Here is a 66,288-nt window from a genome sequence, read left to right on the forward strand (position 1 = left end):
CGCTCTTTCCTAAGCTCTCCCCCGGTCGGGCTGTCTCCTGATTTCTTTTACGCATTCTCCTGAAATCTTTCCCGTCCATTCTTGTTATGTCCTGGAGTTTGGCCATTACTAAATATAACCCTAGAGTTGTGACCCAGTAGGACTGATCCCCCTCTTAGGCTCGCAGCTCAGGTGCCCACCTACTTTTCAGGTAATAATTTAAGGCTTTAATTGTGAACACACCAGTTCATCTCTCTCCAAACGTGTTCAGTGAGGCGCAGGCCACCATTCAGGGAAAATGATTCACGGAAACACGGATAATCTTTATTTCAGTAACATGACCAATAAGATGCCATCGTGGAGCACATGAAAAGTCAAAGCGTTTCCGGCAGAACGCCCGCTCTTAAGCATGACGACTATTATTGAAAAGCTGACACTATGGGGAGTTAAGTCACAACCCGACTCCATGTTTTAAAGAGGAACTTTCAAAATTACTGAGGGAGGGGCTATCATTACCGAAAACACACAAGGGGCTGTCACCAATGTGACCGATTGTTTCACTTAACCTTTCCAGTTGGTTGAAGGAGGGGCCCCGTCCCCTGGTGCCCAGGTTTCCTGGTTGTCGTCTTATGGGTGATGTGGCATCTTCATATCCATCAATACCACATAAAATAGCAACAGCAGCTTCTGAATAAGTATCCGATCTATACACCTGACCTCATGGTGGAGCTATGCTTTTCTTCTTATAACACATCATTGTTCTATCTACAACTCTAAGGGCGAGTGTGGGAGCGAAGTCTTCCCCGTCCCTAGTGCACCTCACTCCGGCATGGCGGGAGGAACACGCAGTCTTCAGGGAGGCCAATCCGTTTTTACATTGCTGTGGCAGGTACATCGCTGATATCTGTGTCTGTTTGGAGAATATCAATGATAATACATAATCACATCATTTAGACATCCCACTAAAATGACGTTCCTTGATCTTAGTCTTGGGGTTATCGGTCACGACATTAATACAGCTACGCTCCATAAACAGACTGCGGGTAACATTGTATCACAACATCCCTGCACACGATTAAAGCCTTCCCGGGGGGGGCAACTAACAAGGAGGAAAAGAAACTGCAATCCAGATTCAGTCTAGAACGCAGAGAAAGTCCGAGAATTACTCGTTCCTACCATGACTCCAACGGGATCCAATACTTTAGAGAATTCGCAGGGGGCAAACATTGGCTAAAGTGTCATCTCCTTCTCTCTTCAAAACCAAAACTAAAGAATCCTGGTTATCGGCTTTCTACATCTTCAAGATGCTCCATGTATAATGATGCAGACAACAAGAAAACGTTTTTCCTGAGTATCGAGGAGACAAGAAGATCCCAACTCCTGTAGCGTTGTATATACTGTATATATCTGCATGATATCTCCCATCCAGAGGGGGCGCGCTTCCTCCAAGTACATGGGGGGGGGGTAGCACCTCTATAACTCATCACATACATAAACCATTACAAGGGGACGATGTAGCAGAAATAATGGCGAAGCTTTCTGGATATTCAATCGTTACCCACATGGTCTGACAATGGGAACCTTTACCCCAAGACTTGATATCACTTTATATAATGTTTCATTCCTTGATGTTATATGTAACATGTCAGTATTAACAAAAGTTCCTTCGTCTCATAATATCTAAATGTAATAACCCTAATAATATGCTGACACGTGTAACAGGGTTACCAGCTGATCCGATGTCCCACTTATTAGACCTCATCCTTGTCTTCTATGTTATATAGTGTTATATTCTCTTCTCGGATGAATATTTATGAACAAACCGGAAATGACATTTGTGGGGGGGGGGGGGGCTATATGATTGGAATGAGTTACTATTGATAGTAGTCATGATTCAGAGCGGATGTTCCGCCACAATGGCATCTTATTGGTAATGATTCCGAAGTATAGATTATCCGTGCTTGCAGTCTGGCGTAAATCATTTTCAGGTACTTCCCATATTCTCCTGATTTCTTTCCCGCCTTCTCCCGATGTCTCTCCTGGTCGGGTTCCTCCATTGTCCGGACGTGTCCCCCCTCCATCATAGTAGCGTATACAAAGTCTGACTTCCGAATGTTGTGGCCGCTCTTCTACTCCAGGGTCTTTTCCGATTGGCTGCAGGAGCGTCTGTCCTGAAGAGGCTGAAGACGAGACTTGACGCCGGATCCAGTGATCTGCGGGAATTCATATCTGAACCTCATGCAGTCGCCGGTAAATAAATTCCTATTTTTTTTGTCTCTTCCTATTTTTCTGTCTTAACTTCTAGTTTTAAGGATTTTTTACTGAAGGTTCAGTTTGCTATTACAGATAATTGTCATATTTCACTTGTTGTGTCACCCAAAGAAGGATCCAAACATGAGCTAAAGGGTGTTCATTCATTTCTATGGACAAGACGCTCTCCTGGCGTCTCTCTCCTCTCGCTCTCACCTGACCTCTGTCCCCTCTCGCTCCCTCCTGGCGTCTCTCCCCTCTCGCTCTCACCTGACGTCTGTCCCCTCTCGCCCTCTCCTGACGTCTCTCCCCTCTCACTCCCTCCAGACGTCTGTCCCCTCTCACTCCCTCCAGACGTCTGTCCCCTCTCGCTCCCTCCTGACATCTCTCCCCTCTCACTCCCTCCTGACGTCTCTCCCCTCTCGCCCTCTCCTGACATCTCTCCCCTCTCACTCCCTCCTGACGTCTCTCCCCTCTTGCTCTCTCCTGGCGTCTCTCCCCTCTCGCTCTCACCTGACGTCTCTCCCCTCTCGCCCTCTCCTGACATCTCTCCCCTCTCGCTCCCTCCTGACGTCTCTCCCCTCTCGCTCCCTCCTGACGTCTCTCCCCTCTCGCTCCCTCCTGACGTCTGTCCCCTCTCGCTCCCTCCTGACATCTCTCCCCTCTCACTCCCTCCTGACGTCTCTCCCCTCTCGCCCTCTCCTGACATCTCTCCCCTCTCACTCCCTCCTGACGTCTCTCCCCTCTTGCTCTCTCCTGGCGTCTCTCCCCTCTCGCTCTCACCTGACGTCTCTCCCCTCTCGCCCTCTCCTGACATCTCTCCCCTCTCACTCCCTCCTGACGTCTCTCCCCTCTCGCTCTCTCCTGACGTCTCTCCCCTCTCGCTCCCTCCTGACGTCTCTCTCCCCTCTCGCCCTCTCCTGACGTCTCTCCCCTCTCGCTCCCTCCTGACGTCTGTCCCCTCTCTCTCCCTCCTGACGTCTGTCCCCTCTCTCTCCCTCCTGACGTCTGTCCCCTCTCGCTCCCTCCTGACGTCTCTCTCCCCTCTCGCTCTCTCCTGACGTCTCTCCCCTCTCGCTCCCTCCTGACGTCTCTCTCCCCTCTCGCTCCCTCCTGACGTCTGTCCCCTCTCTCTCCCTCCTGACGTCTGTCCCCTCTCTCTCCCTCCTGACGTCTGTCCCCTCTCGCTCCCTCCTGACGTCTCCCTCCCCTCTCGCTCTCTCCTGACGTCTCTCCCCTCTCGCTCCCTCCTGACGTCTGTCCCCTCTCGCCCTCTCCTGACGTCTGTCCCCTCTCGCTCCCTCCTGACGTCTCTCCCCTCTCGCTCCCTCCTGACGTCTGTCCCCTCTCGCCCTCTCCTGACGTCTGTCCCCTCTCGCTCCCTCCTGACGTCTCTCCCCTCTCGCTCTCTCCTGACGTCTCTCTCCCCTCTCGCCCTCTCCTGACGTCTGTCCCCTCTCCCTCCCTCCTGATGTCTGTCCCCTCTCACTCCCTCCTGACGTCTCTCCCCTCTCACTCCCTCCTGACGTCTCTCTCCCCTCTCGCTTTCTCCTGACGTCTCTCCCCTCTCGCTCCCTCCTGACGTCTCTCCCCTCTCGCTCTCACCTGGCGTCTGTCCCCTCTCGCTCTCCTGGCATCTCTCTCCCCTCTCACTCTCTCCTGACGTCTCTCTCCCCTCTCGCCCTCTCCTGACGTCTCTCCCCTCTCGCTCTCACCTGACGTCTGTCCCCTCTCGCCCTCTCCTGACGTCTCTCCCCTCTCACTCCCTCCTGACGTCTCTCCCCTCTCGCTCTCTCCTGACGTCTCTCCCCTCTCGCTCCCTCCTGACGTCTCTCTCCCCTCTCGCCCTCTCCTGACGTCTGTCCCCTCTCCCTCCCTCCTGATGTCTGTCCCCTCTGGCTCTCTCCTGGCGTCTCTCCCCTCTCGCCCTCTCCTGACGTCTCTCCCCTCTCACTCCCTCCTGACGTCTCTCTCCCCTCTCACTCCCTCCTGACGTCTCTCTCCCCTCTCACTTTCTCCAGACGTCTCTCCCCTCTCGCTCCCTCCTGTCGTCTCTCCCCTCTCGCTCTCACCTGGCGTCTCTCCCCTCTCGCTCTCACCTGGCGTCTGTCCCCTCTCGCTCTCCTGGCATCTCTCTCCCCTCTCACTCTCTCCTGACGTCTCTCTCCCCTCTCGCTCTCTCCTGACGTCTCTCTCCCCTCTCGCTCTCTCCTGACGTCTCTCGCTCCCTCCTGACGTCTGTCCCCTCTGGCTCCCTCCTGACGTCTGTCCCCTCTGGCTCCCTCCTGACGTCTGTCCCCTCTCTCTCCCTCCTGACGTCTGTCCCCTCTCGCTCCCTCCTGACGTCTGTCCCCTCTCGCTCCCTCCTGACGTCTGTCCCCTCTCGCTCCCTCCTGACGTCTGTCCCCTCTCGCTCCCTCCTGACGTCTGCCCCCTCTCGCTCCCTCCTGACGTCTCTCCCCTCTCGCTCCCTCCTGACGTCTGTCCCCTCTCGCTCCCTCCTGACGTCTGTCCTCTCTCGCTCCCTCCTGACGTCTCTCCCCTCTCGCTCTCTCCTGATGTCTGTCCCCTCTCGCTCCCTCCTGACGTCTGTCCCCTCTCGCTCCCTCCTGACGTCTGTCCCCTCTCGCTCCCTCCTGACGTCTGTCCCCTCTCGCTCCCTCCTGACGTCTGCCCCCTCTCGCTCCCTCCTGACGTCTCTCCCCTCTCGCTCCCTCCTGACGTCTCTCCCCTCTCGCTCCCTCCTGACGTATGTCCCCTCTCGCTCCCTCCTGACGTCTGTCCCCTCTCTCTCCCTCCTGACGTCTGTCCCCTCTTGCACCCTCCTGACGTCTGTCCCCTCTCGCACCCTCCTGACGTCTGTCCCCTCTCGCACCCTCCTGACGTCTGTCCCCTCTCGCTCCCTCCTGACGTCTGTCCCCTCTCGCTCCCTCCTGACGTCTGTCCCCTCTCGCTCCCTCCTGACGTCTGTCCCCTCTCGCTCCCTCCTGACGTCTGTCCCTTCTCGCTCCCTCCTGACGTCTGTCCCCTCTCGCCCTCTCCTGACGTCTCTCTCCCCTCTCGCCCTCTCCTTGCGTCTGTCCCCTCTCGCTCCCTCCTGACGTCTGTCCCCTCTCGCTCCCTCCTGACGTCTGTCCCCTCTCGCTGTCTCCTGACATCTCTCGCTCCCTTCTGACGTCTCTTGCTCCCTTCTGACGCCTCTCGCTCCCTCCTGACGTCTGTTCCCTCTCGCTCCCTCCTGACGTCTCTCCCCTCTGGCTCCCTCCTGACGTCTCTCCCCTCTGGCTCCCTCCTGACGTCTCTCCCCTCTCGCTCCCTCCTGACGTCTGTCCCCTCTCACTCCCTCCTGACGTCTGTCCCCTCTCACTCCCTCCTGACGTCTGTCCCCTCTCACTCCCTCCTGACGTCTGTCCCCTCTCGCTCCCTCCTGACATCTGTCCCCTCTCGCACCCTCCTGACGTCTGTCCCCTCTCGCTCCCTCCTGACGTCTGTCCCCTCTCGCTCCCTCCTGACGTCTGTCCTCTCTCGCTCCCTCCTGACGTCTGTCCCCTCTCTCTCCCTCCTGACGTCTGTCCGCTCTGGCTCCCTCCTGACGTCTGTCCCCTCTGGCTCCCTCCTGACGTCTGTCCCCTCTGGCTCCCTCCTGACGTCTGTCCCCTCTCGCTCCCTCCTGACGTCTGTCCCCTCTTGCTCCCTCCTGACGTCTGTCCCCTCTCGCTCCCTCCTGATGTCTCTCGCTCCCTCCTGACGTATGTCCCCTCTCGCCCTCTCCTTGCGTCTGTCCCCTCTCGCTCCCTCCTGACGTCTGTCCCCTCTCGCTCTCTCCTGACGTCTGTCCCCTCTCGCTCTCTCCTGACGTCTGTCCCCTCTCGCTCCCTCCTGACGTCTCTCCCCTCTCGCTCCCTCCTGACGTCTGTCCCCTCTCGCTCCCTCCTGATGTCTCTCGCTCCCTCCTGACGTCTCTCCCCTCTCGCTCCCTCCTGACGTCTGTCCCCTCTCGCTCCCTCCTGACGTCTGTCCCCTCTCACTCCCTCCTGACGTCTCTCCCCTCTCGCTCCCTCCTGACGTCTGTCCCCTCTCGCTCCCTCCTGACGTCTGTCCCCTCTCGCTCCCTCCTGACGTCTGTCCCCTCTCGCTCCCTCCTGACGTCTGTCCCCTCTCGCTCCCTCCTGACGTCTGTCCCCTCTCGCTCTCTCCTGACGTCTGTCCCCTCTCGCTCCCTCCTGACGTCTCTCCCCTCTCGCTCCCTCCTGACGTCTGTCCCCTCTCGCTCCCTCCTGACGTCTGTCCCCTCTCGCTCCCTCCTGATGTCTCTCGCTCCCTCCTGACGTCTGTCCCCTCTCGCTCCCTCCTGACGTCTGTCCCCTCTCGCTCCCTCCTGACGTCTGTCCCCTCTCGCTCCCTCCTGACGTCTCTCTCCCCTCTCGCCCTCTCCTGATGTCTCTCCCCTCTCGCTCCCTCCTGACGTCTGTCCCCTCTCGCTCCCTCCTGACGTCTGTCCTCTCTCGCTCTCTCCTGACGTCTGTCCTCTCTCGCTCCCTCCTGACGTATGTCCCCTCTCGCTCCCTCCTGACGTCTGTCCCCTCTCGCTCCCTCCTGACGTCTGTCCCTTCTCGCTCTCTCCTGACATCTGCCCCCTCTCGCTCTCTCCTGACGTCTGTCCCTTCTCGCTCTCTCCTGACGTCTGCCCCCTCTCGCTCCCTCCTGACGTCTCTCCCCTCTCGCTCCCTCCTGACGTCTGTCCCCTCTCGCTCCCTCCTGACGTCTGTCCCCTCTCGCTCCCTCCTGATGTCTCTCGCTCCCTCCTGACGTCTCTCCCCTCTCGCTCCCTCCTGACGTATGTCCCCTCTCGCTCCCTCCTGACGTCTGTCCCCTCTCGCTCCCTCCTGACGTCTGTCCCTTCTCGCTCTCTCCTGACATCTGCCCCCTCTCGCTCTCTCCTGACGTCTGTCCCTTCTCGCTCTCTCCTGACGTCTGCCCCCTCTCGCTCCCTCCTGACGTCTCTCCCCTCTCGCTCCCTCCTGACGTCTGTCCCCTCTCGCTCCCTCCTGACGTCTGTCCCCTCTCGCTCCCTCCTGATGTCTCTCGCTCCCTCCTGACGTCTCTCCCCTCTCGCTCCCTCCTGACGTCTGTCCCCTCTCGCTCCCTCCTGACGTCTGTCCCCTCTCGCTCCCTCCTGACGTCTGTCCCCTCTCGCTCCCTCCTGACGTCTCTCTCCCCTCTCGCCCTCTCCTGATGTCTCTCCCCTCTCGCTCCCTCCTGACGTCTGTCCCCTCTCGCTCCCTCCTGACGTCTGTCCTCTCTCGCTCTCTCCTGACGTCTGTCCTCTCTCGCTCCCTCCTGACGTATGTCCCCTCTCGCTCCCTCCTGACGTCTGTCCCCTCTCGCTCCCTCCTGACGTCTGTCCCTTCTCGCTCTCTCCTGACATCTGCCCCCTCTCGCTCTCTCCTGACGTCTGTCCCTTCTCGCTCTCTCCTGACGTCTGTCCCTTCTCGCTCTCTCCTGACGTCTGCCCCCTCTCGCTCCCTCCTGACGTCTCTCCCCTCTCGCTCCCTCCTGACGTCTGTCCCCTCTCGCTCCCTCCTGACGTCTGTCCCCTCTCGCTCCCTCCTGATGTCTCTCGCTCCCTCCTGACGTCTCTCCCCTCTCGCTCCCTCCTGACGTCTGTCCCCTCTCGCTCCCTCCTGACGTCTGTCCCCTCTCGCTCCCTCCTGACGTCTCTCTCCCCTCTCGCCCTCTCCTGATGTCTCTCCCCTCTCGCTCCCTCCTGACGTCTGTCCTCTCTCGCTCCCTCCTGACGTATGTCCCCTCTCGCTCCCTCCTGACGTCTGTCCCCTCTCGCTCCCTCCTGACGTCTGTCCCTTCTCGCTCTCTCCTGACATCTGCCCCCTCTCGCTCTCTCCTGACGTCTGTCCTCTCTCGCTCCCTCCTGACGTCTCTCCCCTCTCACTCCCTCCTGACGTCTGCCCCCTCTCACTCCCTCCTGACGTCTGTCCCCTCTTGCTCTCTCCTGACGTCTGTCCCCTCTCGCACCCTCCTGACATCTGCCCCCTCTCGCTCTCTCCTGACGTCTGCCCCCTCTCGCTCTCTCCTGACGTCTGTCCCTTCTCGCTCTCTCCTGACGTCTGCCCCCTCTTGCTCTCTCCTGACGTCTCTCCCCTCTCGCTCCCTCCTGACGTCTGTCCCCTCTCGCTCCCTCTTGACGTCTGTCCCCTCTCGCTCCCTCTTGACGTCTGTCCCTTCTCGCTCTCTCCTGACGTCTGTCCCCTCTCGCTCCCTCCTGACGTCTGTCCCCTCTTGCTCCCTCCTGACGTCTGTCCCCTCTTGCTCCCTCCTGACGTCTGTCCCCTCTCGCTCCCTCCTGACGTCTGTCCCCTCTCGCTCCCTCCTGACGTCTGTCCCTTCTCGCTCTCTCCTGACGTCTGTCCCTTCTCGCTCCCTCCTGACGTCTGTCCCCTCTCGCTCCCTCCTGACGTCTGTCCCCTCTCGCTCTCTCCTGACGTCTCTCCCCTCTCACTCCCTCCTGACGTCTCTCCCCTCTTGCTCTCTCCTGACGTCTGTCCCTTCTCGCTCTCTCCTGACGTCTGTCCCTTCTCGCTCCCTCCTGACGTCTGTCCCTTCTCGCTCTCTCCTGACATCTGCCCCCTCTCGCTCCCTCCTGACGTCTGTCCCCTCTCTCTCCCTCCTGACGTCTCTCTCCTGAGTTTCTCCTGTTTCTCCATGCAATGGATAAGACGCCATAAAATTGGAGCTAAGAGTATTTCCTAATTGTTGAATTCTGTGATGGAAACGCCAAGGTATGTCCCCGCAGTATTCTAAAAATGAAACGTGAAATTCTTGTTGTGAAAGTGCTCTGTAAAGCCTTTAATAGCCCCTGCCCCAAAGATTTCTCTTCTGAAGTTCTAATAGTCCTCATAAGTCCCTCCATCCTCTCTCATCCTTCTCTGCTGACCTTCTTGTAGGAGCCTTAAAGTCCTATCTCCGAGAGCTTCCCGAGCCGCTGATGACCTCCCATCTCTTCAATGACTGGATGACAGCGGCCAGGTACCGGTCTATGACAGATCTGCATAGAGATGAGGCTTCTGCTGCAGCTTTATAATCTCTACATTGTGTTGCAGCATCAAAGAAGCAGAAAAACGTCACGATTGTTACAGAGAAGTTCTCCAGAAACTTCCGGCTGAAAACTATGACAACCTCAGGTACGCGCTGGATCATATCTGAGAGACGGCCCCAGGAATCCTTCCCTACGCGATGAGCGTGGCCAAGGGGCAGATGTGGGGGACCTCTACTCCTTGAATATGGGGGACATTTGTCACCTGCCAGCTCCCACCTGTTGTAGTTTTGTGTAAAATTTGTGAATGTTTGAAGGTTTTTAGAAGGTGCGCACTTCTTTCTTGCGCACTACACGTTATTGGATGAGGGTTTCAGTGCTTCAATGCCATAAAGCTGCCGCACAAGCACTTGTAAGTGTTCCCCACAGCGTATTTCTTGTGATGACGCGTCTTGTACACTTTACTTTCTGGCTTTTGCTTTTCTTTAGGTTTTATTATAAAGACACAGATTAGCCCAGACCAATTATTGTGTCAGAACAATGTGTGGCTAAAGGGGCCCTTACTGCTCAGGCCCAGCGCCCGCCTGTTAAATATCAATAGAAATACCGTATATTCCGGCGTATAAGACGACCCGCCTACTTTCCTGTTAAAATATAGGGGGTCATTTACTAAGGGCCCAATTCGCGTTTTCCCGACGTGTTACCCGAATATTTCCGATTTGCGCCGATTGTACCTGAATTGCCCCGGGATTGTGACGCACGCGATCGGATTGTGGCGTATCGGCGCCAGCATGCTCGCGACGGAAATCGGGGGGCGTGGCCGAACGAAAACCCGACGTATTCGTAAAAACCGCCGCATTTAAAAACAGCAAAAGTGTCGCTTGGGGAGCGCTTACCTTCACCTGGTCCGAGGTGGTGCAATCCGGTGCGATGAGATGACTTTCAGCGCAGCAGCGCCACCTGGTGGACGGCGGAAGAACTACATTCATGAATCCCGGCCGGACCCGAATCCAGAGCAGAGAACGCGCCGCTGGATCGCGACTGGACCGGGTAAGTAAATCTGCCCCATAGAGTTTAAGATATATTCGCCGTATAAGACTACCCCTTTTCCAACGCATACAAAACACCGGTAAAAATTAAAGAAAAAACAGATTTGAATGTAACATGGTCCTTTTTTTAATGTAAATTCTTCTGACATGCAGGTATATAGCAGGAAAACTGCCACTCATAAACATAAGGCATACAACAACAACATTACAGCACAGCCCCCAGTAGTATACAGCACTGCCCCCAGTAGTATACAGCACAGCCCCCAGTAGTATATAGCAGGAAAACTGTCGCTCATAAACATAAGGCATACAATAACAACATTACCATCGTCCATGTTACTGTAAATGTTACCATACTGTACCTTACATTTTTATTTTATTAAATATTCCATGCCATGTACTCAGAAGCGGGAAAAAAATTCCAAATGCAATGAAAATGGTGGAAAAACGCATTTGCGCCATTTTCTTGTGGGCTTGGATATTACGTCTTTCACTGAGCGCCCCACATGACAGGTCTGCTTTATTCTTTGGGTCGGGGAGATTACGGGGATAACACATTTATAGGTTTTATAATGTTTTCATACATTTACAAAAATGAAAACCTCCTGTACAAAAATTTTTTTTTTGATTTTGCCAACTTCTGGCGCTAATAACTTTTTTATACTTTGGTGTACGGAGCTGTGGGAGGAGTCATTTTTTGCGAAATTTGATAATATGTTCAATGATATCATTTTTAGGACTGTACGACCTTTTGATCACTTTTTATAGATTTTTTTATATTTTTCAAAATGGCAAAAAAGGGCCATTTTCATCTTTGGGCGCTATTTTCAGTTACGGGGCTAAACGCATTGAAAAACCGTTATCATATTTTGATAGATCGGGCATTTTCGGACGCGTCGATACCTGATGTGTTTATGATTTTTACTGTTTATTTATGTCAGTTCTAGGGAAAGGGGGGTGATTTGAAATTTTAGGTTTTTTTATTATAATTTTTTTTTTACTTTTTTTTTTTTATTTATACTATTTTTCAGACTCCCTAGGGTACTTTAACCCTAGGTTGTCTGATCGATCCTATCATATACTGCCATACTACAGTATGGCAATATATGGGGATTTTCCTCCTCATTCAATACAATGGGGGTCATTTACTAAGGGCCCGATTTGCGTTTTCCCGACGTGTTACCCAAATATTTCCGATTTGCGCCGATTGTACCTGAATTGCCCCGGGATTTTGGCGCACGCGATCGGATTGTGGCGCATCGGCGCCGGCATGTGCGCGACGGAAATCAGGGGGCGTGGCCGAACGAAAACCCGACGGATTCGGAAAAACCGCCGCATTTAAAAACCGAAAATGTGTCGCTTGGGAAGCGCTTACCTTCACCTGGTCCAGCTCGGTGTATTCCGGCACGTTCAGATAATTTGCAGCGCAGCAGCGCCACCTGGTGGACGGCGGAGGAACTACCTTCATAAATCCCGTCCGGACCCGAATCCTGTGCAGAGAATGCGCCGCTGGATCGCGAATGGGCTGGGTAAGTAAATCTGCCCCAATGTGCTATCAGTACATTGTAATGAAGGGGTTAAAACGAAATAGCCTCGGGTCTTCGGAAGACCCGAGGCTACCATGGAGACGGATCGTCGCCCCCGATGACGTCACGGGGAGCGGCGATCCCAGGTAAGATGGCGGCGCCCATGCGCCGCTATCTTTTCGAGGCTGCCGGCAGCTTTGCCGGCAGCCATCGCTGTGAAAACACCCGCGATCGGTGCTAGCAATATGCAGCAAAGACTTACCGGCTATGGAGAGGGCTCAGCCCGTGAGCCCTCTCCATGCAGCGCGACTTGACCGCCGCCGTGAATACACGGCGGGCGGTCGGGATTACCGGCGTATAAGACGACCCCAGAGAAGACAGAAGATTTTTCTGTCTTCAAAAGTCGTCTTATACGCCGGAATATACGGTAGATATTTCTTGCAATTCCTAATTTGAGAATTAGGAACCACGATGATGAGCAATGTTTCAAAAAATCAGAAGCGATCCTTCGTTCCAGAAGTAAATTAAAAAGCATTCAATGGATTTCAACAAAAATAAAGTAACAATATACAATTCAGATGAAAAATATACATAAAAATAAAGTTACAGAAAATAAAATAAAATTAAAGAAAGCTGGTGTGGAGCAAAGCTGGAGAGAGTGAAGAGACAAGGAGACAAAAGACGGATGGTGATGTCTCTCCTATCTCCCTCACTCTCACACCGTCTCCTCAGTCTCTAGTATGGTAACTCTCTCCTATCTCCCTCACTCTAACACCGTCTCCTCAGTCTCTAGTATAGTAACTCTCTCCTATCTCCCTCACTCTCACACCGTCTCCTCAGTCTCTAGTATGGTAACTCTCTCCTATCTCCCTCACTCTCACACCGTCTCCTCAGTCTCTAGTATAGTAACTCTCTCCTATCTCCCTCACTCTCACACCGTCTCCTCAGTCTCTAGTATAGTAACTCTCTCCTATCTCCCTCACTCTCACACCGTCTCCTCAGTCTCTAGTATAGTAACTCTCTCCTATCTCCCTCACTCTCACACCATCTCCCTCAGTCACTAGTATAGTAACTCTCTCCTATCTCCCTCACTCTCACACAGTCTCCCTCAGTCACTAGTATGGTAACTCTCTCCTATCTCCCTCACTCTCACACCGTCTCCTCAGTCTCTAGTATAGTAACTCTCTCCTATCTCCCTCACTCTCACACCGTCTCCTCAGTCTCTAGTATAGTAACTCTCTCCTATCTCCCTCACTCTCACACCGTCTCCTCAGTCTCTAGTATAGTAACTCTCTCCTATCTCCCTCACTCTCACACCGTCTCCTCAGTCTCTAGTATAGTAACTCTCTCCTATCTCCCTCACTCTCACACCGTCTCCTCAGTCTCTAGTATAGTAACTCTCTCCTATCTCCCTCACTCTCACACCGTCTCCTCAGTCTCTAGTATAGTAACTCTCTCCTATCTCCCTCTCTCTCACACCGTCTCCTCAGTCTCTAGCATAGTAACTCTCTCCTATCTCCCTCACTCTCACACCGTCTCCTCAGTCTCTAGCATAGTAACTCTCTCCTATCTCCCTCACTCTCACACCGTCTCCTCAGTCTCTAGCATAGTAACTCTCTCCTATCTCCCTCACTCTCACACCGTCTCCTCAGTCTCTAGTATAGTAACGCTCTCCTATCTCCCTCACTCTCACACCGTCTCCTCGGTCTCTAGTATAGTAACTCTCTCCTATCTCCCTCACTCTCACACCGTCTCCTCAGTCTCTAGTATAGTAACTCTCTCCTATCTCCCTCACTCTCACACCGTCTCCTCGGTCTCTAGTATAGTAACTCTCTCCTATCTCCCTCACTCTCACACCGTCTCCTCGGTCTCTAGTATAGTAACTCTCTCCTATCTCCCTCACTCTCACACCGTCTCCTCAGTCTCTAGTATAGTAACTCTCTCCTATCTCCCTCACTCTCACACCGTCTCCTCAGTCTCTAGTATAGTAACTCTCTCCTATCTCCCTCACTCTCACACCGTCTCCTCAGTCTCTAGTATAGTAACTCTCTCCTATCTCCCTCACTCTCACACAGTCTCCCTCAGTCACTAGTATAGTAACTCTCTCCTATCTCCCTCACTCTCACACCGTCTCCTCAGTCTCTAGTATAGTAACTCTCTCCTATCTCCCTCACTCTCACACAGTCTCCCTCAGTCACTAGTATGGTAACTCTCTCCTATCTCCCTCACTCTCACACAGTCTCCCTCAGTCACTAGTATGGTAACTCTCTCCTATCTCCCTCACTCTCACACCGTCTCCTCAGTCTCTAGTATAGTAACTCTCTCCTATCTCCCTCACTCTCACACCGTCTCCTCAGTCTATAGTATAGTAACTCTCTCCTATCTCCCTCACTCTCACACCGTCTCCTCAGTCTCTAGTATGGTAACTCCCTCCTATCTCCCTCACTCTCACACCGTCTCCTCAGTCTCTAGTATGGTAACTCTCTCCTATCTCTCACTCTCACACCGTCTCCTCAGTCTCTAGTATAGTAACTCTCTCCTATCTCCCTCACTCTCACACCGTCTCCCTCAGTCACTAGTATAGTAACTCTCTCCTATCTCCCTCACTCTCACACCGTCTCCTCAGTCACTAGTATAGTAACTCTCTCCTATCTCCCTCACTCTCACACCGTCTCCTCAGTCTCTAGTATAGTAACTCTCTCCTATCTCCCTCACTCTCACACCGTCTCCTCAGTCTCTAGTATAGTAACTCTCTCCTATCTCCCTCACTCTCACACAGTCTCCCTCAGTCACTAGTATGGTAACTCTCTCCTATCTCCCTCACTCTCACACAGTCTCCCTCAGTCACTAGTATGGTAACTCTCTCCTATCTCCCTCACTCTCACACCGTCTCCTCAGTCTCTAGCATAGTAACTCTCTCCTATCTCCCTCACTCTCACACCGTCTCCTCAGTCTCTAGCATAGTAACTCTCTCCTATCTCCCTCACTCTCACACCGTCTCCTCAGTCACTAGTATGGTAACTCTCTCCTATCTCCCTCACTCTCACACCGTCTCCTCAGTCTCTAGTATAGTAACTCTCTCCTATCTCCCTCACTCTCACACCGTCTCCTCAGTCTCTAGTATAGTAACTCTCTCCTATCTCCCTCACTCTCACACCGTCTCCTCAGTCACTAGTATAGTAACTCTCTCCTATCTCCCTCACTCTCACACCGTCTCCTCAGTCTCTAGTATAGTAACTCTCTCCTATCTCCCTCACTCTCACACCGTCTCCTCAGTCACTAGTATAGTAACTCTCTCCTATCTCCCTCACTCTCACACCGTCTCCTCAGTCTCTAGTATAGTAACTCTCTCCCTCACTCTCACACCGTCTCCTCAGTCACTAGTATAGTAACTCTCTCCTATCTCCCTCACTCTCACACAGTCTCCCTCAGTCACTAGTATGGTAACTCTCTCCTATCTCCCTCACTCTCACACAGTCTCCCTCAGTCACTAGTATGGTAACTCTCTCCTATCTCCCTCACTCTCACACCGTCTCCTCAGTTTCTAGCATAGTAACTCTCTCCTATCTCCCTCACTCTCACACCGTCTCCTCAGTCTCTAGTATAGTAACTCTCTCCTATCTCCCTCACTCTCACACCGTCTCCTCAGTCTCTAGTATAGTAACTCTCTCCTATCTCCCTCACTCTCACACCGTCTCCTCAGTCTCTAGTATAGTAACTCTCTCCTATCTCCCTCACTCTCACACCGTCTCCTCAGTCTCTAGTATAGTAACTCTCTCCTATCTCCCTCACTCTCACACCGTCTCCTCAGTCTCTAGTATAGTAACTCTCTCCTATCTCCCTCACTCTCACACCGTCTCCTCAGTCTCTAGTACAGTAACTCTCTCCTATCTCCCTCACTCTCACACCGTCTCCTCAGTCTCTAGTATGGTAACTCTCTCCTATCTCCCTCACTCTCACACCGTCTCCCTCAGTCACTAGTATGGTAACTCTCTCCTATCTCCCTCACTCTCACACCGTCTCCCTCAGTCACTAGTATGGTAACTCTCTCCTATCTCCCTCACTCTCACACCGTCTCCTCAGTCTCTAGTATAGTAACTCTCTCCTATCTCCCTCACTCTCACACCGTCTCCTCAGTCACTAGTATAGTAACTCTCTCCTATCTCCCTCACTCTCACACCGTCTCCTCAGTCTCTAGTATAGTAACTCTCTCCTATCTCCCTCACTCTCACACCGTCTCCCTCAGTCACTAGTATAGTAACTCTCTCCTATCTCCCTCACTCTCACACCGTCTCCTCAGTCTCTAGTATAGTAACTCTCTCCTATCTCGATCACTCTCACACCGTCTCCTCAGTCTCTAGTATAGTAACTCTCTCCTATCTCCCTCACTCTCACACCGTCTCCTCAGTCTCTAATATAGTAACTCTCTCCTATCTCCCTCACTCTCACACCGTCTCCCTCAGTCACTAGTATAGTAACTCTCTCCTATCTCCCTCACTCTCACACCGTCTCCTCAGTCTCTAGTATAGTAACTCTCTCCTATCTCCCTCACTCTCACACCGTCTCCTCAGTCTCTAGTATAGTAACTCTCTCCTATCTCCCTCACTCTCACACAGTCTCCCTCAGTCACTAGTATGGTAACTCTCTCCTATCTCCCTCACTCTCACACAGTCTCCCTCAGTCACTAGTATGGTAACTCTCTCCTATCTCCCTCACTCTCACACCGTCTCCTCAGTCTCTAGTATAGTAACTCTCTCCTATCTCCCTCACTCTCACACCGTCTCCTCAGTCTCTAGTATAGTAACTCTCCTATCTCCCTCACTCTCACACCGTCTCCTCAGTCTCTAGTATAGTAACTCTCTCCTATCTCCCTCACTCTCACACCGTCTCCTCAGTCTCTAGTATAGTAACTCTCTCCTATCTCCCTCACTCTCACACCGTCTCCTCAGTCTCTAGTATAGTAACTCTCTCCTATCTCCCTCACTCTCACACTGTCTCCTCAGTCACTAGTATAGTAACTCTCTCCTATCTCCCTCACTCTCACACCGTCTCCTCAGTCTCTAGTATAGTAACTCTTTCCTATCTCCCTCACTCTCACACCGTCTCCTCAGTCTCTAGTATAGTAACCCTCTCCTATCTCCCTCACTCTCACTCCGTCTCCTCAGTCTCTAGTATAGTAACCCTCTCCTGTCTCCCTCAGTCACTAGTATAGTAACTCTCTCCTATCTCCCTCACTCTCACACCGTCTCCTCAGTCTCTAGTATAGTAACTCTCTCCTATCTCCCTCACTCTCACACCGTCTCCTCAGTCACTAGTATAGTAACTCTCTCCTATCTCCCTCACTCTCACACCGTCTCCTCAGTCTCTAGTATAGTAACTCTCTCCTATCTCCCTCACTCTCACACCGTCTCCTCAGTCACTAGTATAGTAACTCTTTATACACAAACTAACATTTCCCAAGTGAATATTCCCAATCTCCTATTGGTTCATATTAGTCCGTAAACCATCTGAGGACCATAGATGATCTCATTCTACTTCATGAATATGTAAACTTAACTAATTCACTTATATATACATATGCTATTAACATATAGATGTGCTAGTATGAAGGTTGCCTCGTCTGGCAGATATCCGTATTCCATGGGAACTCTGAGACCATAATGTACCATGACAAGCCAAGATAAATGACAATAGTTCAGAACAATAAAAGGAATTAGCATTTTACCAAAGGCACTGACCATATACCATCTGCCTTTATGTACAATGGAATATCCCAACTATCTCATTCATTGGGGGTCATTTACTAAGGGCCCGATTCGCGTTTTCCCGACGTGTTACCCGAATATTTCCGATTTGCGCCGCTTGTACATGAATTGCCCCGGGTTTTTGGCGCACGCGATCGGATTGTGGCGCATCGGGGCCGGCATGCGCGCGACAGAAATCGGGGGGGCGTGGCCGAACGAAAACCCGACGGATTCGGAAAAACCGCCGCATTTAAAAACCGAAATGTGTCGCTTGGGGAGCGCTCACCTTCACCTTCTATGGGATGGTGCATTCCGGGGCGTTAAGATTATTTTCGGCGCTGCAGCGCCACCTGGTGGACGGCGGAGGAACTACCATCTTAAATCCCAGCCGGACCCGAATCCTGTGCAGAGAACGCGCCGCTGGATCGCGAATGGGCCGGGTAAGTAAATGTGCCCCATTATGTCTATGATTCCCAATATAAAGCATATCTATATATTATACATAAACCTACATTCTACTAGTGATACAATAATACATACAATAATACAATAATACATAACACTAGCATGGATTTATATTTGTTCATCTTGAATGAATGTTTATCCTCCATGAATACTTTTAAGAATAACAGAATATCATAGACGTGTAATCATATGGTCTCACCCTATGAAAAGTCATTTTAATGATATTTGACACCGCCTCATTCTGCGCCAGAATTGTGTAGACCACGAGCCATGCAGGAGAATGGAGGATTGGGCGCCAGTAATCTGCCACGTTTTATGAATCTTTTCATTTCTTCTCCTTTTCACTTCAGGTATTTAATTAAGTTTTTGGCAACGTTGGCCGACTATCAGGAGGTGAACAAGATGACGCCTAGTAACATTGCGATTGTGCTGGGTCCCAATCTACTGTGGGCTCACAGCGAGGGGTAAGGACCCGATCCACCGGGAAATGCCATGAAGACATTGGAGGTCCTCTGCTCTTACCCCCTGACCCTTCCTTCTCCGCAGGGATCCATCTATAGCTGATATGGCGTCTGCTTCTCCCATCTTGGTTGTGAATGTGGTGGAGGGATTGATAAGTTGTGCAGCTGAAGTTTTTCCCGGAGGTAATAATGGATTTCATAATCTTAGCTGTTTGTAGATATAAAATATCCGGGATCACATCAGCCGCCTGGAGGGAAGGGTGGTAGGTGGCGGAAAACACCCGCAATTACATAGTGATGGCACCACATACCAAATATCTGGCGCTGTCTGTAGAGGACACTGGCCCAGATGTAGAAAAACTGGTACAATGGAGTAATTTATCACTGACTCTGGAGTAAAAAAGTGGCAAAAAAGGTTTTTATGGAATGAAAAATCGTGCCAGCGCCTTTTCCCGCCACTAGGAAATAGCGGCTTAAACACATAAGGACGGCTAGCGCAGCGCAAAGCCCCATTTATGATTTGTCCCTCCACTCCCCTCCATGCGTGTGCACATGTGACTTATAAAGGGCCAAAAGCAGCCAACATTGGGGGTCATTTATCTCAGTCTTAAAAACGAGAAATAGAAAACTAAGGGGCACTAATAACACGAGTGAGACTCCACATCCTCCATGGCGGCCTCGTGGCTCGGAGCCATAACTGTAAATCTTCATCCCTCACCATCGGTATCTTATAACGTCTCACATCGTGTCTCACGGGAGAGATCTGACAGCAGGGGACGAGTCGTTTCGCCTTGCGTCCTCACCAGTTTTATACGGTGCGCCATGGAAGCGCACTACGTCACACAGAACACACCAACAACTTAGAAGCAAATCTATTGGTTAGAAACGATTGGATAGGGTGGAGCAAGGTGTCACGCCGGACCTGAGAGGGGACCGCGCTACAACATTCATCCAATCAAAACCAAGGTGGGCGGGGCTAGAACTCGAGTGAAGCATCGACAGACCAAGACCCGCCCCAGCCAATCGTAGCATCTGGGGGTGTGGTCACTGCAACATCTCACAGGAGGCGGGACTTTCACTAGATACATAATGGGGCAGATTTACTTACCCGGTCCGTTTGCGATCCAGCGGCGCGTTCTCTGCGCTGGATTCGGGTCCGGCCGGGATTCATCAAAGCAGTTCCTCCGACGTCCACCAGGTGGCGCTGCTGCGCTGAAGTCCGCTGGAATGCCTCGAAATACACCGGCCTATCCAGGATGAAGGTGAGTGTAATTTTCGCGACACAATTTTTTTTTTAAATGCGGCGGTTTTTCCGAATACGTCGGGTTTTCGTTCGGCCACGCCCCCCGATTTCCGTCGCGCGCATGCCGGCGCCGATGCGCCACAATCCGATCGCGTGCGCCACAATCCCGGGCAATTCAGGTACAATCAGCGCAAATCGGAAATATTCGGGTAACACGTCGGGAAAACGCGAATCGGGCCCTTAGTAAATGACCCCCAATATCTCTTAGGAATTCACTAATTACATCCATTACCCGAGGGTTTGATAATACCGGAGGAGGGACTCATAGCAGACGGGCATTAAGCCCTGAGGCTCTTAGAGCTTCTCGTTATCCCCCAAGCCTCTCCGCAATCATTCTCTTTGTCCTCATGTACCGCGTTCACGTCTTCTCCCAGACGCCCCTGGAAGCGAGTAAACAAAGTGCGATCGGCATGTTATAGAGCAGTTTGCTCCACGCTGCGCCCCTCCTATTTGTAGTGTCTTCCAGATCATTTGGGAACAACGGTCACAACACTTGGAGTTTCCACCGATTTCTCACTAATGGTTCCAGGGAGGGACGCCGTCCTGCACGCTCTTCTATTGTCTCGCGTTTCCTACACGTCCTTTGTCTGCTATTGTCTTCAGCTGTGGCTCAGCTTTTATTAGATGCCAGTTATTTTGGATTTACATTTTGGATAGACAATGCGCTTTGTCCGTCCATATAGTTACAAAACTGTAAGGACTTTGTTTACTCGCTTCCATTGCTAATGGAAAAGGGGCGTCTGGGAGAAGACGTGAAGGCGATACATGAGGGAAATTCGGATGTGTATCAATACCAGGAAATGGCGGAGACAAAGAGAATGATTGCGGAGAGGCTTGGGGGATAACGAGAAGCTCTTAGAGCCTCAGGGCTTAACGCCCGTCTGCTACGAGTCCCTCCTCGGGTATTATCAAACCCTCGGGTAATGGATGTAATTAGTGAATTCCTAAGAGATAATGGGGCTCATTTACTTACCCGGGCCAGTCGCGATCCAGCGTTCTCCGTCGAGGATTCAGGTTCTGGTGCGATTCACTAAGATCCTGCGCCCGATATCCGGCAGGTGTCGCTGCTGCGCTGAGGTCCGCTGGAGTTCACCTTCTTCTTCCCAGTGCATGTGCGTGCTGATCTTGCGACACAATTTTTTTAAAAAATTCCACGGTTTGTGTGTGACGTAGTGCGCTTCCATGGCGCACCGTATAAAACTGGTGAGGACGCAAGACGAAGCGCGAAACGACTCGTCTCCTGCCGTCAGATCTCTCCCTGTGAGACACGATGTGAGACGTTATAAGATACCGATGGTGAGGGAAGACTTCTCTGTCTCATGCGCCTTTTTTTGTTGTATTTTAGTGACATTTGGGTATTTGAACAATTTTTGCGCCTGCAGATTGTACGTAGTGTCCTATCTGCTGGCAGCATGTTATAGAGCAGGAGGAGCTGAGCAGATTGTACGTAGTGTCCTACCTGCTCAGCTCCTCCTGCTCTATAACATTCTGCCTGCAGATAGGACACTATGTACAATCTGCTCAGCTCCTCCTGCTCTATAACATGCTGCCTGCAGATAGGACACTATGTACAATGTGCTCAGCTCCCCCTGCTCTATAACATGCTGCCTGCAGATAGGACATTATGTACAATGTGCTCAGCTCCTCCTGCTCTATAATAAGCTGCCTGCAGATAGGGCACTATGTACAATGTGCTCAGCTCCTCCTGCTCTATAACATGCTGCCTGCAGATAGGACACTATGTACAATCTGCTCAGCTCCTCCTGCTCTATAACATGCTGCCTGCAGATAGGACACTACATAAAATCGGCTCAGCTCCTCCTGCTCTAAAATAAGCTGTCTGCAGATAGGACACTATGTACAATCTGCTCAGCTCCTCCTGCTCTATAATAAGTTGCCTGCAGATAGGACACTATGTACAATGTGCTCAGCTCCTCCTGCTGTACAACATGCTGCCTGCAGATAGGACACTACGTACAATCTGCTCTGCTCCTCCTGCTCTATAACATGCTGCCTGCAGATAGGACACTATGTACAATCTGCTCAGCTCCTCCTGCTGTACAACATGCTGCCTGCAGATAGGACACTACGTACAATCTGCTCTGCTCCTCCTGCTCTATAACATGCTGCCTGCAGATAGGACACTATGTACAATCTGCTCAGCTCCTCCTGCTCTATAATATGCTGCCTGCAGATAGGACACTATGTACAATCTGCTCAGCTCCTCCTGCTCTATAACATGCTGCCTGCAGATAGGACACTATGTACAATGTGCTCAGCTCCCCCTGCTCTATAACATGCTGCCTGCAGATAGGACACTATATACAATGTGCTCAGCTCCCCCTGCTCTATAACATGCTGCCTGCAGATAGGACACTATGTACAATCTGCTCAGCCCCTCCTGCTCTATAATAAGCTGCCTGCAGATAGGGCACTATGTACAATGTGCTCAGCTCCTCCTGCTCTATAACATGCTGCCTGCAGATAGGACACTATGTACAATCTGCTCAGCTCCTCCTGCTCTATAACATGCTGCCTGCAGATAGGACACTATGTACAATCTGCTCAGCTCCTCCTGCTCTATAACATGCTGCCTGCAGATAGGACACTACATACAATCTGCTCAGCTCCTCCTGCTCTATAACATGCTGCCTGCAGATAGGACACTATGCACAATCTGCTCAGCTCCTCCTGCTCTATAACATGCTGCCTGCAGATAGGACACTATGTACAATCTGCTCAGCTCCTCCTGCTCTATAACATGCTGCCTGCAGATAGGACACTACATACAATCTGCTCAGCTCCTCCTGCTCTATAATAAGCTGTCTGCAGATAGGACACTATGTACAATCTGCTCAGCTCCTCCTGATCTATAACATGCTGTCTGCAGATAGGACACTATATACAATCTGCTCAGCTCCCCCTGCTCTAAAATAAGCTGTCTGCAGATAGGACACTATATACAATCTGCTCAGCTCCTCCTGCTCTATAATAAGTTGCCTGCAGATAGGACACTATGTACAATCTGCTCAGCTCCTCCTGCTGTACAACATGCTGCCTGCAGATAGGACACTACGTACAATCTGCTCTGCTCCTCCTGCTCTATAACATGCTGTCTGCAGATAGGACACTACATACAATCTGCTCAGCTCCTCCTGCTCTACAACATGCTGCCTGCAGATAGGACACTATGTACAATCTGCTCAGCCCCTCCTGCTCTGTAACATGTTCCCTGCAGATAGGACACTACATACAATGTGCTCAGCTCCCCCTGCTCTATAATAAGCTGTCTGAAGATAGGACACTATGTACAATGTGCTCAGCTCCTCCTGCTCTATAACATGCTGCCTGCAGATAGGACACTATGTACAATCTGCTCAGCTCCTCCTGCTCTGTAACATGCTGCCTGCAGATAGGACACTATGTACAATCTGCTCAGCTCCTCCTGCTCTATAACATGCTGCCTGCAGATAGGGCACTATGTACAATCTGCTTAGCTCCTCCTGCTCTATAACATGCTGCCTGCAGATAGGACACTATGTACAATGTGCTCAGCTCCTCCTGCTCTATAACATGCTGCCTGCAGATAGGACACCATGTACAATCTGCTCAGTTCCTCCTGCTCTATAACATGCTGCCTGCAGATAGGACACTATGTACAATCTGCTCAGCTCCTCCTGCTCTATAACATTCTGCCTGCAGAAAGGACACTATATACAATCTGCTCAGCTCCTCCTGCTCTATAACATGCTGCCTGCAGATAGGACACTATGTACAATCTGCTCAGCTCCCCCTGCTCTATAACATGCTGCCTGCAGATAGGACATTATGTACAATCTGCTCAGCTCCTCCTGCTCTATAACATGCTGCCTGCAGATAGGGCACTATGTACAATGTGCTCAGCTCCTCCTGCTCTATAACATGCTGCCTGCAGATAGGACACTATGTACAATCTGCTCAGCTCCTCCTGCTCTATAACATGCTGCCTGCAGATAGGACACTACATACAATCGGCTCAGCTCCTCCTGCTCTAAAATAAGCTGTCTGCAGATAGGACACTATGTACAATCTGCTCAGCTCCTCCTGCTCTATAATAAGTTGCCTGCAGATAGGACACTATGTACAATGTGCTCAGCTCCTCCTGCTGTACAACATGCTGCCTGCAGATAGGACACTACGTACAATCTGCTCTGCTCCTCCTGCTCTATAACATGCTGCCTGCAGATAGGACACTATGTACAATCTGCTCAGCTCCTCCTGCTGTACAACATGCTGCCTGCAGATAGGACACTACGTACAATCTGCTCTGCTCCTCCTGCTCTATAACATGCTGCCTGCAGATAGGACACTATGTACAATCTGCTCAGCTCCTCCTGCTCTATAATATGCTGCCTGCAGATAGGACACTATGTACAATCTGCTCAGCTCCTCCTGCTCTATAACATGCTGCCTGCATATAGGACACTATGTACAATGTGCTCAGCTCCCCCTGCTCTATAACATGCTGCCTGCAGATAGGACACTATATACAATGTGCTCAGCTCCCCCTGCTCTATAGCATGCTGCCTGCAGATAGGACACTATGTACAATCTGCTCAGCCCCTCCTGCTCTATAATAAGCTGCCTGCAGATAGGGCACTATGTACAATGTGCTCAGCTCCTCCTGCTCTATAACATGCTGCCTGCAGATAGGACACTATGTACAATCTGCTCAGCTCCTCCTGCTCTATAACATGCTGCCTGCAGATAGGACACTATGTACAATCTGCTCAGCTCCTCCTGCTCTATAACATGCTGCCTGCAGATAGGACACTACATACAATCTGCTCAGCTCCTCCTGCTCTACAACATGCTGCCTGCAGATAGGACACTATGTACAATCTGCTCAGCTCCTCCTGCTCTATAACATGCTGTCTGCAGATAGGACACTATGTACAATCTGCTCAGCTCCTCCTGATCTATAACATGCTGTCTGCAGATAGGACACTATATACAATCTGCTCAGCTCCCCCTGCTCTAAAATAAGCTGTCTGCAGATAGGACACTATATACAATCTGCTCAGCTCCTCCTGCTCTATAATAAGTTGCCTGCAGATAGGACACTATGTACAATCTGCTCAGCTCCTCCTGCTCTACAACATGCTGCCTGCAGATAGGACACTATGTACAATCTGCTCAGCTCCTCCTGCTCTGTAACATGTTCCCTGCAGATAGGACACTACATACAATGTGCTCAGCTCCTCCTGCTCTATAACATGCTGCCTGCAGATAGGACACTATGTACAATCTGCTCAGCTCCTCCTGCTCTGTAACATGCTGCCTGCAGATAGGACACTATGTACAATCTGCTCAGCTCCTCCTGCTCTATAACATGCTGCCTGCAGATAGGGCACTATGTACAATCTGCTTAGCTCCTCCTGCTCTATATCATGCTGCCTGCAGATAGGACACTATGTACAATGTGCTCAGCTCCTCCTGCTCTATAACATGCTGCCTGCAGATAGGACACCATGTACAATCTGCTCAGCTCCTCCTGCTCCATAACATGCTGCCTGCAGATAGGACACTATGTACAATCTGCTCAGCTCCTCCTGATCTATAACATGCTGCCTGCAGATAGGACACTACGTACAATCTGCTCTGCTCCTCCTGCTCTATAACATGCTGCCTGCAGATAGGACACTATGTACAATCTGCTCAGCTCCTCCTGCTCTATAATAAGCTGTCGGAAGATAGGACACTATGTACAATCTGCTCAGCTCCTCCTGCTCTATAACATGCTGCCTGCAGATAGGACACTATGTATAATGTGCTCAGCTCCTCCTGCTCTATAACATGCTGCCTGCAGATAGGACACTATGTACAATCTGCTCAGCTCCTCCTGATCTATAACATGCTGCCTGCAGATAGGACACTATGTACAATCTGCTCAGCTCCTCCTGCTCTATAATAAGCTGTCTGCAGATAGGACACTATGTACAATCCGCTCAGCTCCTCCTGCTCTATAACATGCTGCCTTCAGATAGGACACTATGTACAATCCGCTCAGCTCCTCCTGCTCTATAACATGCTGCCTGCAGATAGGACACTACATACAATGTGCTCACCTCCTCCTGCTCTATAATAAGCTGTCGGAAGATAGGACACTATGTACAATCTGCTCAGCTCCTCCTGCTCTATAACATGCTGCCTGCAGATAGGACACTATGTATAATGTGCTCAGCTCCTCCTGCTCTATAACATGCTGCCTGCAGATAGGACACTATGTACAATGTGCTCAGCTCCTCCTGCTCTATAACATGCTGCCTGCAGATAGGACACTGTCTACAAGGTGCTCAGCTCCTCCTGCTCTATAACATGCTGCCTGCAGATAGGACACTACATACAATGTGCTCAGCTCCTCCTGCTCTACAACATGCTGCCTGCAGATAGGACACTATGTACAATCTGCTCAGCTCCTCCTGCTCTATAACATGCTGCCTGCAGATAGGACACTATGTACAATGTGCTCAGCTCCTCCTGCTCTATAACATGCTGCCTGCAGATAGGACACTGTCTACAAGGTGCTCAGCTCCTCCTGCTCTATAACATGCTGCCTGCAGATAGGACACTACATACAGGGGGTCATTTATTAAGGGCCCGATTCGCGTTTTCCCGACGTGTTACCCGAATATTTCCGTTTTGCGCCGCTTGTACTTAAATTGCCCCGGGATTTTGGCGCACGCGATCGGATTGTGGCGCATCGGCGCTGGCATGCGCGCGACGGAAATCGGGGGGCGTGGCCGAACGAAAACCCGACGTATTCGGAAAAACCGCCGCATTTAAAAACCGAAAATGTGTCGCATAAGGACCGCTTACCTTCACCTGGTCCAGCTCGGTGCATTCCGGCGCGATGAGTTTACTTTCAGCGCAGCAGCGCCACCTGGTGGACGGCGGAAGAACTACCTTATTAAATCCCGGCCGGACCCGAATCCAGAGCGGAGAAGCCGCCGCTGGAACGCGAATGGACCGGGTAAGTAAATTTGCCCCACAATGTGCTCACCTCCTCCTGCTCTATAATAAGCTGTCGGAAGATAGGATATCTAGAGGGCGCACGGACTGATTTGATCCCTTGTGACGCTGCTCTGTGCATGATTTACATGTTGCCTGTAAGTGTCTCCAGTGTTTCTGGATCTGTTCCGGATCTCCCGACAATCTCCTCTGATCCTTCTCATCCTGTTTTGTAGATGTAGATTTTGGGGAGATGGTAGAAGACGGTGAGACCCTGGAGGTGGGGACCCCAAGCACCGATGACCCCGCGGCGATGCCACCACCTGCTGGAGTATGGGACAGGTGGGTTCATGGGGTCAGAGGTTACACAGAACTTTCCACATCTGGGTCCAGCACATTTCTCTTGGGGCGTATTCAGATCCTTGATGGCGTTTGTCTGTTTTGTATCCGCGTCCTTTTTATTTTAAATTATGAAAAAAAACGGACAGTTATGGCTCCACGCAAAGGATTATGGGAGTGGTCACACGTGGCGCTTGCAATGCGTTTTTCATGTTACCCTGCGTTTGGCTGCTTTGAATCCGTTTGTCTTCATTGCTGGAAGTGTAAGTGTTAACATTTTCTTAGGTGCTTCCACTTCCAGCAATGAAGAAAAACGGATCTAAACTAGCGAAACTCATCGCAAGCGCCATGTGTGAGCGCACCCCGAATGATGGCTGTAACTGGCTGTCACAGCGACTCGTGAGCGCCCCCCCCCCCCCCTGTCCGGATCCGCTCTTCTATTAATAATTATGCAAATGAGCCAGAGGGGCCCCAGCCGCCGTCACATCTATAAGGGCCCCAGGCGCCGTCACATCTATACGGGCCCCAGGCGCCGTCACATCTATACGGGCCCCAGGCGCCGTCACATCTATACGGGCCCCAGGCGCCGTCACATCTATACGAACCCCAGGCGCCCTCACATCTATACGGGCCCCAGGCGCCCTCACATCTATACGAACCCCAGGCGCCGTCACATCTATACGAGCTCCAGGCGCCCTCACATCTATACGAACCCCAGGCGCCGTCACATCTATGAGGGCCCCAGGCGCCGTCTCATCTATACGGGCCCCAGGCGTCGTCACATCTATACGGGCCCCAGGCGCCGTCACATCTATAAGGGCCCCAGGCGCCGTCACATCTATATGGGCCCCAGGCGCCGTCACATCTATATGGGCCCACAGAATACACTATACACTACACTGCACTAGATCCCTCGCCCGCACCCTCCCCTTCCCCCCAGACACTGGTCTAACGTCCAAAGTTTGCGTTAAGTAGTCCAGACCAGTGTCCAAGGTCAGTTCATAAATCCCAAAATCCCACCACCATCACCCCCCTCCCAACCTAACACTAGATCCCAAACCCCACTATATACAATATATACAATATATACAGTATTTACAACATAACAAAGAAAACAGAACACAAATAAAACCTGAACAACATCAATCAAAACCACATAAAGCCCAGGTTCGGCCCCTGCAAGCCCTACATCACTACATGCCCAGAACACAAAACAAAAATCTACAGTGCAGCATCAGCCCAACACCAAGAGAGGAGATGACAGACTAAGGGACACTAAAGGAGAACCCCCTCCAAAGGAGAGAGGCCCTCCCCGTGCCCAGCCTCTCATACTCCAGAGAGTGCACCTTCACCAGGAGGAGAGACAGACTAAGGGGCACTAAGGAGAGAGGCCCTCCCCGTGCCCAGCCTCTCATACTCCAGAGAGCGCACCTTCACCAGGAGGGGAGAGGACAGACTAAGGGACACTAAGGAGAGAGGTCCTCCCCGTGCCCAGCCTCTCATACTCCAGAGAGCGCACCTTCACCAGGAGGGAGAGGACAGACTAAGGGACACTAAGGAGAGAGGCCCTCCCCGTGCCCAGCCTCTCATACTCCAGAGAGCGCACCTTCACCAGGAGGGAGAGGACAGACTAAGGGACACTAAGGAGAGAGGCCCTCCCCGTGCCCAGCCCCTCATACTCCAGAGAGCGCACCTTCACCAGGGGGGAGAGGACAGACTAAGGGACACTAAGGAGAGAGGTCCTCCCCGTGCCCAGCCCCTCATACTCCAGAGAGCGCACCTTCACCAGGAGGGAGAGGCCAGACTAAGGGACACTAAGGAGAGAGGCCCTCCCCGTGCCCAGCCTCTCATACTCCAGAGAGCGCACCTTCACCAGGAGGGGAGAGGACAGACTAAGGGACACTAAGGAGAGAGGCCCTCCCCGTGCCCAGTCTCTCATACTCCAGAGAGCGCACCTTCACCAGGAGGGAGAGGACAGACTAGGGACACTAAGGAGAGAGGCCCTCCCCGTGCCCAGCCCCTCATACTCCAGAGAGCGCACCTTCACCAGGGGGGAGAGGACAGACTAAGGGACACTAAGGAGAGAGGCCCTCCCCGTGCCCAGCCTCTCATACTCCAGAGAGTGCACCTTCACCAGGGGGGGAGAGGACAGACTAAGGGACACTAAGGAGAGAGGCCCTCCCCGTGCCCAGCCTCTCGTACTCCAGAGAGCACACCTTCACCAGGGGGGGAGAGGACAGACTAAGGGACACTAAGGAGAGAGGCCCTCCCCGTGCCCAGCCTCTCATACTCCAGAGAGTGCACCTTCACCAGGGGGGGAGAGGACAGACTAAGGGACACTAAGGAGAGAGGCCCTCCCCGTGCCCAGCCTCTCGTACTCCAGAGAGCACACCTTCACAAGGAGGGGAGAGGACAGACTAAGGGACCATAAGGAGAGAGGCCCTCCCCGTGCCCAGCCTCTCATACTCCAGAGAGCGCACCTTCACCAGGGGGGGAGAGGACAGACTAAGGGACACTAAGGAGAGAGGTTCTCCCCGTGCCCAGCCTCTCATACTCCAGAGAGCGCACCTTCACCAGGAGGGGAGATGACAGACTAAGGGACACTAAGGAGAGAGGCCCTCCCCGTGCCCAGCCCCTCATACTCCATAGAGCGCACCTTCACCAGGAGGGGAGAGGACAGACTAAGGGACACTAAGGAGAGAGGCCCTCCCCGTGCCCAGCCCCTCATACTCCAGAGAGCGCACCTTCACCAGGAGGGGAGAGGACAGACTAAGGGACACTAAGGAGAGAGGCCCTCCCCGTGCCCAGCCCCTCATACTCCAGAGAGCGCACCTTCACCAGGAGGGGAGAGGACAGACTAAGGGACACTAAGGAGAGAGGTCCTCCCCGTGCCCAGCCTCTCATACTCCAGAGAGCGCACCTTCACCAGGGGGGGAGAGGACAGACTAAGGGACACTAAGGAGAGAGGCCCTTCCCATGCGCAGCTTTTTTATACTCCAGAGAGCGCACCTTCACCAGGAGGGAGAGGACAGACTAAGGGACACTAAGGAGAGAGGCCCTCCCCGTGCCCAGCCTCTCATACTCCAGAGAGCGCACCTTCACCAGGGGGGAGAGGACAGACTAAGGGACACTAAGGAGAGAGGTCCTCCCCGTGCCTAGCCTCTCATACTCCAGAGAGCGCACCTTCACCAGGAGGGGAGAGGACAGACTAAGGGACACTAAAGAGAGAGGCCCTCCCCGTGCCCAGTCTCTCATACTCCAGAGAGCGTACCTTCACCAGGAGGGGAGAGGTCAGACTAAGGGACACTAAGGAGAGAGGCCCTCCCCGTGCCCAGCCTCTCATACTCCAGAGAGCGCACCTTCACCAGGAGGGGAGAGGACAGACTAAGGGACACTAAAGAGAGAGGCCCTCCCCGTGCCCAGTCTCTCATACTCCAGAGAGCGCACCTTCACCAGGAGGGAGAGGACAGACTAAGGGACACTAAGGAGAGAGGCCCTCCCCGTGCCCAGCCTCTCATACTCCAGAGAGCGCACCTTCACCAGGAGGGGAGAGGATAGACTAAGGGACACTAAGGAGAGAGGCCCTCCCCGTGCCCAGCCTGTCATACTCCAGAGAGCGCACCTTCACCAGGGGGGAGAGGACAGACTAAGGGACACTAAGGAGAGAGGCCCTCCCCGTGCCCAGCCTCTCGTACTCCAGAGAGCACACCTTCACCAGGAGGGGAGAGGACAGACTAAGGGACCATAAGGAGAGAGGCCCTCCCCGTGCCCAGCCTCTCATACTCCAGAGAGCACACTTTCACCAGGGGGGGAGAGGACAGACTAAGGGACACTAAGGAGAGAGGTCCTCCCCGTGCCCAGCCTCTCATACTCCAGAGAGCGCACCTTCACCAGGAGGGGAGAGGACAGACTAAGGGACACTAAGGAGAGAGGCCCTCCCCGTGCCCAGCCCCTCATACTCCAGAGAGCGCACCTTCACCAGGAGGGGAGAGGACAGACTAAGGGACACTAAGGAGAGAGGTCCTCCCAGTGCCCAGCCTCTCATACTCCAGAGAGCGCACCTTCACCAGGAGGGGAGAGGACAGACTAAGGGACACTAAGGAGAGAGGCCCTCCCCGTGCCCAGCCTCTCATACTCCAGAGAGCGCACCTTCACCAGGAGGGAGAGGACAGACTAAGGGACACTAAGGAGAGAGGCCCTCCCCGTTCCTAGCCTCTCATACTCCAGAGAGCACACCTTCACCAAGAGGGGAGAGGACAGACTAAGGGACACTAAGGAGAGAGGTCCTCCCCGTGCCCAGCCTCTCATACTCCAGAGAGCGCACCTTCACCAGGAGGGAGAGGACAGACTAAGGGACACTAAGGAGAGAGGCCCTCCCCGTGCCCAGCCTCTCATACTCCAGAGAGCGCACCTTCACCAGGGGGGAGAGGACAGACTAAGGGACACTAAGGAGAGAGGTCCTCCCCGTGCCCAGCCTCTCATGCTCCAGAGAGCACACCTTCACCAGGAGGGAGAGGACAGACTAGGGACACTAAGGAGAGAGGTCCTCCCCGTGCCCAGCCTCTCATACCCCAGAGAGCACACCTTCACCAGGAGGGAGAGGACAGACTAAGGGACACTAAGGAGAGAGGCCCTCCCCGTGCCCAGCCTCTCATACTCCAGAGAGCGCACCTTCACCAGGAGGGGAGATGACAGACTAGGGACACTAAGGAGAGAGGTCCTCCCCGTGCCCAGCCTCTCATACCCCAGAGAGCACACCTTCACCAGGAGGGAGAGGACAGACTAAGGGACACTAAGGAGAGAGGCCCTCCCCGTGCCCAGCCTCTCATATTTCAGAGAGCGCACCTTCACCAGGAGGGGAGAGGACAGACTAAGGGACACTAAGGAGAGAGGCCCTCCCCGTGCCCAGCCTCTCATACTCCAGAGAGCGCACCTTCACCAGGAGGGAAGAGGACAGACTAAGGGACACTAAGGAGAGAGGCCCTCCCCGTGCCCAGCCTCTCATACTCCAGAGAGCGCACCTTCACCAGGAGGGAGAGGACAGACTAAGGGACACTAAGGAGAGAGGCCCTCCCCGTGCCCAGCCTCTCATACTCCCGAGAGCGCACCTTCACCAGGGGGGAGAGGACAGACTAAGGGACACTAAGGAGAGAGGTCCTCCCCGTGCCCAGCCTCTCATGCTCCAGAGAGCACACCTTCACCAGGAGGGAGAGGACAGACTAAGGGACACTAAGGAGAGAGGTCCTCCCCGTGCCCAGCCTCTCATACTCCAGAGAGCGCACCTTCACCAGGAGGGAGAGGACAGACTAAGGGACACTAAGGAGAGAGGTCCCCCCTGTGCCCAGCCTCTCATACTCCAGAGAGCGCACCTTCACCAGGAGGGAGAGGACAGACTAAGGGACACTAAGGAGAGAGGTCCTCCCCGTGCCCAGCCTCTCATACTCCAGAGAGCGCACCTTCACCGGGGGGGAGAGGACAGACTAAGGGACACTAAGGAGAGAGGCCCTCCCCGTGCCCAGCATCTTATACTCCAGAGAGCGCACCTTCACCAGGGGGGAGAGGCCAGACTAAGGGACACTAAGGAGAGAGGTCCTCCCCGTGCCCAGCCTCTCATACTCCAGAGAGCGCACCTTCACCAGGGGGGAGAGGACAGCTTAAGGGACACTAAGGAGAGAGGTCCTCCCCGTGCCCAGCCTCTCATACTCCAGAGAGCGCACCTTCACCAGGGGGGAGAGGACAGACTAAGGGACACTAAGGAGAGAGGTCCTCCCCATGCCCAGCCTCTCATACTCCAGAGACCGCACCTTCACCAGGAGGGAGAGGACAGACTAAGGGACACTAAGGAGAGAGGTCCTCCCCGTGCCCAGCCTCTCATACTCCAGAGAGCGCACCTTCACCAGGGGGGAGAGGACAGACTAAGGGACACTAAGGAGAGAGGTCCTCCCTGCGCCCAGCCTTTATACTCCAGAGAGCTCACCTTCACCAGGAGGGGAGAGGACAGACTAAGGGACACTAAGGAGAGAGGCCCTCCCCGTGTCCAGCCTCTCATACTCCAGAGAGCGCACCTTCACCAGGAGGGAGAGGACAGACTAAGGGATACTAATGAGAGAGGTCCTCCCCGTGCCCAGCCTCTCATACTCCAGAGAGCGCACCTTCACCAGGAGGGAGAGGACAGACTAAGGGACACTAAGGAGAGAGGTCCTCCCCGTGCCCAGCCTCTCATACTCCAGAGAGCGCACCTTCACCAGGAGGGAGAGGACAGACTAAGGAACACTAAGGAGAGAGGCCCTCCCCGTGCCCAGCCTCTCATACTCCAGAGAGCGCACCTTCACCAGGAGGGGAGAGGACAGACTAAGCGAGACTAAGGAGAGAGGTCCTCCCCGTGCCCAGCCTCTCATACTCCAGAAAGCGCACCTTCACCAGGAGGGGAGAGGACAGACTAAGGGACACTAAGGAGAGAGGTCCTCCCCGCGCCCAGCCTTTTTACTCCAGAGAGCGCACCTTCACCAGGAGGGGAGAGGACAGACTAAGGGGCCATAAGGAGAGAGGCCCTCCCCGTGCCCAGCCTCTCATACTCCAGAGAGCGCACCTTCACCAGGGGGGAGAGGACAGACTAAGGGACACTAAGGAGAGAGGTCCTCCCCGTGCCCAGCCTCTCATACTCCAGAGAGCGCACCTTCACCAGGGGGGAGAGGACAGACTAAGGGACACTAAGGAGAGAGGTCCTCCCCGTGCCCAGCCCCTCATACTCCAGAGAGCGCACCTTCACCAGGAGGGAGAGGACAGACTAAGGGAAACTAAGGAGAGAGGCCCTCCCCGTGCCTAGCCTCTCATACTCCAGAGAGCGCACCTTCAACAGGAGGGGAGAGGACAGACTAAGGGACACTAAGGAGAGAGGCCCTCCCCGTGCCCAGCCTGTTATACTCCAGAGAGTGCACCTTCACCAGGGGGGAGAGGACAGACTAAGGGACACTAAGGAGAGAGGCCCTCCCCGTGCACAGCCTCTCATACTCCAGAGAGCGCACCTTCACCAGGAGGGAGAGGACAGACTAAGGGACACTAAGGAGGGAGGCCCTCCCCGTGCCCAGCCTCTCATACTCCAGAAAGCGCACCTTCACCAGGAGGGAGAGGACAGACTAAGGGACACTAAGGAGAGGTCCTCCCCGTGCCCAGCCTCTCATACTCCAGAGAGCGCACCTTCACCAGGAGGGAGAGGACAGACTAAGGGACACTAAGGAGAGAGGCCCTCCCCGTGCCCAGCCTCTCATACTCCAGAGAGCGCACCTTCACCAGGGTGGGGGGGAAAGGACAGACTAAGGGACACTAAGGAGAGAGGCCCTCCCCGTGCCCAGCCTTTTTACTCCAGAGAGCGCACCTTCACCAGGAGGGGAGAGGACAGACTAAGGGGCACTAAGGAGAGAGGCCCTTCCCGTGCCCAGCCTCTCATACTCCAGAGAGCGCACCTTCACCAGGGAGGAGAGGACAGACTAAGGGACACTAAGGAGAGAGGTCCTCCCCGTGCCCAGCCTCTCATACTCCAGAGAGCGCACCTTCACCAGGAGGGAGAGGACAGACTAAGGGACACTAAGGAGAGAGGCCCTCCCCGTGCCTAGCCTCTCATACTCCAGAGAGCGCACCTTCAACAGGAGGGGAGAGGACAGACTAAGGGACACTAAGGAGAGAGGCCCTCCCCGTGCCCAGCCTGTCATACTCCAGAGAGTGCACCTTCACCAGGGGGGAGAGGACAGACTAAGGGACACTAAGGAGAGAGGCCCTCCCCGTGCCCAGCCTCTCATACTCCAGAGAGCGCACCTTCACCAGGGGGGGAGAGGACAGACTAAGGGACACTAAGGAGAGAGGCCCTCCCCGTGCACAGCCTCTCATGCTCCAGAGAGCGCACCTTCACCAGGAGGGAGAGGACAGACTAAGGGACACTAAGGAGGGAGGCCCTCCCGGTGCCCAGCCTCTCATACTCCAGAAAGCGCACCTTCACCAGGAGGGAGAGGACAGACTAAGGGACACTAAGGAGAGAGGTCCTCCCCGTGCCCAGCCTCTCATACTCCAGAGAGCGCACCTTCACCAGGAGGGAGAGGACAGACTAAGGGACACTAAGGAGAGAGGCCCTCCCCGTGCCCAGCCTCTCATACTCCAGAGAGCGCACCTTCACCAGGGTGGGGGGGAAAGGACAGACTAAGGGACACTAAGGAGAGAGGCCCTCCCCGTGCCCAGCCTCTCATACTCCAGAGAGCGCACCTTCACCAGGGGGGAGAGGACAGACTAAGGGACACTACGGAGAGAGGCCCTCCCCGTGCCCAGCCTCTCATACTCCAGAGAGCGCACCTTCAACAGGGGGGGAGAGGACAGACTAAGGGACACTAAGGAGAGAGGTCCCCCCTGTGCCCAGCCTCTCATACTCCAGAGAGCGCACCTTCAACAGGGAGGGAGAGGACAGACTAAGGGACACTAAGGAGAGAGGTCCTCCCCGTGCCCAGCCTCTTATACTCCAGAGAGCGCACCTTCACCAGGAGGGAGATGACAGACTAAGGGACACTAAAGGAGAACCCCCTCCAAAGGAGAGAGGTCCTCCCCGTGCCCAGCCTCTCATGCTCCAGAGAGCGCACCTTCTCCAGGTCACCCAGAATGTTCCTAACCACCTCATCCACCGGGAGGATTTTACGCTGCGTCGACACTAAGCACCGTGTGTTCCACGTGTGGTACCTGACCACTAGACTAACTAGGAATAACGTGCAGCGGTCCCTGCCACCCAGGCCTCTGAATGCTCAATAGGCCCACTCCGCATAGGAGAGACCGGCCAGTGGATGGAAGCGCCCACCCGGTTGTACACCTCTGTGTTAAAGGGGCACTGAAGCAGGAAGTGGTCCATGCTCTCCATCAGGCCACCGCACTCCTCCCGGGGACAACCCCTTTTCTCAGAGCTCCTACACTTCAGAATGTCCCTCACACACAGCTTTCCATGGAAGCAGCGCCAAGTCACATCCCAAAACTTCAAGGGGATCCTGATGGAATTCAAAAGACCTAAACCCACCCCATAATCCCGACTTGGGCAATCCCTGAGGGCCAGAGGCTTCTGGAAATGGGTCAACAGAACCCTCTTGTCAAGGAGTTTCCTCGACATGGTCCTGATCTCCCACATTCCCAGACCCCACCGGCGAATCACCTTCAAAACCGGGGTAGCGTAAGCCTGAAGATGCCCATTCGGTGTGCGGAGATCCTTCACTCGCCCTCCTGTCTCCCATTCCTGGAAGAAAGGCCGAAACCATCCCCTACAGGAGTATACCCACGGAGGAGCCCATCCCCTACAGGAGTATACCCAAGGAGGAGCCCATCCCCTGCAGGAGTATACCCACGGAGGAGCCCTCTCTTTCCAGAGGTTTGCTACATTGATCTTAAGAAAGGTGTTCACTAGGAACACCACAGGGTTGACCATACACAACCCTCCTTGTCTCCTCGTGCGGTAAGTAACCCCCCTCCTGATTAGGTTCAGTCTATTCCCCCATAACAGCTGGAAGAACAGACTGTACACTCGAGTCCAGAGGGGTTCTGGCAACATGCACACACTGCCCAGATATATCAGCAATGGGAGCAGGTAAGTTTTGATCAGATTCACCCTTTCCCTGAGGGTCAAAGACCAACCCTTCCACTGGTCCACCTTCTGGGCGGCGATCTTAAGCCTGCCGTCCCAGTTTTGCATGGGGTAATGCCCCTGGGCAAATTCGATGCCGAGAACTTTGGCGGAGTCTTGGGGCCCTGGAAGAGTGTCCGGGAGATCAAAGCATGGACCTCCCTCTCCCAGCCAGAGACTATCACACTTATCCCGGTTGATCTTGGACCCAGAAGCCTCTGAGTAGCGGTTGACCTCTGACATCACCCACTGCGCCTCCCCTCTCGAGGACACAAAACAGTGACATCATCGGCATACGCTACCACTCTAAGAGTGGCTTCCGGTGCTGCCCGATCCATCCCGACTCCCACCAACGGCCCACGATCAACCCTCCTAAGGAATGGGTCGATCGCGAACACGTACAGTAGTGGGCTCAGAGGACAACCCTGGCGAACACCAGACCCAACCTCAAAAGAGCGGCCAATCCAACCGTTCACAAGCGGGAAACTCTCCCCTGCATACAAAACTTTCAGCCAATTGACAAACCCACCCGGCAGGCCATACCTCAGAAGGACAGACCAGAGGTACTCGTGGTTAACCCGATCAAACGCTTTTGCCTGATCCAAGGACAGCAAGTACCCCTTCCAGTTACCAGCCCTGCCCTGCTCCACTGCCTCCCGGACACAAAGCACAGCACTAAATGTACTGCGGCCTGGAACAGAGCAGTGCTGGGTCACTGAAAGGAGCCGGGGCGCAAACTGCACAAGCCGATTAAACAGCACCTTTGCCAAAACCTTTCTGTCCGTATTGAGAAGCGCTATGGGACGCCAGTTCTCAATACGAGATCGGTCCTTACCCTTTGACAGGATGATCAGGGCAGACCTCCTCATTGACTTCGGCAGAGAGCCCAAGGAAAGACACTCATTGAATACCTCAGTCAAGAGGGGAACCAAGGCATCCTTAAAGGTCTTATAAAACTCGGATGTTAAGCCATCCGGACCTGGCGATTTCTTGAGGGCGAGCCCTTCAATCGCCCGGCTGACTTCCTCTTCCCTGATCATCTCTGTCAAAACATCAAGAGAGGGGTCTACTCCTGGCTCAGGGACAGTTTCAGTCAGGAAAGCCGACATCACATCCCGATCTAGATCCTTCCTGCCCAAGAGGTGCGAATAGAAGGATCTGACGACCTCCAGGATCCCTGATCTGGACCTTTTCAGGGATCCCGTACTGTCAACCAGTCCTGTGACAACTTTACCATTCACTGACATCTTGCAGTTTCTGTAAGGGTCGGGCGAGCGGTATTTCCCGTGTCTATCGTACTGACACCTCTTCAGCAAGGTTTTCACTCTGGAGATGTCCTCACGACTACCTCCAATCGAGACGAGATGCTCGAGTTTCCTCCTCAGGCCCTGATACAGGCGGTACCTGTCCAGGCTCCTGAGGCTCGAGAGCTGGCGGAAGAATCTCGCTGCCCTTTTTTCTCGAGCATCTCCCACCACTCTGTGCCGATGTGGACATCCACCAGGCGAGCCTCACTGGCTATGCTATTAAGAGCGACGCTATCATAAGTCAGCTTGTCTCTGGAACCTCCCCTATCCTGGGACCTCGTGACAGCATTGAAGTCCCCTCCAAAGACCACCTGCCGCCTTGTAAAAAGGTAGGGCTTGATCCTCATAAAGAGACACTTCCTGTACCACTTGGACTGGGGACCATAGATATTAATTAGGCGAAGTTCTTGTCCCTTCATGAGGACATCCAGGATCAGGCACCTCCCCATTTCTAACTCAATAACTCGTCTGCATTCTACCGGTGCGGTAAAAAGGACCGCCACTCCGCTAGACGGCTCTGCCGCAAGAGACCAATAGGAAGGCCCGTGTCTCCATTCCCTCTTAGCTTTAAACACGGCCGCCAAATCTGGCAGCCTGGTCTCCTGCAAAAATAAAATGTCGGCTTCAACACGGCCAAGAAAATCAATGGCCGCAAATCTAGCCGCATCAGACTTAATGCTGGCGACATTAACCCCTTAACGCTCTGCGCCGTAGCTCTACGGCGCAGAGGTATAAGGGATGTATGAAGAGGGCTCACGGGCTGAGTCCTCTTCATACAGAGGTGGGGGTTTTTGCATTTTGCACAAAACCCCCACCGCTAATAACCGCAGTCGGTGCCTGCACCGATCGCGGCTATTAACCCCCTAAACGCCGCCGGCAAAGTCGCCGGCGGCGTTCAAAAGACGGCGGCGCGCGGGCGCCGCCATCTTTTTTTCGATCGCCACGCCCCCGAACGTCATCGGGGGGCGGCGATCGGTTGCCATGGTAGCCTCGTGTCTTCTTTTGACACGAGGCTATCTGGCAGCTGCAGATTCGTTACAATGAGCCAGTGGCTCATTGTAATGAATGTGCTGCAAAAATGCCATATATTGCAATACTGTAGTATTGCAGTATATGGTAGCAGCGATCTGACCATCTAGGGTTAATGTACCCTAGATGGTCTAAAAGATAGTGAAAAAAAAAAGAAAAAAAAAAGTTTAAAAAATAAAAAAAATCAATAAAATATTAAAAGTTCAAATCACCCCCCTTTCCCTAGAACGGATATAAAACATAACAAACAGTAAAAATCACAAACATATTAGGTATCGCCGCGTCCCAAAATGCCCGATCTATCAAAATATAAAAACGGTTACGGCCGGCGGTGACCTCCGAGGCGGGAAATGGCGCCCAAATGTCCGAAATGCGACTTTTACACCTTTTTACATAACATAAAAAATGAAATAAAAAATGATCAAAATGTCGCACAGACCTCAAAATGGTAGCAATGAAAACGTCGCCTCATTTGCAAAAAATGACCCCTCACACATCTCCGTGCGCCAAAGTATGAAAAAGTTATTAGCGTCAGAAGATGGCAAAAAAAAATTTTTCTTTTTTGTACACATTCGTTTAATTTTTGAAAATGTATTAAAACACAATAAAACCTATAAATCCGGTATCACCGCGATCGCACCGAACCAAAGAATAAAGTAGGCGTGTTATTTGGAGCGAAGAGTGAAAGTCGTAAAAACTGAGCCCACAAGAACGTGACGCACGTGCGTTTTTTTTTCAATTTTTCCACATTTGGAATTTTTTTTCAGCTTCGCAGTACACGGCATGTTAAAATAAATAACATTGCGGGAAAGTAAAATTCGTTATGCACAAAATAAGCCCTCACACAGGTCTGTACACGGAAAAATGAAAAAGTTAGGGATTTTTGAAGTTGGAGAGCGAGAAATGAGGCGAAAAACCCTCCGTCCTTAAGGGGTTAATGGATGCCAGCGTCAACAGAGTGGGTGCCGCCATCATGAGGGATTGAGTTAGACGGCTTTTTTCTTACTATTTACCTTCCCTCTACTGTCCTCTGAAGATGATCCCCTTTCTTTTTTACCATAAGATTTAGGGCAACTTCTCTTTAATGAAATTGTGGTGTCCATATTATTATTGGCCCCCAAGGACCCACCCGGACCACCCTCTCCTTCGTCCTTGTCTCCTGACTCTGAGTCAGTCTCCCACTCTGAGGACCCGGCTTCCCCAGAGGATAGAGACTCGGCGCCCCCTGCAGGCTGCTCCGCCACCTCCAGAATCCAACCCTCAGCCCCTCCTTCCGAGGAGGCGATCTCATCGAGGGTGAGGAACTGGTTGGAAAGCTCAACCAGAGGGGAGGAAGTTTTCCCTTCCTTAGGTACCTTAGATACGCCGCGTTTTTTCTTTTTCTGCTTGCGCTTATTTTCTAGCCAAATCCTGTTATCCTCATCCATACTCTCATAATGGGAGGACGTGGAGGACATGGCACCTTTCTCGCGCTCCATCCTCCTGACCTCCTCATCCAACTCATCATCCCTCAGGGCCTCAGTAGCATGACCAGCCTCTGAGGAAGGACCCAGGGTCACCCCAGCAACCTGAGGCTTCCCCAGTTCTCTCCCTTTTTGTCTGGCTTCAAGCCGCCTCAACTGAGAAGGTGACTTATTCTTACTTTTCTTCACAGGCCCCTCAGCTCCTCCACCTCTGCTGGTACCTTCCCCAGCAGAAGCAACCTCATGGCTCTCCTCCACTGGGGTCACAACCGCATTGGCAAAGGAGCGAGGACAACGGCTGAAAGGGTGACCGAGCTCACCACACAGGTTACACCTAATGTCCTTACAGGATGCAGCGAGATGACCTAGCCCACCACACAAAGCGCACTTCTGCACTTGGCAGCTGGCGCTAAAGTGTGTGGGGTCACCGCACCTGTGACAGACCTTCGGCTGCCCCTGGTAGAAAATCAGGATTCTGTCCCGTCCAAGAAAGGCTGAAGAAGGAATGTGGGCGACTGTGCCGCCTGAACACTTCAACTTCATCATGAAGGTCCAGGCCCCAGACCAAATACCATATTCATTGCGGTTTTTCTGAGGTACCTGTACAACCTCACCATAACGACTGAGCCAAGTCATGATGTCCATGCAAGAAAGTGACTCGTTACGGGTCAAAACAGTCACTTTCTTGACTGTGTTTTGGCGAGACACTGCTTGCACAGCAAAGTCTCGCCAGCCAGGCTCGTTCTTTGCCAGCTCATAATTTGACCAGAAGAGCTCTAAGCCCTCCGGCCGAACAAAGCTGACATCGAACTCCGGAGTGCCATAAGGATGTATCAGGGCAAAGATGTCACTAGCCCTGAAGTTCATCTTCAGGAGGAGCTCCACCACCCTTGACCTGGGTGGGCATGCGTCACTGCCCCTCCAGCGAAGACGAACCACATTCCTACGGGCAGCTCCGGGCCCGGTTGTGGGTAAAGACCATACAGTCTCTCCCCCCCTTTGCTCTTGGAAGGCTGCCAGGCCATGCCTGTCTGTCCAGAAGGACAGATCAACCTCTCTCCCCTCTACAGTGATTGACTTTTCCCCTCTCCTGAGAGCCTCCAGAAGACGCCTTTGCAAAACGCTGTTCCCAGAGCCAGGAGACAAGGAGTTAACCCCACTTGCCCCAGCGGTGACACTCGCATAGCTCCTTATGGGAGCGGCCACCACTGGGGGTGCAGATGGTCCAGCACGCACACCAGGATCACTCCCCTCAGCACCATTCACCACCCCCACACTCACCACACTATGTACATTACTGCCCCGCACCCCTGCATCAGTCACACCAGCTGGGCCAGGAGGACCTGGGGTTGCCTCGGCGTCACTGGGCACTGGGGTAGAGCCACCTCCATAGCTGATACAGCCTGAGAAGAGGCAGCTCCAACCCCGATCTTATTTGTGCCCTCTGCCTCACTGCCATTAACCCCTTGTTGTCTAGCTTTTCTTTTAATGTTTGTCCACCGCTGCTCGCTGGATGCAAGAAGTCTCTTATCTTTATTGACTCCAGAGAGTCTCTTATTGCCACAGCGCTTGGGGCCACAGGAGCCACCGCCCCCCTCCCACTAGGGGGCAGCGCACAGTACCAGGACCTGCCGGATCGCCCTCACTGTCCGGCCTTTCGGCCGATGCCTTCCCTGCACCATCCTTGCTACTACAAACAAGGCTGGTGCTCTGCGCCATGGTGGAACGTGGCTTTGCACTCTCCCCGCACCCTGGCACCGAGTCCACTGCAGGATTCGTGCTGGGCTGGGTAACGGGGCCTACACGACAGGCTGACACTGCTGCCCGCCCGGAGGGAACAGGGAGGGGACGAAACACCAGATTCACCTCCTGAGACGCCTTGGTCTTCTTCGGTCTCTTCTTTTTCCTCTTTTGGTCCTCATCCGGGATATCATCACCAAAGGAGAAGTTCTGGAGGTGAACTGGGGACTCGAGCTGACGGATCTGAGCCATTAGCGCCCCCCCCTGGCCGCTGTCATCACTTTCCTCCTCCAGGTTGGCAGAGCCGCAGCCTGATGGTAATGGCGCTTGCTCTGCAGGCAGCCTGTCGTGCGAGGCCTGCTGGTGTTGGTGCAGGCCACCAGACGGACACGGCAGGTCTTCCTCATCCTCCTCATCATCGCCATCATCCGCCTGGATCTCAAGCCCCTTCTGCTTTCTCAGCTTATCCTGGCGCATTTCCTCAAACCGGGCGTCATTCTCCAGCTTTTCCCGGAACGGACCGCTGTGCTCGCAGATTAGATGACGCTTCTCCTGCAGAGCGGTGACCTCGGCTTTTAGTCTGTCTATGGTGGTAAGAAGATCAGACTTTTTCTTCTTAGTGGCCACCCCCGCTAGGGCCAAGGTCTCCCTTATCTCCTCCTGGAGCCTCCTCAGCGCTTTTCCAGCTTCCTCGTACTCACGGAGGTGCTCAGCAATCCAGGAGCCATAGATGGAAGCAGACTCCCGGGCCTCAAGATTTCCCCATGCCTTTTCCACACCTCCATGAGCACCCAGCTTTCCAGCTGAACCACCCAGCTTTCCCGCACAATCACTCAGCTTTCCAGGAGGAGCACTTAGGCTGATGTTACTTGCCTTGATCTTCTGTATTCGGGAGACCTTGCGGCTTCCCTGGGTCTTGGGGGTGGCAGCCGAGGTCACATCGCTGCGTCCTTGGCTCCGGGCAGATCTTCTCACCCCCTCCGCTTTGGCCAGTAACTGGCTTCTCCTGCCTCCTGCCGGCCTGGTCCGGGAGACAGGAGCCTGGGACTTTCCTGCTGGATTCATCCCACAGAACCCACTCCCTCCCTGGGGAGGAGAGAGCAGGCCTGGGTGGATTGGTCTTCCACCAGGTGGTGCACAACCACACCCTCTGACAGCTCAGCACACAATGAGATGCACTCACTATTCTGCTGCTGTACTATACAGGGGATACACTGCTCTGCTGCTGTACTACACAGGGGATACACTGCTCTGCTGCTGTACTATACAGGGGATGCACCGCTCTGCTGCTGTACTATACAGAGGATACACTGCTCTGCTGCTGTACTATACAGGGGATACACTGCTCTGCTGCTGTACTATACAGGGGATACACTGCTCTGCTGCTGTACTATACAGGGGATACACCGCTCTGCTGCTGTACTATACAGGGGATACACTGCTCTGCTGCTGTACTATACAGGGGATACACTGCTCTGCTGCTGTACTATACAGGGGATACACTGCTCTGCTGCTGTACTATACAGGGGATACACTGCTCTGCTGCTGTACTATACAGGGGATACACCGCTCTGCTGCTGTACTATACAGGGGATACACCGCTCTGCTGCTGTACTATACAGGAGATATACTGCTCTGCTGCTGTACTATATAGGGGATACACTGGTCTGCTGCTGTACTATACAGGGGATACACCGCTCTGCTGCTGTACTACACAGGGGATACACTGCTCTGCTGCTGTACTATACAGGGGATACACTGCTCTGCTGCTGTACTATACATGGGATACACTGCTCTGCTGCTGTACTATACATGGGATACACTGCTCTGCTGCTGTACTACACAGGGGATACACTGCTCTGCTGCTGTACTATACAGGGGATACACTGCTCTGCTGCTGTACTATACAGGGGATACACTGCTCTGCTGCTGTACTATACACGGGATACACTGCTCTGCTGCTGTACTATACAGGGGATACCCTGCTCTGCTGCTGTACTATACAGGGGATATGCTGCTCTGCTGCTGTACTATACAGGGTATACGCTGCTCTGCTGCTGTGCTATATAGGGAATACACTGCTCTGCTGCTGTACTATACAGGGGATACACCGCTCTGCTGCTGTACTATACAGAGGATACACTGCTCTGCTGCTGTACTATACAGAGGATACACTGCTCTGCTGCTGTACTATACAGGGGATACATTGCTCTGCTGCTGTACTATACAGGGGATACACTGCTCTGCTGCTGTACTATACAGGGGATACACTGCACTGCTGCTGTACTATACAGGGGATACACTGCTCTGCTGCTGTACTGTACAGAGGATACACTGCTCTGCTGCTGTACTATACAGGGGATACACTGCTCTGCTGCTGTACTATACAGGGGATACATTGCTCTGCTGCTGTACTATACAGGGGATACACTGCTCTGCTGCTGTACTATACAGAGGATACACTGCTCTGCTACTGTACTATACAGGGGATACACTGCTCTGCTGCTGTACTATACAGGGGATACATTGCTCTGCTGCTGTACTATACAGGGGATACACTGCTCTGCTGCTGTACTATACAGGGGATACACTGCACTGCTGCTGTACTATACAGGGGATACACTGCTCTGCTGCTGTACTGTACAGAGGATACACTGCTCTGCTGCTGTACTATACAGAGGATACACTGCTCTGCTGCTGTACTATACAGAGGATACCCTGCTCTGCTGCTGTACTATACAGGGGATACACTGCTCTGCTGCTGTACTATACAGGGGATACACTGCTCTGCTACTGTACTATACAGGGGATACACTGCTCTGCTGCTGTACTATACAGGGGATACATTGCTCTGCTGCTGTACTATACAGGGGATACACTGCTCTGCTGCTGTACTATACAGGGGATACACTGCTCTTCTGCTGTACTATACAGGGGATACACTGCTCTGCTGCTGTACTACACAGGGGATACACCGCACTGCTGCTGTACTATACAGGGGATACACCGCTCTGCTGCTGTACTATACAGGGGATACCCTGCTCTGCTGCTGTACTATACAGGGGATACACCGCTCTGCTGCTGTACTACACAGAGGATACACTGCTCTGCTGCTGTACTATACACGGTATACACTGCTCTGCTGCTGTACTATACAGGGGATACACTGCTCTGCTGCTGTACTATACACGGTATACACTGCTCTGCTGCTGTACTATACAGGGGATACACTGCTCTGCTGCTGTACTATACACGGTATACACTGCTCTTCTGCTGTACTATACAGGGGATACACTGCTCTGCTGCTGTACTACACAGGGGATACACCGCACTGCTGCTGTACTATACAGGGGATACACCGCTCTGCTGCTGTACTATACAGGGGATACCCTGCTCTGCTGCTGTACTATACAGGGGATACACCGCTCTGCTGCTGTACTATACAGAGGATACACTGCTCTGCTGCTGTACTATACACGGTATACACTGCTCTGCTGCTGTACTATACAGGGGATACACTGCTCTGCTGCTGTACTATACACGGTATACACTGCTCTGCTGCTGTACTATACAGGGGATACACTGCTCTGCTGCTGTACTATACAGGGGATACACCGCACTGCTGCTGTACTATACAGGAGATACACCGCTCTGCTGCTGTACTATACAGGGGATACCCTGCTCTGCTGCTGTACTATACAGGGGATACACCGCTCTGCTGCTGTACTATACAGAGGATACACTGCTCTGCTGCTGTACTATACACGGTATACACTGCTCTGCTGCTGTACTATACAGGGGATACACTGCTCTGCTGCTGTACTATACAGGGGATACACTGCTCTGCTGCTGTACTATACAGGGGATACACCGCTCTGCTGCTGTACTATACAGGGGATACACCGCTCTGCTGCTGTACTATACAGGGGATACACCGCTCTGCTGCTGTACTATACAGGGGATACACTGCTCTGCTGCTGTACTATACAGGGGATACACTGCTCTGCTGCTGTACTATACAGGGGATACACTGCTCTGCTGCTGTACTATACAGGGGATACACCGCTCTGCTGCTGTACTATACAGGGGATACACCGCTCTGCTGCTGTACTATACAGGGGATACACCGCTCTGCTGCTGTACTATACAGGGGATACACTGCTCTGCTGCTGTTCTATACAGGGGATACACCGCTCTGCTGCTGTACTATACAGGGGATACACTGCTCTGCTGCTGTACTATACAGGGGATACACTGCTCTGCTACTGTACTATACAGGGGATACACTGCTCTGCTGCTGTACTATACAGGGGATACATTGCTCTGCTGCTGTACTATACAGGGGATACACTGCTCTGCTGCTGTACTATACAGGGGATACACTGCTCTGCTGCTGTACTATACACGGTATACACTGCTCTGCTGCTGTACTATACAGGGGATACACTGCTCTGCTGCTGTACTATACAGGGGATACACCGCACTGCTGCTGTACTATACAGGGGATACACCGCTCTGCTGCTGTACTATACAGGGGATACCCTGCTCTGCTGCTGTACTATACAGGGGATACACCGCTCTGCTGCTGTACTATACAGAGGATACACTGCTCTGCTGCTGTACTATACACGGTATACACTGCTCTGCTGCTGTACTATACAGGGGATACACTGCTCTGCTGCTGTACTCTACAGGGGATACCCTGCTCTGCTGCTGTACTATACAGGGGATACACCGCTCTGCTGCTGTACTATACAGGGGATACACTGCTCTGCTGCTGTACTATACACGGTATACACTGCTCTGCTGCTGTACTATACAGGGGATACACTGCTCTGCTGCTGTACTATACAGGGGATACACCGCACTGCTGCTGTACTATACAGGAGATACACCGCTCTGCTGCTGTACTATACAGGGGATACCCTGCTCTGCTGCTGTACTATACAGGGGATACACCGCTCTGCTGCTGTACTATTGTTAAAACATATATTAATCGATATTAATCCATTCCCCTATACGTGATACTAACCACGTTCACTAATGTATATTTTCAGACCATGGTAAGCTGCATCTGTGATATATCCATCAATATGACAGATAAGTACGTGCTAGCATGAGATCAGGTTCTACCCCCTCTCTGACCATGTTGCATCAGCTATATGATCAACTCAGCCTAGGAACATATAAGGAACTATAGGAAAGCGAAGATGTAATCTTATGTAAGGTTATCCTTACATGGGGTAAACAAGATAATATTAGATGCAATGTAAGTCTATGGGAGCATTTCCTATATAAGCTGAGCTGAGCAGGCCTCCAGGATGCTACCACCATCAAGGACACCGGAAGGACTCCTCCATCTGTCTTCTACTCTACATCCATCTGGAACCCTTCACTTCACTTCTTCCTTTGAACTTTATGAACTTTGTAATTGATTGCCGTGTTATTCCTTCATCTGAAGACCATGTACTCTTTTTGTGGTAATTAAATCCTTTCCTATTGGAACAACCTTCTCTCTCTACGTTGCTTCGGCTCACTAGAAGAAAACTCTATTTTAGAGGGTTTTTACAACTATACAGAGGATACACTGCTCTGCTGCTGTACTATACACGGTATACACTGCTCTGCTGCTGTACTATACAGGGGATACACTGCTCTGCTGCTGTACTATACAGGGGATACACTGCTCTGCTGCTGTACTATACAGGGGATACACCGCTCTGCTGCTGTACTATACAGGGGATACACTGCTCTGCTGCTGTACTATACAGGGGATACACTGCTCTGCTGCTGTACTATACAGAGGATACACTGCTCTGCTGCTGTACTATACAGGGGATACACTGCTCTGCTGCTGTACTATACAGGGGATACACTGCTCTGCTGCTGTACTATACACGGTATACACTGCTCTGCTGCTGTACTATACAGGGGATACACTGCTCTGCTGCTGTACTATACAGGGGATACACTGCTCTGCTGCTGTACTATACAGGGGATACACCGCTCTGCTGCTGTACTATACAGGGGATACACTGCTCTGCTGCTGTACTATACAGGGGATACACTGCTCTGCTGCTGTACTATACAGGGGATACACTGCTCTGCTGCTGTACTATACAGGGGATACACTGCTCTGCTGCTGTACTATCCAGGGGATACACTGCTCTGCTACTGTACTATACAGAGGATACACTGCTCTGCTGCTGTACTATACAGGGGATACACTGCTCTGCTGCTGTACTATACAGGGGATACCCTGCTCTGCTGCTGTACTATACAGAGGATACACTGCTCTGCTGCTGTACTATACAGGGGATACACTGCTCTGCTGCTGTACTATACAGGGGATACACTGCTCTGCTGCTGTACTATACAGGGGATACACTGCACTGCTGCTGTACTATACAGGGGATGCACCGCTCTGCTGCTGTACTATACAGGGGATACACCGCTCTGCTGCTGTACTATACAGGGGATACACTGCTCTGCTGCTGTACTATACAGGGGATACCCTGCTCTGCTGCTGTACTATACAGGGGATACACCGCTCTGCTGCTGTACTATACAGAGGATACACTGCTCTGCTGCTGTACTATACACGGTATACACTGCTCTGCTGCTGTACTATACAGGGGATACACTGCTCTGCTGCTGTACTATACAGGGGATACACTGCTCTGCTGCTGTACTATACAGGGGATACACCGCTCTGCTGCTGTACTATACAGGGGATACACCGCTCTGCTGCTGTACTATACAGGGGATACACCGCTCTGCTGCTGTACTATACAGGGGATACACTGCTCTGCTGCTGTACTATACAGGGGATACACTGCTCTGCTGCTGTACTATACAGGGGATACACTGCTCTGCTGCTGTACTATACAGGGGATACACCGCTCTGCTGCTGTACTATACAGGGGATACACCGCTCTGCTGCTGTACTATACAGGGGATACACCGCTCTGCTGCTGTACTATACAGGGGATACACTGCTCTGCTGCTGTACTATACAGGGGATACACTGCTCTGCTGCTGTACTATACAGGGCATACACTGCACTGCTGCTGTACTGTACAGAGGATACACTGCTCTGCTGTACTATACAGGGGATACACTGCTCTGCTGCTGTACTATACAGGGGATACACCGCTCTGCTGCTGTACTATACAGGGGATACACTGCTCTGCTGCAGTATTATACAGGGGATACACTGCTCTGCTGCTGTACTATACAGGGGATACACTGCTCTGCTGCTGTACTATACAGGGGATACACTGCTCTGCTGCTGTACTATACAGGGGATACACTGCACTGCTGCTGTACTATACAGGGGATACACTGCTCTGCTGCTGTACTATACAGGGGATGCACCGCTCTGCTGCTGTACTATACAGGGGATACACCGCTCTGCTGCTGTACTATACAGGGGATACACTGCACTGCTGCTGTACTATACAGGGGATACACTGCTCTGCTGCTGTACTATACAGGGGATACACCGCTCTGCTACTGTACTATACAGGGGATACACTGCTCTGCTGCAGTATTATACAGGGGATACACTGCTCTGCTGCTGTACTATACAGGGGATACACTGCTCTGCTGCTGTACTATACAGGGGATACACTGCTCTGCTGCTGTACTATACAGGGGATACACTGCTCTGCTGCTGTACCATACAGGGGATACACTGCTCTGCTGCTGTACTATACAGGGGATACACTGCTCTGCTTCTGTACTATACAGGGGATACATTGCTCTGCTGCTGTACTATACAGGGCATGCACCGCTCTGCTGCTGTACTATACAGGGGATACACTGCTCTGCTGCTGTACTATACAGGGGATACACTGCTCTGCTGCTGTACTATACAGGGGATACACTGCTCTGCTGCTGTACTATACAGGGGATACACTGCTCTGCTGCTGTACTATACAGGGGATACACTGCTCTGCTGCTGTACTATACAGAGGATACACTGCTCTGCTGCTGTACTATACAGGGCATACACTGCTCTGCTGCTGTACTATACAGGGGATACACTGCTCTGCTGCTGTACTATACAGGCGATACACTGCTCTGCTGCTGTACTATACAGGGGATACACCGCTCTGCTGCTGTACTATACAGGGGATACCCTGCTCTGCTGCTGTACTATACAGGGGATATGCTGCTCTGCTGCTGTACTATACAGGGTATATGCTGCTCTGCTGCTGTACTATACAGGGAATACACTGCTCTGCTGCTGTACTATACACGGGATACACTACTCTGCTGCTGTACTATACAGGGGATACACTGCTCTGCTGCTGTACTATACACGGGATACACTGCTCTGCTGCTGTACTATACAGGGGATACCCTGCTCTGCTGCTGTACTATACAGGGGATACACTGCTCTGCTGCTGTACTATACAGGGGATACACTGCTCTGCTGCTGTACTATACAGGGGATACACTGCTCTGCTGCTGTACTACACAGGGGATACACCGCTCTGCTGCTGTACTATACAGAGGATACACTGCTCTGCTGCTGTACTATACAGGGGATACACTGCTCTGCTGCTGTACTATACAGGGGGTACACCGCTCTGCTGCTGTACTATACAGGGGATACACTGCTCTGCTGCTGTACTATACAGGGGATACACTGCTCTGCTGCTGTACTATACAGGGGATACACTGCTCTGCTGCTGTACTATACAGGGGATACACCGCTCTGCTGCTGTACTATACAGGGGATACACTGCTCTGCTGCTGTACTATACAGGGGATACACTGCTCTGCTGCTGTACTATACAGGGGATACACTGCTCTGCTGCTGTACTATACAGGGGATACACCGCTCTGCTGCTGTACTATACAGGGGATACACTGCACTGCTGCTGTACTATACAGGGGATACACTGCTCTGCTGCTGTACTATACAGGGGATACACTGCTCTGCTGCTGTACTGTACAGGGGATACACTGCTCTGCTGCTGTACTATACAGGGGGATACACTGCTCTGCTGCTGTACTATACAGGGGATACACCGCTCTGCTGCTGTACTATACAGGGGATACACTGGTCTGCTGCTGTACTATACAGGGGATACCCTGCTCTGCTGCTGTACTATACAGGGGATACCCTGCTCTGGGGATACACAGGGGATACACCGCTCTGCTGCTATACTATACAGGGGATACACTGCTCTGCTGCTGTACTATACAGGGGATACACCGCTCTGCTGCTGTACTATACAGGGGATACACTGGTCTGCTGCTGTACTATACAGGGGATACCCTGCTCTGCTGCTGTACTATACAGGGGATACCCTGCTCTGCTGCTGTACTATACAGGGGATACACTGCTCTGCTGCTGTACTATACAGGGGATACACTGGTCTGCTGCTGTACTATACAGGGGATACCCTGCTCTGCTGCTGTACTATACAGGGGATACACCGCTCTGCTGCTGTACTATACAGGGGATACACTGCTCTGCTGCTGTACTATACAGGGGATACACCGCTCTGCTGCTGTACTATACAGGGGATACACTGCTCTGCTGCTGTACTATACAGGGGATACACTGCTCTGCTGCTGTACTATACAGAGGATACACTGCTCTGCTGCTGTACTATACAGGGGATACACTGCTCTGCTGCTCTACTATACAGGGGATGCACTGCTCTGCTGCTGTACTATACAGGGGATACACTGCTCTGCTGCTGTACTATACAGGGGGTACACTGCACTGCTGCTGTACTATACAGGGGATACACTGCCTTGCTGCTGTACTATACAGGGGATACACTGCTCTGCTGCTGTACTATACAGGGGGTACACCGCTCTGCTGCTGTACTATACAGGGGATACACTGCTCTGCTGCTGTACTATACAGGGGATACACTGCTCTGCTGCTGTACTATACAGGGGATACACTGCTCTGCTGCTGTACTATACAGGGGATGCACTGCTCTGCTGCTGTACTATACAGGGGATACACCGCTCTGCTGCTGTACTATACAGGGGATACCCTGCTCTGCTGCTGTACTATACAGGGGATACACTGCTCTGCTGCTGTACTATACAGGGGATACACTGCTCTGCTGCTGTACTATACAGGGGATACACTGCTCTGCTGGTGTACTATACAGGGGATACACTGCTCTGCTGCTGTACTATACAGGGGATACACTGCTCTGCTGCTGTACTATACAGGGGATACACTGCTCTGCTGCTGTACTATACAGGGGATACACTGCTCTACTGCTGTACTATACAGGGGATACACTGCTCTGCTGCTGTACTATACAGGGGATACACTGCTCTGCTGCTGTACTATACAGGGGATACACTGCTCTGCTGCTGTACTATACAGGGGATACACTGCTCTGCTGCTGTACTATACAGGGGATACCCTGCTCTGCTGCTGTACTATACAGGGGATACACTGCTCTGCTGCTGTACTATACAGGGGATACACTGCTCTGCTGCTGTACTATACAGGGGATACACTGCTCTGCTGTACTATACAGGGGATACACCGCTCTGCTGCTGTACTATACAGGGGATACACTGCTCTGCTGCTGTACTATACAGGGGATACACTGCTCTGCTGCTGTACTATACAGGGGATACACCACTCTACTGCTGTACTATACAGGGGATACACTGCTCTGCTGCTGTACTATACAGGGGATACACTGCTCTGCTGCTGTACTATCCAGGGGATACACTGCTCTGCTACTGTACTATACAGAGGATACACTGCTCTGCTGCTGTACTATACAGGGGATACACTGCTCTGCTGCTGTACTATACAGGGGATACACTGCTCTGCTGCTGTACTATACAGAGGATACACTGCTCTGCTGCTGTACTATACAGGGGATACACTGCTCTGCTGCTGTACTATACAGGGGATACACTGCTCTGCTGCTGTACTATACAGGGGATACACTGCACTGCTGCTGTACTATACAGGGGATGCACCGCTCTGCTGCTGTACTATACAGGGGATACACCGCTCTGCTGCTGTACTATACAGGGGATACACTGCTCTGCTGCTGTACTATACAGGGGATACACTGCTCTGCTGCTGTACTATACAGGGGATACACCGCTCTGCTGCTGTACTATACAGGGGATACACTGCTCTGCTGCTGTACTATACAGAGGATACACTGCTCTGCTGCTGTACTATACAGAGGATACACTGCTCTGCTGCTGTACTATACAGGGGGATACACTGCTCTGCTGCTGTACTATACAGAGGATACACTGCTCTGCTGCTGTTCTATACAGAGGATACACTGCTCTGCTGCTGTACTATACAGGGGATACACTGCTCTGCTGCTGTACTATACAGGGGATACACTGCTCTGCTGCTGTACTATACAGAGGATACACTGCTCTGCTGCTGTTCTATACAGAGGATACACTGCTCTGCTGCTGTACTATACAGGGGATACACTGCTCTGCTGCTGTACTATACAGGGGATACACTGCTCTGCTGCTGTACTATACAGGGGATACACTGCTCTGCTGCTGTACTATACAGGGGATACACTGCTCTGCTGCTGTACTATACAGGGGATACACCGCTCTGCTGCTGTACTATACAGGGGATACACTGCTCTGCTGCTGTACTATACAGGGGATACACTGCTCTGCTGCTGTACTATACAGGGGATACCCTGCTCTGCTGCTGTACTATACAGGGGATACCCTGCTCTGCTGCTGTACTATACAGGGGATACACCGCTCTGCTGCTGTACTATACAGAGGATACACTGCTCTGCTGCTGTACTATACAGGGGATACCCTGCTCTGCTGCTGTACTATACAGGGGATACACCGCTCTGCTGCTGTACTATACAGGGGATACACTGCTCTGCTGCTGTACTATACAGGGGATACACTGCTCTGCTGCTGTACTATACAGGGGATACACTGCTCTGCTGCTGTACTATACAGGGGATACACTGCTCTGCTGCTGTACTATACAGGGGATACACTGCTCTGCTGCTGTACTATACAGGGGATACACTGCTCTGCTGCTGTACTATACAGGGGATACACTGCTCTGCTGCTGTACTATACAGGGGATACACTGCTCTGCTGCTGTACTATACAGGGGATACACCGCTCTGCTGCTGTACTATACAGGGGATACACTGCTCTGCTGCTGTACTATACAGGGGATACACTGCTCTGCTGCTGTACTATACAGGGGATACCCTGCTCTGCTGCTGTACTATACAGGGGATACACCGCTCTGCTGCTGTACTATACAGGGGATGCACCGCTCTGCTGCTGTACTATACAGAGGATACACTGCTCTGCTGCTGTACTATACAGAGGATACACTGCTCTGCTGCTGTTCTATACAGAGGATACACTGCTCTGCTGCTGTACTATACAGGGCATACACCGCTCTGCTGCTGTACTATACAGGGGATACACTGCTCTGCTGCTGTACTATACAGGGGATACACTGCTCTGCTGCTGTACTATACAGGGGATACACTGCTCTGCTGCTGTACTATACAGGGGATACACTGCTCTGCTGCTGTACTATACAGGGGATACACTGCTCTGCTGCTGTACTATACAGGGGATACACTGCTCTGCTGCTGTACTATACAGGGGATACACCGCTCTGCTGCTGTACTATACAGGGGATACACCGCTCTGCTGCTGTACTATACAGGGGATACACTGCTCTGCTGCTGTACTATACAGGGGATGATCTGCTCTGTATAAGAGCTCAGTGTTTCTTCTCGGCACGGATCACAGGACCCTCCATCTGATGAGGGGCTGGAGGGGTCTGCGGGTCCTTTGAGGTCTCGTCATTGATATTTCTTTCTTTATGTTGCAGAGATGCTGAGGCTCCACGTTTTGCTCCAGAACCTTTTATCAAGTCAGTGAAAGGTTCTCCTGTCTTAGAGGGAGGCGGCAACAGCCCAAATCCGGCAGAATTCAGCCCAAACACAGCTCGGAGGGGTGAGAGGACCGCGCCTCTTCCGTCCCGTGTCCATTACCCGGTCACATACTAATCCCCTTCTCTTACAGTGAAACGACCCGCACCGCAGCGACCCAGTGTCCCCCCACCGGTCCTGCCCCGAGGACCCACCGACACCTCCGAGGACAGTCCCCGACCAGTTCCCAGGAGGAATGCTGGGGGCAGCCTGAGAGTCCCGAACCTGCCCCCACCCAGTGCCCCCCAGCCACCAGCCAAGGGTCCAGAACCATCCAGGACCCCACAGCCGCCAGCCAAGGGTCCAGAACCACCCAGGACCCCACAGCCGCCAGCCAAGGGTCCAGAACCACCCAGGACCCCACAGCCTCCAGCCAAGGGTCCAGAACCACCCAGGAACCCACAGCCGCTACCCAGGAACCGCATCCAATCCACAGACGACTAAAGACTTGCCCGGCCCAGTACAGATGAGATACTGGACCGGACCCTCTGCTGTGTGATGTATGAGAGCAGATCCGAAGGGCATCCTCATCCCAACTATTCATATTAATAAACATTACCAGGTTATGGTTGTACTATATGGCGGTATTATTATCTAGGACCCTATTATTATCTAGGTCCCTATTATTATCCAGGACCCTATTATTATCCAGGTCCCTATTATTATCTAGGACCCTATTATTATCCAGGACCCTATTATTATCCAGGACCCTATTATTATCCAGGACCCTATTATTATCTAGGACCCTATTATTATCCAGGACCCTTTTATTATCCAGGACCCTATTATTATCCAGGACCCTATTATTATCCAGGACCCTATTATTATCCAGGACCCTATTATTATCCAGGACCCTATTATTATCCAGGACCCTATTATTATCTAGGTCCCTATTATTATCCAGGACCCTATTATTATCCAGGTCCCTATTATTATCCAGGACCCTATTATTATCCAGGACCCTATTATTATCCAGGACCCTATAATTATCCAGGACCCTATTATTATCCAGGACCCTATTATTATCCAGGACCCTATTATTATCCAGGACCCTATTATTATCCAGGACCCTATTATTATCCAGGACCCTATTTTTATCTAGGACCCTATTATTATCCAGGACCCTATTATTATCCAGGACCCTATTATTATCTAGGACCCTATTATTATCTAGGTCCCTATTATTATCCAGGACCCTATTATTATCCAGGTCCCTATTATTATCCAGGACCCTATTATTATCCAGGACCCTATTATTATCCAGGACCCTATAATTATCCAGGACCCTATTATTATCCAGGACCCTATTATTATCCAGGTCCCTATTATTATCCAGGACCCTATTATTATCCAGGACCCTATTATTATCCAGGACCCTATTTTTATCTAGGACCCTATTATTATCCAGGTCCCTATTATTATCTAGGACCCTATTATTATCCAGGACCCTATTATTATCCAGGACCCTATTATTATCTAGGACCCTATTATTATCTAGGACCCTATTATTATCCAGTTCCCTATTATTATCCAGTTCCCTATTATTATCCAGGACCCTATTATTATCCAGGACCCTATTATTATCCAGGACCCTATTATTATCCAGGACCCTATTATTATCCAGGACCCTATTATTATCTAGGACCCTATTATTATCCAGGACCCTATTATTATCTAGGACCCTATTATTATCCAGGACCCTATTATTATCTAGGACCCTATTATTATCCAGTTCCCTATTATTATCTAGGACCCTATTATTATCTAGGACCCTATTATTATCTAGGACCCTATTATTATCCAGGACCCTATTATTATCTAGGACCCTATTATTATCTAGGACCCTATTATTATCCAGGACCCTATTATTATCCAGGACCCTATTATTATCTAGGACCCTATTATTATCTAGGACCCTATTATTATCTAGGTCCCTATTATTATCCAGGACCCTATTATTATCTAGGACCCTATTATTATCCAGGTCCCTATTATTATCCAGGTCCCTATTATTATCTAGGACCCTATTATTATCTAGGACCCTATTATTATCCAGGACCCTATTATTATCCAGGACCCTATTATTATCCAGGTCCCTATTATTATCCAGGACCCTATTATTATCCAGGACCCTATTATTATCTAGGACCCTATTATTATCTAGGACCCTATTATTATCTAGGACCCTATTATTATCCAGTTCCCTATTATTATCTAGGACCCTATTATTATCCAGGACCCTATTATTATCTAGGACCCTATTATTATCCAGGACCCTATTATTATCCAGTTCCCTATTATTATCTAGGACCCTATTATTATCTAGGACCCTATTATTATCTAGGACCCTATTATTATCCAGGACCCTATTATTATCCAGGACCCTATTATTATCCAGGACCCTATTATTATCCAGGACCCTATTATTATCCAGGTCCCTATTATTATCCAGGTCCCTATTATTATCCAGGTCCCTATTATTATCTAGGACCCTATTATTATCCAGGACCCTATTATTATCCAGGACCCTATTATTATCTAGGACCCTATTATTATCCAGGACCCTATTATTATCTAGGACCCTATTATTATCCAGGACCCTATTATTATCCAGGACCCTATTATTATCCAGGACCCTATTATTATCTAGGACCCTATTATTATCCAGGTCCCTATTATTATCTAGGACCCTATTATTATCCAGGACCCTATTATTATCTAGGACCCTATTATTATCCAGGACCCTATTATTATCTAGGACCCTATTATTATCCAGGTCCCTATTATTATCCAGGTCCCTATTATTATCCAGGACCCTATTATTATCTAGGACCCTATTATTATCTAGGACCCTATTATTATCCAGGACCCTATTATTATCCAGGACCCTATTATTATCCAGGACCCTATTATTATCTAGGACCCTATTATTATCTAGGTCCCTATTATTATCTAGGACCCTATTATTATCCAGGTCCCTATTATTATCTAGGTCCCTATTATTATCTAGGACCCTATTATTATCCAGGACCCTATTATTATCTAGGACCCTATTATTATCTAGGACCCTATTATTATCCAGGTCCCTATTATTATCCAGGACCCTATTATTATCTAGGATCCTATTATTATCTAGGACCCTATTATTATCTAGGACCCTATTATTATCCAGGACCCTATTATTATCCAGGTTCCTATTATTATCTAGGACCCTATTATTATCCAGGTCCCTATTATTATCTAGGACCCTATTATTATCCAGGACCCTATTATTATCGAGGACCCTATTATTATCTAGGTCCCTATTATTATCTAGGACCCTATTATTATCCAGGTCCCTATTATTATCTAGGACCCTATTATTATCCAGGTCCCTATTATTATCTAGGACCCTATTATTATCCAGGACCCTATTATTATCTAGGACCCTATTATTATCCAGGACCCTATTATTATCTAGGACCCTATAATTATCCAGGTCCCTATTATTATCTAGGACCCTATTATTATCCAGGTCCCTATTATTATCTAGGTCCCTATTATTATCCAGGACCCTATTATTATCTAGGACCCTATTATTATCCAGGACCCTATTATTATCTAGGTCCCTATTATTATCTAGAACCCTATTATTATCTAGGACCCTATTATTATCTAGGACCCTATTATTATCTAGGACCCTATTATTATCTAGGACCCTATTATTATCCAGGACCCTATTATTATCCAGGACCCTATTATTATCTAGGACCCTATTATTATCTAGGACCCTATTATTATCCAGGACCCTATTAGTATCCAGGACCCTATTATTATCCAGGACCCTATTATTATCCAGGACCCTATTATTATCTAGGACCCTATTATTATCTAGGACCCTATTATTATCCAGGACCCTATTAGTATCCAGGACCCTATTATTATCTAGGACCCTATTATTATCTAGGACCCTATTATTATCTAGGACCCTATTACTCCTCACCTGGAATCCCTCGATCACTCACTTACATTCATATCTGATCTCCTGCCCGGCTTCGCCCCTTTATCTTCTGGTTGTACCCTAAGTCTTGTCCCCTGTGCAGATTATTTCTCTAATCTCTCTGCCGGGGCGATGGGGCCTAGTGTCCGGCTACAGGCAGACTAGCAGTGGACGTGCCGCTCCTGGTGAGAAGCTCCTCCCTCCACTTGCTTTGCCACCAATCACACTTGGTTTTGTCATACCAGAGGGTGGGACCACTCGCTCCGGTACCACGTATGGGAGGAGACTGCTTTCTGTTGTCATGGGGATCTTTCAGCACGTTTGGTTAACCCTTTCAGAGGAGGAATGGGCCGAGGTGCTGCAGCACAGTATAGAAAGCTTCAGATTATCGGGACGTATATGTGTGACCTAAATGTGACCTTCGGATCCTCTATAGTCCCTATCATTTCCCGCAATTCTCGTGTCAGACATTAAATTGTGTGACCAACATTTATCACATGAGTGACCCCTGGAACATTTGGTGAACCCCACATAAAGCGCGTGGAATTCTCATCGAGTCCCCAGGGATTTAGACATTTCCATACACGTGTCCTCGGACCCTCGGTCTGACGTGTCCTGGGGTCTCCTCTCGGAGGAGGAGGCGCTGACACGGTCTATGCCACACGTGACGTGCAATTGGCGCATCATGTTTTATCCCAATAGTGGTCCCGTCCGCAACTCTCTGTAGGTCTCGTCATCCATGGGGCAATCACATTTAGCTAAATAGATCATCCCTTACAATTACCCTTACATTTACCCTACATTTACCCTACATTTACCCTACAATTACCCTACAATTACCCTACAATTACCCTACAATTACCCTACAATTACCCTACAATTACCCTACATTTACCCTACAATTACCCTACAATTACCCTACAATTACCTTACATTTACCCTACAATTACCCTACAATTACCTTACATTTACCCTACAATTACCCTACAATTACCCTACAATTACCCTACAATTACCCTACAATTACCCTACAATTACCCTACAATTACCCTACAATTACCCTACAATTACCCTACAATTACCCTACAATTACCTTACAATTACCCTACAATTACCTTACAATTACCTTACATTTACCCTACAATTACCCTACAATTACCTTACAATTACCCTACAATTACCTTACATTTACCCTACAATTACCTTACAATTACCCCACAATTACCTAACAATTACCCTACAATTACCCTACAATTACCCTACAATTACCTTACAATTACCCTACAATTACCTTACAATTACCTTACATTTACCCTACAATTACCCTACAATTACCTTACAATTACCCTACAATTACCTTACATTTACCCTACAATTACCTTACAATTACCCCACAATTACCTAACAATTACCCTACAATTACCTTACAATTACCTTACATTTACCCTACAATTACCCTACAATTACCTTACAATTACCCTACATTTACCTTACAATTACCCTACATTTACCCTACAATTACCCTACATTTACCTTACAATTACCTTACATTTACCCTACAATTACCCTACAATTACCTTACAATTACCCTACATTTACCTTACAATTACCTTACATTTACCCTACAATTACCCTACAATTACCTTACAATTACCTTACAATTACCCTACAATTACCTTACAATTGTCACGGGGGCTCCCGCGATCCATGTCGCGGATCGCGGGTACACCCGTGCTCTGCTGCCTGGCGGTCCCCGTGCCCCTGTCCTCACTTACCTCTCCTGGCTCCCAGCGTGTAGGCCGCATGCTCGTTGCCTGCAGTCGCTCGCTCTCACCACTAGAGGGCGCACGCGGACTTCTCAAGCCTTAAAGGGCCAGCGTCCTCCTGATTGGCTGCTGCTAATCTGGCTCGCCCTTATAATCCGGCACCTCCCTTCTATCCCTGCCGGATCTTCTCCTAGGACAGTGGTGGCGAACCTTTTAGAGCCGGAGTGCCCAAACTTCAACCAAAAGCCACTTATTTATTGCAAAGTGCCAGCGCAGGAATTTAAGCCGTAATTTATTTCTCCTTGTACTTTGACAACTTTCAATCGTTCAGCCTCCTAAAGACACCAACGCAATTGAAAGAAGGAGAGCAAATCATTGTAGGAAGATTCTCTAGGAAGATTCTTTGAGTCCTGTCTGGTGAACTTCATGCTGGGGTGATGGCCTGGGTGCCCACAGAGAGGACTCCGAGTGCCGCCTCTGGCACCAGTGCCATAGGTTCGCCACCACTGTCCTAGGATCTCCTATGGGTTCCATGCAAGGCTTCCCTAAGCCCTTCCTGTGGAAGAGAAAGCCCATTAGCGTTTCCAGACGCTTTCCTGTGTTTCTGTGTGTCTTCCAGCGTTTCCAGACGCCTCCGTGTCTCCTGTCTCCAGCGTTCCCATACGCTCCTGGTGTGTCCTGTCTTCCAGCGTTTCCTGACGCCTCCGTGTCTCCTGTCTCCAGCGTTCCCATACGCTCCTGGTGTGTCCTGTCTTCCAGCGTTTCCAGACGCCTCCGTGTCTCCTGTCTCCAGCGTTCCCATACGCTCCTGGTGTGTCCTGTCTTCCAGCGTTTCCAGACGCCTCCGTGTCTCCTGTCTCCAGCGTTCCCATACGCTCCTGGTGTGTCCTGTCTTCCAGCGTTTCCAGACGCCTCCGTGTCTCCTGTCTCCAGCGTTCCCATACGCTCCTGGTGTGTCCTGTCTTCCAGCGTTTCCAGACGCCTCCGTGTCTCCTGTCTCCAGCGTTCCCATACGCTCCTGGTGTGTCCTGTCTTCCAGCGTTTCCAGACGCCTCCGTCTCTCCTGTCTCCAGCGTTCCCATACGCTCCTGGTGTGTCCTGTCTTCCAGCGTTTCCAGACGCCTCCGTGTCTCCTGTCTCCAGCGTTCCCATACGCTCCTGGTGTGTCCTGTCTTCCAGCGTTTCCAGACGCCTCCGTGTCTCCTGTCTCCAGCGTTCCCATACGCTCCTGGTGTGTCCTGTCTCCAGTGTTTCCAGACGCCTCCGTGTCTCCTGTCTCCAGCGTTCCCATACGCTCCTGGTGTGTCCTGTCTTCCAGCGTTTCCAGACGCCTCCGTGTCTCCTGTCTCCAGCGTTCCCATACGCTCCTGGTGTGTCCTGTCTTCCAGCGTTTCCAGACGCCTCCGTGTCTCCTGCCTCCAGCGTTCCCATACGCTCCCGGTGTGTCCTGTCTCCCAGCGTTTCCAGACGCCTCCGTGTCTCCTGTCTCCAGCGTTCCCATACGCTCCTGGTGTGTCCTGTCTCCAGTGTTTCCAGACGCCTCCGTGTCTCCTGTCTCCAGCGTTCCCATACGCTCCTGGTGTGTCCTGTCTTCCAGCGTTTCCAGACGCCTCCGTCTCTCCTGTCTCCAGCGTTCCCATACGCTCCTGGTGTGTCCTGTCTTCCAGCGTTTCCAGACGCCTCCGTGTCTCCTGCCTCCAGCGTTCCCATACGCTCCTGGTGTGTCCTGTCTTCCAGCGTTTCCAGACGCCTCCGTGTCTCCTGTCTCCAGCGTTCCCATACGCTCCTGGTGTGTCCTGTCAACCAGCGTTTCCAGACGCCTCCGTGTCTCCTGTCTCCAGCGTTCCCATACGCTCCTGGTGTGTCCTGTCTTCCAGCGTTTCCAGACGCCTCCGTGTCTCCTGTCTCCAGCGTTCCCATACGCTCCTGGTGTGTCCTGTCTTCCAGCGTTTCCAGACGCCTCCGTCTTTCCTGTCTCCAGCGTTCCCATACGCTCCTGGTGTGTCCTGTCTTCCAGCGTTTCCAGACGCCTCCGTGTCTTCTGTCTCCAGCGTTCCCATACGCTCCTGGTGTGTCCTGTCTTCCAGCGTTTCCAGACGCCTCCGTGTCTCCTGTCTCCAGCGTTCCCATACGCTCCTGGTGTGTCCTGTCTTCCAGCGTTTCCAGACGCCTCCGTCTCTCCTGTCTCCAGCGTTCCCATACGCTCCTGGTGTGTCCTGTCTTCCAGCGTTTCCAGACGCCTCCGTGTCTCCTGTCTCCAGCGTTCCCATACGCTCCTGGTGTGTCCTGTCTCCAGTGTTTCCAGACGCCTCCGTGTCTCCTGTCTCCAGCGTTCCCATACGCTCCTGGTGTGTCCTGTCTTCCAGCGTTTCCAGACGCCTCCGTGTCTCCTGTCTCCAGCGTTCCCATACGCTCCTGGTGTGTCCTGTCTTCCAGCGTTTCCAGACGCCTCCGTGTCTCCTGTCTCCAGCGTTCCCATACGCTCCTGGTGTGTCCTGTCTTCCAGCGTTTCCAGACGCCTCCGTGTCTCCTGTCTCCAGCGTTCCCATACGCTCCTGGTGTGTCCTGTCTTCCAGCGTTTCCAGACGCCTCCGTGTCTCCTGTCTCCAGCGTTCCCATACGCTCCTGGTGTGTCCTGTCTTCCAGCGTTTCCAGACGCCTCCGTCTCTCCTGTCTCCAGCGTTCCCATACGCTCCTGGTGTGTCCTGTCTTCCAGCGTTTCCAGACGCCTCCGTGTCTCCTGTCTCCAGCGTTCCCATACGCTCCTGGTGTGTCCTGTCTTCCAGCGTTTCCAGACGCCTCCGTGTCTCCTGTCTCCAGCGTTCCCATACGCTCCTGGTGTGTCCTGTCTTCCAGCGTTTCCAGACGCCTCCGTGTCTCCTGTCTCCAGCGTTCCCATACGCTCCTGGTGTGTCCTGTCTTCCAGCGTTTCCAGACGCCTCCGTGTCTCCTGCCTCCAGCGTTCCCATACGCTCCCGGTGTGTCCTGTCTCCCAGCGTTTCCAGACGCCTCCGTGTCTCCTGTCTCCAGCGTTCCCATACGCTCCTGGTGTGTCCTGTCTTCCAGCGTTTCCAGACGCCTCCGTGTCTCCTGTCTCCAGCGTTCCCATACGCTCCTGGTGTGTCCTGTCTTCCAGCGTTTCCAGACGCCTCCGTGTCTCCTGTCTCCAGCGTTCCCATACGCTCCTGGTGTGTCCTGTCTTCCAGCGTTTCCAGACGCCTCCGTGTCTCCTGTCTCCAGCGTTCCCATACGCTCCCGGTGTGTCCTGTCTCCCAGCGTTTCCAGACGCCTCCGTGTCTCCTGTCTCCAGCGTTCCCATACGCTCCTGGTGTGTCCTGTCTTCCAGCGTTTCCAGACGCCTCCGTGTCTCCTGTCTCCAGCGTTCCCATACGCTCCTGGTGTGTCCTGTCTTCCAGCGTTTCCAGACGCCTCCGTGTCTCCTGTCTCCAGCGTTCCCATACGCTCCTGGTGTGTCCTGTCTCCAGTGTTTCCAGACGCCTCCGTGTCTCCTGCCTCCAGCGTTCCCATACGCTCCTGGTGTGTCCTGTCTTCCAGCGTTTCCAGACGCCTCCGTGTCTCCTGTCTCCAGCGTTCCCATACGCTCCTGGTGTGTCCTGTCTTCCAGCGTTTCCAGACGCCTCCGTGTCTCCTGTCTCCAGCGTTCCCATACGCTCCTGGTGTGTCCTGTCTTCCAGCGTTTCCAGACGCCTCCGTGTCTCCTGTCTCCAGCGTTCCCATACGCTCCTGGTGTGTCCTGTCTTCCAGCGTTTCCAGACGCCTCCGTGTCTCCTGCCTCCAGCGTTCCCATACGCTCCCGGTGTGTCCTGTCTCCCAGCGTTTCCAGACGCCTCCGTGTCTCCTGTCTCCAGCGTTCCCATACGCTCCTGGTGTGTCCTGTCTTCCAGCGTTTCCAGACGCCTCCGTGTCTCCTGTCTCCAGCGTTCCCATACGCTCCTGGTGTGTCCTGTCTTCCAGCGTTTCCAGACGCCTCCGTGTCTCCTGTCTCCAGCGTTCCCATACGCTCCTGGTGTGTCCTGTCTTCCAGCGTTTCCAGACGCCTCCGTGTCTCCTGTCTCCAGCGTTCCCATACGCTCCTGGTGTGTCCTGTCTTCCAGCGTTTCCAGACGCCTCCGTGTCTCCTGTCTCCAGCGTTCCCATACGCTCCTGGTGTGTCCTGTCTTCCAGCGTTTCCAGACGCCTCCGTGTCTCCTGCCTCCAGCGTTCCCATACGCTTCCTGCTGTGCCTCCCAGGGTTTCAGTCCAGCGGTGTCTGCAGTCCGTGCCAGCGTTACCAGTGTTCCTCTGTGTTGCTGCTGTCATCCCAGGCTTGGACTGTTTCCTGCACTTCCCTGTACCTTGGCTGCCACCGCAGGCCTCATACCATCTCCTGCGGTGGTCCAGAGGGTCCACAGACTCCTCCCTCCGGACTCTTTCCATAGAGACTTTTAGTTCCGTTGTCTGTGTGACCCGTTACAACAATTACCTTACAATTACGCTACAATTACCTTACAATTACCCTACAATTACCTTACAATTACCTTACAATTACCTTACAATTACCTTACAATTACCTTACAATTACCTTACATTTACCCTACAATTACCCTACAATTACCCTACATTTACCTTACAATTACATTCGGTGGAGCTCAGTTTGTATTATCTGGACCTCTTGTTCTTCGTGCTGCTCCCTATAACCTCAGACCCATCTCATCTACAAATGATAAAAAACTTGCCTCATCTCCACAGAATGAACATCTATGTCACTGGCTGTGATCCTCCCTCCCACCAGCATATGTGGGACCCCCATAGCTGTGCCCCTTGACCTTAATGATAGCCACGACATCAATGGCTGCTAGAAGTGTCCTCCTCCCCCCGTGTGCCCAATGCGTTCCTTCCAGCGTTTCCAGACGCCTCTGTGTCTCCTGCCTCCAGCGTTCCCATACGCTCCTGGTGTGTCCTGTCTTCCAGCGTTTCCAGACGCCTCCGTGTCTCCTGCCTCCAGCGTTCCCATACGCTTCCTGCTGTGCCTCCCAGGGTTTCAGTCCAGCGGTGTCTGCAGTCCGTGCCAGCGTTACCAGTGTTCCTCTGTGTTGCTGCTGTCATCCCAGGCTTGGACTGTTTCCGGCACTTCCCTGTACCTTGGCTGCCACCGCAGGCCTCATACCATCTCCTGCGGTGGTCCAGAGGGTCCACAGACTCCTCCCTCCGGACTCTTTCCATAGAGACT

At 52.0% G+C, this 66,288-nt stretch overlaps 2 protein-coding genes across 2 annotated transcripts; one reads left to right on the forward strand and one right to left on the reverse strand.

Moving 5' to 3' along the window:
* The first annotated feature begins 1,936 nt into the window (after window positions 1–1,936).
* On the forward strand, window positions 1,937–55,892 carry LOC140107099 (SH3 domain-binding protein 1-like). Its single transcript, XM_072131650.1, has 9 exons — window positions 1,937–1,967; window positions 2,118–2,229; window positions 9,192–9,273; window positions 9,348–9,428; window positions 18,415–18,528; window positions 18,611–18,708; window positions 27,055–27,160; window positions 55,214–55,338; window positions 55,408–55,892. Exons 3-9 carry the CDS (start codon window positions 9,233–9,235, stop codon window positions 55,755–55,757), a joined length of 915 nt encoding a protein of 304 aa, XP_071987751.1. The 5' UTR covers window positions 1,937–1,967; window positions 2,118–2,229; window positions 9,192–9,232; the 3' UTR covers window positions 55,758–55,892.
* Window positions 2,298–8,867, reverse strand: LOC140107097 (uncharacterized). The gene is made up of 5 exons (XM_072131648.1): window positions 8,612–8,867; window positions 8,118–8,212; window positions 7,613–7,828; window positions 4,898–5,016; window positions 2,298–2,316 (listed from the first exon to the last, which is right to left on the reverse strand). Exons 1-5 carry the CDS (start codon window positions 8,865–8,867, stop codon window positions 2,298–2,300), a joined length of 705 nt encoding a protein of 234 aa, XP_071987749.1.
* Window positions 55,893–66,288: the final 10,396 nt, after the last annotated feature.

This window comes from Engystomops pustulosus, unplaced genomic scaffold (genome assembly GCF_040894005.1).
Source record: "Engystomops pustulosus unplaced genomic scaffold, aEngPut4.maternal MAT_SCAFFOLD_115, whole genome shotgun sequence".
NCBI lineage: Eukaryota > Metazoa > Chordata > Amphibia > Anura > Leptodactylidae > Engystomops > Engystomops pustulosus.

Excerpts from the sequence above, each read along its gene's own strand:
- LOC140107097 (XM_072131648.1), bottom strand. The coding sequence starts at position 8,867 with ATGTCAGGAGAGAGCGAGAAGGGACAGACGTCAGGAGGGAGCGAGAAG. Across the intron at positions 8,213-8,611 it reads GGGACAGACGTCAGGAGGGA|GAGGGAGTGAGAGGGGGCAG; the intron begins GCGAGAGGGGAC and ends GACAGACGTCAG. Across the intron at positions 7,829-8,117 it reads CGTCAGGAGAGAGCGAGAGG|AGGGGACAGACGTCAGGAGG; the intron begins GGGCAGATGTCA and ends GGAGGGAGCGAG.
- LOC140107099 (XM_072131650.1), top strand. The coding sequence starts at position 9,233 with ATGACCTCCCATCTCTTCAATGACTGGATGACAGCGGCCAG. Across the intron at positions 18,529-18,610 it reads CTGTGGGCTCACAGCGAGGG|GGATCCATCTATAGCTGATA; the intron begins GTAAGGACCCGA and ends CCTTCTCCGCAG. Across the intron at positions 55,339-55,407 it reads CCCAAACACAGCTCGGAGGG|TGAAACGACCCGCACCGCAG; the intron begins GTGAGAGGACCG and ends CTTCTCTTACAG.